General features: G+C 51.7%; 6 protein-coding genes across 9 annotated transcripts; 1 reads left to right on the forward strand and 5 right to left on the reverse strand.

The window, feature by feature from the left end:
• Positions 1-5,449: 5,449 nt before the first annotated feature.
• Positions 5,450-14,961, reverse strand: ENO2 (enolase 2). 2 transcript variants are annotated; one of them, XM_058843796.1, is made up of 12 exons: positions 14,782-14,961; positions 11,835-11,926; positions 10,852-10,947; positions 10,502-10,560; positions 9,438-9,507; positions 9,146-9,279; positions 8,215-8,437; positions 7,572-7,769; positions 7,242-7,443; positions 6,924-7,032; positions 6,733-6,791; positions 5,450-6,397 (listed from the first exon to the last, which is right to left on the reverse strand). In XM_058843796.1, exons 2-12 carry the CDS (start codon positions 11,917-11,919, stop codon positions 6,328-6,330), a joined length of 1,305 nt encoding a protein of 434 aa, XP_058699779.1. In that variant the 5' UTR covers positions 11,920-11,926; positions 14,782-14,961; the 3' UTR covers positions 5,450-6,327. The 2 variants fall into 2 exon arrangements, with proteins under 2 accessions (XP_058699779.1, XP_058699788.1); XM_058843805.1 differs by lacking the exon at positions 10,502-10,560 and having other exon boundaries at positions 14,782-14,911.
• A 140-nt stretch (positions 14,962-15,101) lies between these two features.
• Positions 15,102-22,482, reverse strand: LRRC23 (leucine rich repeat containing 23). Of its 2 annotated transcripts, XM_058843889.1 has the most exons (7): positions 20,945-22,470; positions 20,759-20,871; positions 19,654-19,907; positions 19,436-19,566; positions 16,560-16,696; positions 15,747-15,969; positions 15,102-15,465 (listed from the first exon to the last, which is right to left on the reverse strand). In XM_058843889.1, the coding sequence occupies exons 1-7, from the start codon at positions 21,020-21,022 to the stop codon at positions 15,427-15,429; spliced, it is 975 nt and encodes a 324-aa protein (XP_058699872.1). In that variant the 5' UTR covers positions 21,023-22,470; the 3' UTR covers positions 15,102-15,426. The 2 variants fall into 2 exon arrangements, with proteins under 2 accessions (XP_058699872.1, XP_058699863.1); XM_058843880.1 differs by having other exon boundaries at positions 19,436-19,907; positions 20,945-22,482.
• A 2,005-nt stretch (positions 22,483-24,487) lies between these two features.
• Positions 24,488-27,251, reverse strand: TPI1 (triosephosphate isomerase 1). Its single transcript, XM_058843904.1, has 7 exons — positions 27,018-27,251; positions 26,212-26,335; positions 26,051-26,135; positions 25,792-25,924; positions 25,597-25,682; positions 25,328-25,415; positions 24,488-25,056 (listed from the first exon to the last, which is right to left on the reverse strand). Exons 1-7 carry the CDS (start codon positions 27,127-27,129, stop codon positions 24,938-24,940), a joined length of 747 nt encoding a protein of 248 aa, XP_058699887.1. The 5' UTR covers positions 27,130-27,251; the 3' UTR covers positions 24,488-24,937.
• Positions 27,252-27,326: 75 nt separating this feature from the next.
• Positions 27,327-42,281, reverse strand: USP5 (ubiquitin specific peptidase 5). Of its 2 annotated transcripts, none has more exons than XM_058843867.1 (20): positions 42,125-42,281; positions 40,543-40,668; positions 40,185-40,251; positions 37,178-37,311; positions 36,737-36,882; positions 36,233-36,417; positions 35,589-35,683; positions 34,882-35,075; positions 34,658-34,729; positions 33,344-33,425; positions 33,017-33,142; positions 32,418-32,571; positions 31,869-32,043; positions 30,469-30,557; positions 30,149-30,271; positions 29,393-29,536; positions 29,094-29,239; positions 28,841-28,994; positions 28,089-28,173; positions 27,327-27,923 (listed from the first exon to the last, which is right to left on the reverse strand). In XM_058843867.1, the coding sequence occupies exons 1-20, from the start codon at positions 42,230-42,232 to the stop codon at positions 27,830-27,832; spliced, it is 2,499 nt and encodes an 832-aa protein (XP_058699850.1). In that variant the 5' UTR covers positions 42,233-42,281; the 3' UTR covers positions 27,327-27,829. The 2 variants fall into 2 exon arrangements, with proteins under 2 accessions (XP_058699850.1, XP_058699842.1); XM_058843859.1 differs by having other exon boundaries at positions 30,080-30,271.
• Positions 42,282-42,617: 336 nt separating this feature from the next.
• On the forward strand, positions 42,618-45,092 carry CDCA3 (cell division cycle associated 3). The gene is made up of 5 exons (XM_058848000.1): positions 42,618-42,768; positions 42,842-42,971; positions 43,053-43,256; positions 44,189-44,310; positions 44,697-45,092. Exons 1-5 carry the CDS (start codon positions 42,655-42,657, stop codon positions 44,829-44,831), a joined length of 705 nt encoding a protein of 234 aa, XP_058703983.1. The 5' UTR covers positions 42,618-42,654; the 3' UTR covers positions 44,832-45,092.
• Positions 45,093-46,604: 1,512 nt separating this feature from the next.
• Positions 46,605-51,371, reverse strand: GNB3 (G protein subunit beta 3). Its single transcript, XM_058847988.1, has 9 exons — positions 51,315-51,371; positions 50,738-50,776; positions 50,482-50,588; positions 50,307-50,370; positions 50,030-50,192; positions 49,863-49,929; positions 48,806-49,007; positions 47,527-47,743; positions 46,605-46,711 (listed from the first exon to the last, which is right to left on the reverse strand). The coding sequence occupies exons 1-9, from the start codon at positions 51,369-51,371 to the stop codon at positions 46,605-46,607; spliced, it is 1,023 nt and encodes a 340-aa protein (XP_058703971.1).
• Positions 51,372-54,526: the final 3,155 nt, after the last annotated feature.

The raw sequence follows: 54,526 nt of genomic DNA on the forward strand, positions 1-54,526 counted from the left end.
CCCCCCGCCCCAGCCGCCTCCCGCGGCCGCACGGTGCGGGGGAGCGGCGGGGCTCAGCCGTGGAAATGTGAAACGTCCCCCCGCGGCTGTCGAGAAACGCGGCTGCCTCCCCTCGCTGGCCAAGTTCATGGCGTCGATGGCCATTTTGGAAAAGCTGCTGTCGGAGGAAAGGCTTTGGGAAGGAAAGGGGGAGCCCGCCGGCTCTGTCAGCCGGCCGGCCCGCCAAGGGGCTAATACAGCCCCAGCCGCTGGCTGCTGCCGGAACACGGCCGGCGGGAGCGCGGGGCTGGGGGCCGAGGGGATGCTACAAGTGCTGCCCTTCGTGGCCCGTTTAGCTGCAGAAGGCACGGCAATCGTGGGGCAAACCTCGAGCTGTGTCTCACAGACATGAGCACGGCCGTATGTTTAAATAACAGAGACTTCGTGTGCAGATGGGCAAGTTTCACTCTGATGGCCTTCAAGCAAAATCCCAAAATATTTCCTCGGCAGGACCTCTCAGTGAGCAGGCTGGATGGCGTGCTCTCCACGGGCTTTTATTCAGCAATTCTCATTGTCCCTTCCATGGCTTCGAGCACTATTTACTGTACAGCGTCCAAACTCGGCGCTGAATACAGATGTATTCCTCTCCTCGGGGGGGTTCAGTAGTGCTACTCACCCCAATGCTTTAAAAATCCTTAATAACAATGTCCCTGCAACAACCACCCTTCTAAGCCGATGGCTCCACACCCACTTCCCAGGGGTAATGTGCCGTTTTGGGGCCTCACTATTTATCCTGGATGCAGAATTGCTTTTGGTGCCTCTCATTCCCAAGCCAGCCCCACTGGCATACAGCACCCTGTTGCACAACATCAGCATGCTTCATGTCTGTAGCCCTCATTCATTCTCACATCCACCCTTCTCCCCAGCCTGCCTCTTTGTCCTTCCCCTCTCCAGGAGCCTCTCCCTGCCAGCAGTAATCCTCAGGTGCTGTGGTTCCCTAGGACTCTCTGGTTCCCACACCTGGCAAGGGGGATTGAAAAAGCCATGGCTAACATTTGCAAAAATGCCCACTGGGTTTTGTGTGGTGGGTCCAAAACATTTCAACATATTGTTTTGGAGAGGTGCTGTGTGGAACAGAACACCTGTGGATCCCAAGCACAGGAGTAAGCGTTATCTGCTTCGCCAAGTGCCTCACCAAGCTGAGCCCCGGACAAGAAGACAGAATATTATTATTGCTGTTGAGGTGGTGGCGTTTGCAGTTGTCACGGCTGCTTCAAGCTGTCGCCTTTAGGAGTTGACAGCCTTGCGTCCCGAGCTCACAGTGCGTGTGACCCTTAGAGGCCAAAGTGATGATTCATGAAGGAGGAAGATCTTGTCAAGATCCTTGTTCTCTGGATGCTAAACAAAATACCCAGATCCCCAAGGTTTGTGGTTTGAGGAAAAGCCTCTGTGGCAGATACAGTAGTTGGTATTGCTGAGATCTTCTGGATGAGTAACATGTGGCACCAAGTTTATATAACTGCAATGTCAAGCCCCAAATGGTTTTCATGTCATCATCTTCCATAGCCAGGTCAGTTGCTTCAGTTCAAAAACTTGACTTAAATATTGAATTTATTATCAAGATTTTAGTGTAATTTGTTATTTCAGTAAGTGAAGAGGCAGAGACTCCAATACCTTATGAAAATCTTACTAGGTTTTGGTTTATTCCAAGAAGACAGCCAAAGATGGCCTGTACTCTTAGTTTATAAAGAGACATCAGAAGTGATTCAAAAGAGACGCAGGACCAGGATAAACATTCCTTTTCCCCACTCATAAATGCTCATAGCCAAATTGCTGCTGGGTCAGGCCACACTCTGCTCTGTTTCAGGGTGGTAAGCACAGGTGGAAAATAGACAAGAGAACCACGAGTGGTTGTGTGTGCTTGTGCAGCAAGACCAAGGTGGGCCAGATGCAGAACATGGGAAATAAAAGTATCTCACTTTTGAAATCAACAGATTGGAGGCCTTGGGCAAACCAAGAGCATTACAGCTGTGTCTTTTCAGGATGGATATATGACCTGGGGAGTCTGTGATCCAGCCAGGAGGCTCAGCAAGCAGATACCAAACTTCCTGGGGTGTAGCTGGTCCTCCCTCGGATTAGTGAGATAGGACATACCACATCGAGATTTCTCCAGCCACATCATCCCACTGCTTTCCATTTCTACCCAGGGACGAACAGCTGCCTGCAAAAGGAGAGGCCTTGGCTGGGATGTAGCCTTCTTAGGGAAATACAGCACAAGAGATAGTCCTGTGGGGGAGGGAATGAGGTAAGTGTGGTGCTGGAGCTCGTGGCATACAAGGGGAGGCTGAAAGAGCTTTTTTTTTCAGCCTGGAGTAGAGAAAAGTTAGGAGGTAACCAATTACACTCTTTGGTTTGTTTTGCTTTTTTCCTTTTGTGTGGAGGGCTACAGAGAAGTGAGAGCCAAGTTCTGACAAATACACAGTGAAATGTCTATGAAATTTGCAAGAAGGGAAATTGTGACTAGATAAAGGAAAAACCTCCTTCCTAAAGGTAGTTCAGCACTCACCCAGGTTTCAGTAGGGGCTGGGGAATCTCCTCACATTGAAATGGTCAGTAACTTCCTGGCCAAAGTTCCAAGCAGCCTCATCTCGGTCTGGAGCTAACCCTGCTGTTAGCAGGGGTCTGAAGTCTAGACCTCCAAACATCTCATCTCAATCTTCCTGTGAAATTCTAAGGATACATGGAGCCCCACTTCTGTATTGACACACAGCCTATAGCAGTCTCCTGGATGGAAGGAATAAGGAAGCAAGTTATAGCTGCTTCCACACCAAGATACGCAGTGCTCCAGTGTGCTGATCTTTGCCTAGAGAAGGAACTTCACAATGTCCTCCTGCCAACCTGTCCAAGCTGTCTGTAATTAGTCTTCCAGCAGCAGAACCAAATACTCTTCTTTTGATAAAACTTCTCAGTACCTCATAGGAATTACCCAGCGCCCAAATTTTTGGACTTCTTGTAAGATGTTCATCAAGACAGTGTCCCTGACAGCCTCCTATATGAAAGATATTGGTTTCCCAAGGTTGGATGACATCCCACTGTTCTTGAGACAGACAAGAACATACTAAAGAAATTCGGTAGCTCTTCATCATTAAGGCTTTTCTTTGCACTCTACAACAAGCATAATTCAGTGACCTTGCAGCTCATTTATGGGTGCACGCACATATTTAGAAAAAAAAAAAAAAAAAAAAAGAAAAAACTGCAGGCTTTGGGGGGTGGGGTGGGGGGAAGAGGCAGCAAGTAATGTTAAATTATCCCTTTAACAGCTGTACATTGCTCTGCAAATGTAATTTAAACAGAGTATGATTTGAGGGGTAAGAGAAAGCAAATCCAACAAATGTTTCCATTCACAGATAGCATCACATTGCTAGCCCATCCCCGTGCTGTTACTCACACTCTGACTGCATTCACATTACAGCACAGCAATCTGATGGAGACATCAGCTTATACAACAGGAGTCCTCAGGTGCGGGAGCAGCCGAGTGCTTGGACATTTCTACCAAAAGGAAGCTGTAACCAAATCTCTGCCACTGAGCCAAAGGGGAAAGCAACATACGCATCTTAGGGTGCACTGGAGGAGAATTTTGCAGTATTTGCAGTGAACCAAGCAAACGTGCCAGCATCACGTATTCCTTCTGTACATTGAGCCAGCAGTGACGAACTCTTTTGATTTAGAAAAGGCACCAAGGTGAGGCACTGCTGTGGCGGGATGTGTTCCCATCCCCTCAGGGCTTTCACGCACCTTCCCTGGCACAGGGACGTGGCGATGCCTCCCTGGCAGAAACTCTTGCCTAACAAATTCTTCCCACACTGTGGGGACATGTGCACCACTTTCCCTGCTGTCGCAGCCTGGCTGCATTTAAATGGGCAACGCCGACTACCTTGGGCACTTAATTGCCCTCCTTGCACAGAAAAGACAAACGGGAGGGGCGGAGATACTCTTGGAAATATTAAAGATAACAAAGTTGTTTTTTTTTTTTTCAAAAAAAACCTGCCCTGATTGCTAAGCAGTAGCCATACTGTTCACGAAATCCCAGGATCTAAAACAAAGAAGCAGTGAGGTGTACAGCGGGAAAAGACAGCCCACTGCCTGTACCCAAAATGCTCATTCCTTCAGGAAAACAGCGCTGTCACGCACACTACGGCTTTTTGGGGAGGCACGGCTGCGGGGGAGGGCCGGGGGGCCCCCAGGACCCCGCAGGGTGCCGGGCGCTGCCGGGGGGGATGCGGGGGCGGGGGAGATGGAGCAGAGCCTTCCCTCCGCGGCACCCGGACTACAGCTCCCAGAGAGCACGGGCGAGAGCCGGGCTGCAGCCGGGGCACAGGCTATTCCCTGCCACTGAGATGTGCGCTGTGTGCGCTGGTGATGCCCTGGAAACCAATCCTGTCTCTGCCCTCGCATTCTCCCTCCCACCCTCTTCTCAGTTCTGGGCGTGTGTGCCAAAGTCTTTGTCTTCCCTTCTTGGACTTAATCCTTAATCTACGCTATTTAGTAAAGGATCAGCGGTGAAATGCCAGTGTTTTAAAGTTTTGTCTCTGGATTTTAAAGTCCGCATTAGGACACAGTCAAGAGAGATTGAGACTTGCTGAGCAACCTCAGAAACAAATGACAAGAGTTAGGCAAAGGTCTGAAAACTTTCTGTAGCGAAGTGGAGCAGGAGCTGAGTGTGCCCAAGAACGTAGTAGGGCTTCTGACATGAATATAATGGTGGGCAAGGTGGTTTTATCATTTATTCTCCAGTTGGATTTCTCACAGGAGCACCCCCAACCCCCACCTTCCTTTAAGTCAGTCCAGAACAAAGCTGTTTGTTGAGCGAGTGCTGGGGTTTGCTGGCACCCAGCCTGCTGGGACACTGGCTGCAGCACGGACAGCTTTCCCTGAGTACTGTTGAGTTGTCCCTGTGAAACTAGATGGAGCTGAAACTACCCATCCCACCTACGCCTCCAGTCACTGCTCTACAAGCCCCTTTTGGGGGGGACAATCAGCATTTTCTCTCTCAAAAGACTCACCATTTCTGTCTACCATCACCTGAGTGCAGCAGTCAGACGACTGGGGGCCAACCCTGAGGTCTTTACACCAGTGGAAGGCACAATTAGAATCCCTGCACAGCAGATCTTCATGCAACACAGTTTGGTGGTGAAGATGACAGGAGCCAAGCCATCACACATGCTTTCCCTTTGGTGTTTCCCGGCTGGTGTCCAACAGAGCAGTCTGACTGTGGGACAAAGCTGTGAAAGCAGGTGAGGGTAGCTGGGCCTTTTCTTCCCTTTGCCAGTCCCCTCTGCTTTTTTCTTTTTCTTTTTTTTTTTTTTTTTTTGTTAACTTTCTGTGTGGGCATCTTCTGCTCTGGTGGCAAAATGTCCCCACTTCCCAAACACTGTCAACTAGAGATAAACATCAGGCCAAGTCAGGCAACTCAGGTGTGAAATACATTTTAATAGAGTTTAGGGATCTGTAGTTTGTCTGTTGCTCAGCTGAGCATGGGCTGTCCAGAAGGTGAAGCAGACATCATGGGCGGAGGGGAGGGTGAGGGAGTGCAAGAGGGAAGGGAACAGAGAGAAAAAGGTCACAAGAAGCAAATGAGAGCATGGGTTTGTTTACGGATGTGCTTTAATATCTTGCCCCGCAGTACCACGTGCTGAGCCAGAGACTGACAGCACACACACACACACCCAGTGTGGGACAGCAGTGCACTTCCACGCTAAGCTGCCGGCAAGCACAGCCCAACACAGCACAGCCCAACACGACACTGCCGGGGCGGAGGCGAGGGGCGCGCGCGTCCCACCGGGGCTCGGTGCAGACACACGCCTGGGGCACAGGGACGCCAGGACACGTACACACACCTACACACATGCACAACGAGAGCGAGCCACTGGCAACACCTGGCCCGACACAGCCACAGGTGCAGCAGTGTCCGAGCACACCGGCCGACGCACAGATGGTCACCGCACATGCTTTGGCGGACGAGGGAACACGCCAGGCAGACGCTCCCGTGGTCTGGCACGTGAGCAGAGTGGCCCAGGCGTGGCCCTGCACAAACAACAGAGACACACAATGCCTAGATCCAGGAATGCTTATGACCCCACAGCAAGGGACAGGGTGTAGGCCGCTCTCTCATCCTTCACCTGGGTACGTCTAGCCAGGGACACCTGAACTCGAGGGGTTTCGAGGTGAGAGGAAACCAGGCGACAGAGTGGGGAGAAAGAGCAAAAAAGGGAGCAGTGGAGGGAAAGGGGGGTTCAGAGTCTGTGAGTGGGAAAGAGCAGCAGGGTGGCTGTGCCCTGGGGACAATGTTCAAAGAACACTTGGGTTGCGAAAGTTGTGTCCGGCGAAGCGTGCTTCATCGCCGAGCTCTTCCTCAATCCTGCAGAGAGACAGCGCACATCAGGCCCTTGTAGTGAGGGGGCACTGGAGGCAGCGGGGCGCCGGAGAAGCAGCTCATCAGCAGGAAGCTGACATGTGCCTGAGGAGCTCAGCTCCCACCAGCTGCTGTGACTGCAGGGCTGCACCCTCAAGCCAAGGAGGAGGAAAGGAGACTGCCCCAGAGGCCTCTCTGGGATCCCACTGTCATCTCTGTGCCTTGTCTTTGTAACATTTCACCCATGAACCCCATCTACCCTTGGGCTTTCAGCCTCTCCCACCCAGTTGGTCACTCCCCCATTCTCTCTTCTGCATTCCCATCCCTGGAGCCCCTTTTACCTCATGAGCTGGTTGTATTTAGCCAGGCGTTCAGACCTGCAGGGAGCACCCGTCTTTATCTGTAAAGCATTCCCCAAAGCAAACACTGTAAGACACTGTTATGACTTGCGCCAGTTTCCCATGGCAGGGTATTCTGTTGTGACACCCCTTTGCTTTCCTCCAGGCCTGTGCATGGCCTGGGCTTCACCTACCTGCCCAGTGCACAGTCCTACAACCAGATCAGCAATGAAGGTGTCTTCAGTCTCCCCAGATCGGTGGCTCACCATCACACCCCACCCATTCTCCTGGGCCAACTTACAGCTGCAAGGAGTGAGAAATGCAGTCAGTAGCTCCTACTCCTACAATTACCACCTGCACAGGGTAAGATTCAGGCACACTCTGCTACCACTCTCAGCATCCTACACTTCGGTAGAGACACAAATCTGTTTACCCAGTGCATAGCTTGATACCTGGCTGTGGTTCATCACCAACCCATTCACAAGACAACAAGGGCAGTGGGCTGAACTTACGCTTGGATGGCCTCTGTGACAGATCCAATCTGGTTGACTTTGAGCAGGAGGCAATTGCAGGCTTTCTCCTCAACAGCTCGTTCAATGCGCTTGGGGTTTGTCACTGTCAGGTCATCTCCCACTATCTGAATCCCCACATTGGCAGTGAACTTGGTCCAGGCCTCCCAGTCATCTTGGTCAAAGGGATCCTCAATGGAGACCACTGAAAGGACAATCAAAGAGGCACGAGTCAAAGGTGCTTCCCTTCCCACCCCTAAAACACAGAGGGCTTGTGCCTGGTCGGTGTGCAGCACCGGTGCTGATTCCCTACTGCCCTGCACAGCAGCTCACCTGGGTAATCACGTACAAAGCTTTGGTAGAGGTCACCCAGCTCATCTCCAGAAATGTAGCGGCTTGGGTCATCTGGGGACTTGAAGTCCAGGTCATATTTGCCATCACGGTAGAACTCAGAGGCTGCCACATCCATACCGATGACGATCTTGTCCGTGTAGCCGGCCTTGTCAATAGCCTCCTTGAGCAGCTCCAGAGCTGAGAGGGGAATTGCAGTCAGGAAAGTCAGCCCATGCAGAGAGCTCTGCCTTTTGGTGGGAGCCTCCCTTGGGAAGGTACCTAGAGCCACTAAGAGGCTAGTGGTGTGATGGAGAAGTAGAAGGGAGCCCAGAATGCAACAGAAACATGCTAAGGAGCTGTAGGGGCTGTGTCCAAAGGGACAAGGAGGAATTAAAATGCAATTCCACAGCTCAAAGACAAGTTTGTGGAAGGCATTATAAAAGTGTGCACACACATAAAAGGTGTATGGAGAGACTGTGAAAGATCAAGGCCACCCTAAGGAGAAGGAGCTTAGAAACATTCCCTAACACAGGTCAATGACACTGAGGCATCATCTTCGAATCAGTCTGGGCAATGCTGTGAGCTGGGCATAGGAACTCACAGCATTGCAGGCAGGGGTACCCCATCACTGTAGGGCTCTCACCTTCACTATTTTCCAGGATGTTGGGGGCAAAGCCTCCCTCATCACCCACATTGGTAGCATCTTTGCCATACTTCTCCTTGATGACGCTCTTGAGGTTGTGATAGACTTCAGCCCCGATGCGCATGGCATCGCGGAAGCTTTCAGCTCCCACAGGCAGGATCATGAACTCCTGCATGGCCAGTTTGTTGCCTGCGTGGGAACCTCCATTGATCACATTGAAAGCCTGGAAGAGCCCATAAGAGAGTCAGAGCTGAAGGAAATGGTCTTGGCACCCCTGAGAGGTGGCTCTCAGATGTGTCACCATGCCCGTTCATGCCACATTCCACAGGATAACATAAGCACATCAGCTACAACCATCAGACCAAAGGCACGTAAGCCTGGAGTCTTCCTTCCAGTAGTGGCTAAAAGCATGTGGCTGGGGAGGATTTTCCCATCTGTTTCCCTCTCAAAGATCTCCTGAGCTATGTGTTTCTCTATGCTCTGCTTGCCTGTACGTGTTTGTCAACAATGCTGTCAGTCTCTCTTCCAGGACCTTCTTTCTTGACCCTGAGAAAATTTTAGCATCCACAACTCCCTTTGTGAAAGAATTTCTCAAGGCAGCTTCCCCTGGTGTGAAGACCCATATGCCCCTATTTTGAACTGTGCTCCAGACGGTTCACGTGATGCCCTCTGGTTCTTGTGCTAAGAAGGAGATTTTCAGTCAGCTCCCCACCACAACCTCTACTGTATCCTCCTCAGGTTCCTTTTTTCCAATTGAAACTTGACAAATCTCGGGCCTTGGTTTGCTTCCCTGACAAGTGCAGTGCACTCAGCTGATGTTTCAATCCCATATCCCTTCCTTATCTACCTCCCAACACCTTTGAAGTTTCTTTTGGAAACACCACTTTTTGGGAGTTTTTGAAGGTGGATGTCAAGGAGAGAGGAGTCTTACTGGCACAGGAAGGATGAGGTCAGAGTTGCCGGCCAGGTCAGCGATGTGCCGGTACAGGGGCACATCCTTCTCTGCAGCTCCCGCCTTGCACACGGCCAGCGAAACTCCCAGGATAGCGTTGGCCCCAAACTTGGCTGTGGGCAAAGGAGGGGATTGATTTTTCAGGTGGCAGCCCAGTGGGTGCCCTTGCCAGCCCAACCTTGGGCTCACCACAGCTTTGGCAGTGCCCCCCACTCCAGCCCTGCAGCCTCCCATGCTCATAATTTCCCTGCCAAAAAGAGGGATGAATTACATTTGTTCTCTGTGCCGTCCATCTCAAGCATCATATTGTCTATCTTTTCTTGATCCACAACAGAGAGGCCCTGCAAGAAAGAAACAGCTCCTGAGAAGGGGACGATTGGAAGAGCTGCTGGCTCTGGTGTGTGGGAAAGGAGGCATTGATGGAGAAGCTGGGGGTACAAGGACCTTTTCAGCTTGTGGGGCAGCATGTACACACAAAGCTCTGGAAACTGGTGCCGTGGTATTTAGTCAGGTTAGGTAACCCTGGTGGTGTTGCTGCAGTGCAGTGCAGTGTAGATGTACCCATGGTGGAGAGGGGCTCAGCTGCAGCCCAGGCAAGGCCCCGCATTGCTGGGGACACAAGACTCCTCTGGGGATTTCCCCAGCTTTTTGGCAGCTTCCAGGGAGCTTTGTGGTGCTGTGGTCACACAGAAGCTAGGCAGAACAGAACATGCTCAACCTCAAGCAAGCGAATGTAGATTGGATGGAGCCATCCCCAGGAGTGAGGTGGAGAGCAAGATTAGACCCAATGCAGGCAGCCCTCCGCCATGCTTTTCAGGGCTGGAGAGAACTGGGCTCTTGGCCAGAGCCAAACATGGGCTACATGGCCTTGAATATGTGGCCTCAGCTCAGCTCTCCTCAAAGCAGGCTCCGGGTCTCCAGGTGTAAACAGGCTGCAGATGTGACACCACTGCTCTGCAAGGCTGTGCCAGACGCTGCCCAATACAACCATTGCTCATCACACAAGGATGAGGCCACAGATACGTGGATGTGATTCAGTGCTTGAGGGGGAGCACAGCTGGAAGAGGGGGTGAGCTCTACAGGGAGCACCAAGGGGACTAGTTAGGCTGCACAGATACTGCGGTGGACCAGGAAGAGTTAAATCCTTTCCTCCCAGAGAAAAGATTGCTGTGGACAAACACAGGCATGGAGGGTGGGAGGGGTGTACCCAGGTTCACAGAGAGCGTCGCTGTGTCTGTTAACCCAGTGAGATGAAGAGAGGCAGAGACAGAGATCGGGGGACAGAGACGAACCAGAGTAAGCGTTGGACAGGGGAGAACAAAGAGAAATCCTTACAGAGCCCACGAGAGCTGGGGCGACAGTGCTGTTGATATGATCCACGGCCTGCAGGACCCCTAAAGAAGGGAAGAGGCAGAGAAGGAAAGAGAGAGAGAGAGAGAGAGAGAGTGAGGCAGAGAGAAGAGTGGAAAGAGGGAGGGAGAGGACTGATAGAGAGACTGAGAGAGGGAGACAGTGAGGGAAGATCGAGGCCTGATCTTTCACTTTACGCTAGGTCTGTGCCTCTGTGGTCTCCCTGAGGGCACTGGGACAATTCCTGTCACACCAGTGGGTGGGCAGCACCCTCCAGCAGGGCCCCACACACAGGCAGCCCCGAGCAGGCAGCTGTGGAGCAGGCATCTCCCCACCTTTCCCAAGGAAACGTGACTTGTCATTGTCTCGCAGCTCCAGAGCCTCGTAGATACCAGTGGACGCTCCGCTGGGGACAGCTGCTCGAAACATGCCTGGGAAACAGCAAAACAGGGGTGTGAGACAAGCAGAGGGTGAAGAGGAAAAATCCTCGTGCACCTGCCTCTGCCCTGCTTTCACAGGAAAGGATGCAGCAACTGCTTGTGCAAATGGATGGCCGCACTGGCTGGCTGCTCATGGCTGGTCTTCTCAGAGGTGGAGCACCTCAGCAGCAGAAATATATGCACCCAGGGCTTCCAGGCTGAGGAACCTGGATGGCAGGCACTGATCCTAGAACTGTGTGTGATGGGTGGAAGCCTGGTTCCTCAGCCCTCCTCCTATCTCCAGAGGCAGCCTGACTCACAACCATCCTCAGCTTCCTCCCCCTCAGACTGAGATTTCTGCCTCACTGAAGAAGGAAGACAATGGTTGCATGTCTGCTCTGGCCTCTCACTGCTCCTCAGCCCAAGCAGTTTTGGGCCCAGTGCAAATGTAGCTCTTCCAGCTGAGAAGTCCCATGCATGGACACAGCTGCACAGAGATTTCGGGAACAAAGCTTTACCCCTGCCATGAGCATGGCCATGGATGTGCCACCAAACTTCTACTATGCCCCAGGACTAAAACCATAGCTGTAGCAGGGGTATGATGAGAAGGTGCAGACATTAATGACAAAAAGACCTTCCATCCCTGCTACGAGCATGGCTCAAGTCACACACAGAGGACAGCCAGCTGTCTTGTGATTTGCCCGACACGTGTGCAGAGTTGCTGAGCACAGGCATAAGCAGAGCCATGAGCAGAATTTTGTCCCTGCCTCTTCTTGTTGTCTGCTGGGGGTTCACCAGTGAGGACCCTCCATGGTCTTGGCATGCCAGGCTGCTGTACAGCACCAGCTCTGTCGGGGTGGGCAGGGCTTGCCCTCCGTCTCTTGTCATCACCCGCATACCTTTGTGTGTGTAGAGGTCCACCTCGACGGTGGGGTTCCCACGGGAGTCCAGGATCTCACGGGCATGGATCCTTTCGACTGCCATGGTGAGTCTATGGAGAGGAGAGAACAGGATATGTTCAGCTCTGAGAGGCTCCAGGATGCAGTGTTCACCCCTTCTGTGTCTAGACTGACAGAGTGAAGGGAATTCAAGGAAAAGTGACCTTAGAAATTTGGGCTAAAACTATTTGCCCCAGGAAATTTAGAAATTCACCCAGACTACAGGAATCTATGAACATTTTTCTAGGAACTGGCTATTTATTTGAATTTACTCTGCCCCTCTGCTGCAGCTGACAAACTGGGCGCACTCTGCCTCTCTCCCTGCGTCACAGCACAGCGCCCGATACAAGTCTGAATGGCAGGGATGGGGAGGGTGCCACGGGCAGCAGAGAGGGAGGGATCAGCTGGCACAGCAGGGAGGTGCCCCTGGCTCTGGTGTCAAGGACGGGGCAGCAGCTCCTGGCATCTCCTGTCCCCTTGCCGGAAGGCGAGGACAGCGCCTGCCAGGCCAGACAGCAAGCGGCTGCCGTGTCCCTGTGCAGCGAACAGGGAGCCAGCCGAGCGTGATGGGCAGGGCAGGGGGCAGCCAGCCAGGGGGGACCCCCAGCCCCTCTCCAGCCCACGGTGGGGGAGCCATCCCAGCCTGGCTGTCTCAGACCCCAGCCATGTCCCTCCTGCCGAGCGCCTGCTCAGCCTCCCTGTGTCCCCCGTGGGCTGCGGGGTCAGGCTGTGCCAAGGCGGCGGGAGCACGGAGCCTGGCAGCCTGAGGAGCCATCTTGCTGAAGGCCTCGGCGCCTCAGACGTGGCAAAGAGGGCTCTGAAGGGAGGGGAGCCTGGCCCAGCTGCCAACCCTTCAATCCACTCTTGAGGCAGGGAAGCAGATGAGGCTGGGCTGGATCTCTGTTGGGTGAGGGGGGGTGAGGAAGCCTAGCATTTTGGAGCACCTAGTTAAAGCTGAAGTAGAAAACATGCTGGTGGATTATGATGGCTGTTTGAAAGAGCTCCTCTTGCTGCAGTTTGCTCTCTGGGGGTTCCAAATCAACTCATTCCCCTCATGGCACCTTCTCATCCCCCTGGCTGTGGGGCTGTGCAATGCCGGGGTGCTGCAATAAGGGTTGTGTCCCCCCATGCTCCGAGCACTGCCAGGTTTTCCTCCCCTGGCTCCCACAGATGATTCCCTCAACCCTGAGCAAGAGGGCAGAGTAGCCACAGGGAGCCAGGACCTCCCCATGGTGTGTGTGAGCAGGGGCACAGCCAGCACAGGGCCTCAGCACCAGGCCAGGGGAAAATGAGCTTGAACAGCGCATCACAGCACCGAGGGGAGCTGAGAAGCAGGATGGGGAAGCCGGAGTTAGCGCTCAACGCCACTGCTCCGGGTGGGTGGAAATCACAAGGGTGTGAGGGAATCGTGCTGCTGCTCTGAAGTTTCAGCCAGAGCTTCTTGTGTGGGGAGTTTTAGTCAGCAACTCCAGGGTTCTCTGGAGCCTGCACAGGGCCCTCCACCATGTCCATCTGGGCTGGGATCCCCCATCAGCCGCTTTGGCAGAGCTCCTCACACCATCTGGCACACACCACAGGAACTTCCTCCAGAGTCGTGCCGGCGCAGCCAGCCGCGAGCTTCCTTTGCAGCAGTGTCCTGGCCGTGCCTCAACAGCCTCCACGGGGTACAGACGGACAGGACCCCACTTAAAGTCATCTTTGACAGCACACCCGTGCCAGATGCTGTGCCTCTCTGCTTATCTGGTCATGTTGCCCCTGGTCACATCCCTGTGGTCACATCCACCTGCCCCTCTTGGAGCCAGATCCAAGGAAGCCAAATGACAAGCCCAAATCCAGCCTTGCCTGCCCCACCCCATCACTTACATGATCTTCTCTCCCCTGTAGTCCTTTAAAACCTTTTCTCCACTTGTGTTGCTGCCCCGTGTCCCCTGTGTTTGCTCTCTTTTATACAGAACCACCCTGAAATCCCTGGTATCAGCTGCACTGTCCTGAAAGGAGGTCAGAGGCGGATAAGCTGGGATAAGGGATTGGGATGGAGCCATAGCTGGGAAGCCACAGACCGCATCCAGAAAGAGACAGGAGGCTGTGCAGCCCCCGTGAACAGGGGCAGGGCAGCGTACGCTGGGAGGCTGGTGCTGCTGCAATGCCTTCCCGTGGAGCTGGCGCTGGCAGCAATTCCCTGTCCCTGCCAGGCCAGCACGGCGAAGACCTTTCCCCCAGGGCACCGCCACCAGTCCCGTGTGCTACTGCGATTCCCTCGGGCTGGGCACTGCTCCCAGGAAGCCCGCACTGCTGCAGTGTCGTGACTGATGCAGCTACTGCCTGCCTGCCTGCCTGTCACCTCCTCTCCGTGCTCTCCCCCTCCCCTGTGGTGTGGGGCTGTGCAAATAGGAAAACATCCCCTCTTCTCCCTCCCTCTCCCTGAGCGCCCGTGTTTATGTCTACACCTCGGGAGACTGGGGGGCTGGTCCGCTCTAAGGCTGAATCCTTTCCCCAGACTGAGCCTCGCCTTCTCCCCACTACCACCCCCTCCCCCGGGGAAAGCTCCATCCCGCAGCACCTCCCGACAGTGCCCTTGGGAGCAACACCTATCCTCGTCGGCTGCCCCCCCTCCTGCAATTCCCTGGGTTCACATCTGAAATGATGATTGCCGGGAGGGGAAAGGAGAGGGCTCGGGAAGGAGGGAGTACCTGAAATTAAAATATGAAAGAAAACTCACAAGGATGGGGGTGAGGAGAGAGGTGGGAGGAGCAGGGGGAGGAAGTGAGGGGAGTCGAGTTGTTAATGCCGCTCACCGTGGTCCTTCTCTGCAGGGACCCCAAAGTACGTGTGGGGTTTGGAGGGCACAAGGTGGGCAGCAGAAACATGCACGTAGTGGGGGGTGCGCTGGCCGTGGGGAGACACTTACCTTCCTAGGGCAGGGGTGGACGAGAGATTGAGAAAGTGCTGGTAGAAAGGAGAGAGGACGAAGCTGAGGAGGGATGCAGGACCTCAAGGGGAGATGATGTGTCCTCTAAGCCAACGGTGGCGGCAGCAGCAGGATGGAGACGCCCCTGATAGGGCCGGGACAGCAGCATGTGACCCAGAGCTGCGATGAGTCAGGATTTAGCAAAGCTTTGCAAACAGCACGTAGGGGATGGAGAGACAGAGAGGCAGGCAGCAAGGGATAGACGTAGACAGATGAGGGTGAGAGAGCCAGAGAATAAGAGTGGGTGTGCAGGATAAACAATCCCAGTCACTCCAGGCTCATTAATTATTTTTATTCAAATCAGAAAATCTTGCAGAGTTTTTGGGAATCAAATCGAACCACAGAACCTGTAACTCTCCCCTTTCCCCTCTCAGGCCTACTGAGAATAGAACACAGTGCAGTGACTGCAAAAACACTGCAGTGCCTCAGGGCAGCTGCTAGGACCAGGATGGATAGGACTCCTCTTTTCTCCAGAGGTAAAATGAGGTGAAGCTGGTACCTACAGCTCTCACTTTCCCAGCCTCACATATGGGGAAAGGCATCACTACATCTTGACAGCCTCTGGGAACAGGTGTTAAAAACAGGTCACTCAGTCACTGTATCCTCAAGAGGTGCTTCCATTTCCTGAAAAAGGGAGGAGGGAGAAATTAATGACTCCGTGCCCAATGTCTCTTCCCCTTTCACTGCCCCCTTTTGCTAGTGGGGTCAGGAATGGCAGCAGGGTTGCATGATGGCCACCATAACCACCTTGTAAAGCCTGGCCTCTTTTTCAGGCTCTCATGCTCTTGTGACTGACATCCCCCACCCTTCTCCTCATATAATATAGTGGAGGAGAGGCTTTATCAGCATGCTTAGTCCTTTTTCTTTCTCTTCACCTCCTTCTAATCCTTGCACTGTGTTCTCACCATTTCTGTTTGCTTCCTTGTCTGACGGATTTTCTCCGCCTCTTCCCGCTCCTCTTCCTCAACTGATTCCTTGTCGAGGCGTTGCAGCTGTGGCAGCCGGGACAGGACCTCCAGCCGGTAATTGGGCTCTTCGGTGCACGGATTGTCCATCAGCACCAGTGCCTGCAGCATGGGGAGAACCTGCAGTTTTTCCACCTCCTGAAAGCTTTTGATCCCATTGCTCCTGAAGAAAAGGAAGCACAGAGAGCAGGGGAAGGAGACCCATGCACATAGTGAAATCCCTTTGGAACAGTAAGTGGACAAGACAGAAAAAGCAAATCTTAATGGCATCAGGGACCATAGACCTTAGACCACAGATCTGTGACCCAAGATCCAGATCTGCAGCTTCCCAGACTGAGAGACAAAAAGGACATCTCCTCTGGATTCCTCGTGCTCAGACAGTCCATTGAACCGTGTGACATCACCACGGCCCTGCATGGCAAACGCTGAGATCTAAAGGGAATTTGCAGGCAGAGCATAGAGAACACGCTTTGAGGGACCCAACTGACTTATGGCAAGGAATGAAAACCTGAGGTGGGGTATGACAATGACGGGACAGGCTGATATTTTGTAAGAAGCCCAGGAAAGGCCCTGGCTGTTACAATGCCTAGACAGCTGCTGAACACCAGTTAAGGATGGTAGATATCAACCCATCCCTACCAGATCTTCAACTTCCAAAAAAAAAAAAACAACCTAGAAAATCCTAAAGATCTAAATGGGAGTGCAGTCTGACGAAGGGATCTCTGGTCCCAACACAGAGCAGGGAGGACCCACCGTAGGTTGAGGTACTGCAGGCACTTCATGCTGTCAGAGAATCCATCCAGGGCCTCAAGCTTGTTGTCACGCAGGTGCAGAGTCTCCAGCTGCTTGAACTCCTCAAGGCCTTCAAGGCTGCAAATGGTGTTCTTGGCCTGAGCATCAGGGAGGCAGAAAGAGAGAAGGAAAATGGGGACACACAGGGGAGGGAACAGCAGTTATTTCTGGCCTTTAAATCTCTTTCTATCCTTCAGACTCCCTACCACTCATAACACATCCTTGTCTGAAGCTCAGTCAGGTAATTCAGGGTCTTGGCCAAGTGGGTTCTCAGGATACAGATTCAAGGACCAAAAGTTTGCTGAAAAAGTGTTTCCTGGAGCATCACTTGGTGTTTGAGACAAAACCACCCCAGATGAATACTCCACTGCCAGCACAACACCCCCTTTCCATGGCAGTACCAAATCTGAGCCTCAGAGAGCAACAGTATGGAGGGGAAAGCACATCTGAGCCTAAAATTAATGTGTTTAAAGGGTGAGTAGCAGCCTCTCTTAGCCACACAGTACATTTAAGTCCAGGCACCTTCCAGTAGCTGCTTCTCTTGTGGGGAAAACCTACGACCAAGAAGTCCCTTCTACTCCTCTGGGCTGTGTCTTACTTCAGGAAGTTTAAAATTCCCCATCACTGAATTTCATTCACTTCCCTGGGATGTGGGTTAACAAAGCAGGGGAATATGGAAGCTCTGAATTTCAGGACTCGTTTCACAGCAGGATTTCGGCTGGAAAAGACCACTAGAGGTCTCCTGTCCGAGCGGATACTCCCCGCAGTGCCAGCACCTACGCTCTGCTCTGTCAGGCTGCTCACCGCCCTGCACGGCCAAGTTTGGAGCATCCCAGGTAATTATCGTCTCCCCACCACGTTCTCCAGCCTGGAGCTGAGCAGGGCTTTCCTTGCCAATGTGTCTGCAGTCGCTAAGGATGCTGAGACCTGAATGAAAAATGGCGTGAGAGGTGCTGTTGTGCTCTCTCTTCCTTGCAGGTATCCAACAATGACGTGGGCAATACCTGAGACTAAAAAAGGAGCACAGGCTGAACTGGTGGGATAGGAGAACATTTTAGGGCTGAGTCATTCTGGATAAAGACATTTTGTAGAAAAGGAAGATTTTAATAGAAATTGGACAAAGAAGAATCTGGAGCAGCTGGGCCAAGTAAAAGGAGTAACACCGTGACAAAAAGAGGAAAGCTGGATATTTAGTGAAGGCCATGTGAGCAGATTTAACAGTCAGGAAGGATTAGGACATTGTATCTCAGAGAAAATTGTGAGCTGGCATGGGTGGGGAGCTCATTGATCACTGGTTTATAAAAGGAATAGTAACCTCCCATCACTCTCACTTTCTTCATTACTTCAGTGTGAATTGTTTTACCAGCTCTGGCCTTGCAAGCACTAGCAGGACAATGCAGAATGGACATTTCTCAGAGTTGTTTCATTTCTTTCCCCTAAATCAAACAACATTCTGTCTGACACGCTGTACCTTCCCTTAGATATCAGTTCTTCACCCAGATGTGATGCCACTGTTTTTTATTGCAAGTTACCATACGTTGCCCATGATTTCCTCTCCCCTTCCTGCACACTCCACCTTTCTCAGGTTAGCCTTTTCCACCACTGCTGTACCATGACCAGGAGCTAACACAGCCCTACTGTGACCCTCAAAAATTATGCAGGTGCCACAGACAGCTTGTAGTCTTCCTAGTACATACCACTTTTTGCATGCTAAATTTCATCTGCAGCTATGTCATACCTTAACCAAAAGTGGTTCAATTCCGTAAATTGAGCCCCGTCCTTGAGGCATCAGCTGCACTTACCCAAGGCTGAAGTAACACCAAAGTCTTTCCACAGAGACCAAAGCACTACTGGGGGAGATTTCCCTGCAAAATGATTTAATGAGCAGGTAGACATGGGAGACAAATTCAAGCCCCAAAGATTCTTGAGAGTCAGTTGTTCTAGTTTCAACACTCATCCCTTGCAATTTTCCTGTTTCACACGGGCAGCTCAGAAACCCTTCAGTCATGCCAGGAGCCTTTCCTTAGTAGACATGCTCTGTTTGCTTCCCTACAATAACTCACTAAGGTGACTGGGTATGCTTTGAAATGCTGTATTGTATCTAGTGACTTATCCACTTCATCCACTCTTGAAGCACTTCCAGTCATAAAATCCCAGTTTTCCATCAAAAAATTGCAGGCAATCTCAGCAAGCCATCTCCTCAGTGTTTTCTGCCAGGGAATCTTGATGAATAGAAGCCACATAGTTTTTCAAAGTCTTTATCATATTTAATTGCTTTTCAAGAGGTAGTGACTCAGGACATCTGTTTAATCTTTGCAAGCTGTAGCACAGTGTGATGCATGGGGCTAAGCCATACATCCTCTCTTCACTCACATCTCTAGGAGTAAATGCTTCCTTGAAGTAATTGTTTATGACATTAAGAAACAGCTTCTCCTATCTTAGTTTCACTGCAATATTGAATCAATTTCTTTTTTGGCAGCTGCAGGTGTGAATCATATAATTGTGCTGGCTTTAAACCAGTATTTGATTAGGCCCATCAGAGAGCAGAAAGGCATCGCCTCCCTTTGTCACCCGAAGAGTAAAGCTGTTGCTTTGCCCAGTGATCTCCAGTGGTCCCAGGGCACATGGAATACAAGCTTGCCCAACAGTGCCTGAAGGGAAAACTGCCCTCCTGCAGGAGGCTGTGAGGGAAGAACCCTTCCTGTGAGGGAAGATGCACTGAACACCAACTCCTCTATGATTTGTGGTTTGTGGCCACTCCCTTTGTGCTATCTGGGCTGCAGGTGCCAGGCTCTGCAGCAGCTCTGTCCCACTCCCCAGGCTGGCTGATCCCTTACCAGATAGAGCTTCTTGAGCTTGGAAACACCCAGCCCTGCTGTGGTCTCTAGCTTGTTTCCTCGCAGCTCCAGGACTTGCAGGCTGAACAACTGGTCGTGACTCAGGCCCAGCACTTTCTGGATTTTATTTTCTGGGTGCCAGAGGAAGAAGAAACAAGTTAATCCTACCAGTCCAAGAAAGTCTCCCCATAAGAATGAAGAGAGGTGGTCTGTATCACCTTTCAGGCTGAGGTTGGCTAGGAGGGGATGAGTAATGCCCTCAAAATCCATGATGTGGTTGCGATCAAAGCTGATGACTTGGAGGTAGGGCAGCTCCTGCATGCTGGCACTGGTGAGCAGATTCCCATCCACCTTCAGCCAAAGCAGCTGGGTTAGGCTGCTCAGCGGGGCCAAATCTTTCAGCTTGTTCTTTGACAAATCCACATACCGCAGGTGAATGAAGCGTTCGAGGAGGCTGATGTCTGTCAGGCCCCTGAGGGAGGGTGAATGTGAATAATATAACTCTCATATTTCCCCACTACTATATTTTGGGTTGCTTCTTGCCACTGGTGGAGGGAGGGCAACCTTCTCTCCTACTTCCCTGCTGTCCTAGAAAGCCTTGCTGAGAGAAGGAAGACAAAAGGCAGGTGATAGGGACAGACCTGTAAGCAAAGATGAATGGTAAGATTGGACCTGCTTTCCTAGCAGAGGGACTACTTATTCCCATTGAATTGTATCTGTCAGGATAGGGAACAGCCAGAGCAGAGAAAAGGGTAAGTTCTGGGGTCTGTTAGACAATAGTGCCAACCCAAAGGACTGTGTCAAAGGTCTTTCCTAGTGGAAAAAACAGTGGTTGAGATACCCTATCAAAGAAACAATCTTAATGGGCCCCTTAGCTAAGTGGGTATGCTGGGGAGGCTGAGGCTCCAAACTGTCCCAAGGCCATTGTGGCACAGTACTTGCAGCTGCCTGCCTTAAAGATTAGCAATTAGGAGGACAGATGTCAATGGATATTTCTCAAAGTGCCTGTAGGGAGGTCACTGTTCAGCTTCCCCTAGGAGAGCACAGTCCAGAGCGATGAGCAGGCTGCAGTCAGCCTTGGGGGACACTGATGTGTGTCTTGGGGGACCCAGTGGTGTGTGTGGCTGTGGTGGAGGCAGTGCCCAGGCCAGGGCCGAGGATGGACAGGCTATGCTGAGGCACAGACTGGAATGCAAGAAGGCTGGAGAGAGATCAGGGCCTGGACACGCTCCTACCCCACATGGCCACTCACCAGCTTGCAGCACAGCGGCCCCCCAGCCATGGAGTAAGGGGCTTCTGCCGGGTCAGGCATTGCACACTCACTTGTCTTTGGCTTCAAACTTCACATAGGCGAGAGCCAGCCCGTTGCCGGTCTTACTGAGGAGAGAGAGGCCCTCCTTGAGGATTTCCTCCGTCAGGGGACAGGGAGCTGGCTCCTGGGAGAGGAGAGAGCACAACGCCAGTGCTGGCCCAACCACAGCCGGGCCATGCTGAGAACTTCCCCCTCACCTCTTCCTTCTCCTCATCCTCCTCCTTCTCCTCCCCCTCTTCCTTCTCCTCCTCCCCCTCTGGCTCCTCGTCCTCCATGCTCTCGGGGCAGGCCGCGCTCGAGGCCCGGCCGCTGCCATGGGAACGGGGGCGGGCCCGGCTGCGCGGAGCCGCCGCCTGGGCGGGCCCGCCGCTGTCCCCGGCGCCGCGTCCCCGGCGCTCGGAAAGCTCCGAGCCTGTCGCACCCCACGCTCCCAGCTGGGTGACATCTGCAGCTGTTAGCGGATCCAGAGAACCGAAGGATGTTTTCGGCTGGAAGGGACCTCTGTGCGCGCCCCATCTCAGAACGGGGACGGTTCAAAGTCAGGCAGGGCTGCACAGGGTGCTGGGCACTGGGGCGGTGAATGCCCGATTAACTCTTAATCAACCCTCTGGTGAATGTTTAATTAACGTCTTGAGCAGAAGTAGCCTTGGGCTCTGCATGAAGCGGCCCCGAATATGAGCACCTGGATGCCAGTAAGGGGTTTTTGGGGTGCATCTATCCTCCAGAGCTGGGAAGGGTTGAGGCTGCCCTTGCCCAGCCGATGCCAACAGCACCGGGTGTTTACCAGCCGGGAACGCTACTCAGAGCTGACTGTCACCAGTGCTTTGCAGTTAATACAAAGTCCAAGGCTCTGCCCCCTTTCCCTTCAGTGCACTTTGCTCCTTTGCAGTGCCTGGGCAGCGTTAGCGCCAGAAAAGTGGTCCGAGCAGAGCTGCTCTCAGAGCCATCAGCCATCGCCCCTCCCGCAAGGCACCCCTGCGCTCAGGGCTGCACAGAAAGCTGCCGTCTGTGTCCCCTGCTTTGTCCTGCTAGACTCCCCGGTGCCGACCTCTTCTCCTGTGCTACACATCTGTATTCGCTCCCTGCTCATTATCACACAACAGAATGGTTTGGATTGGAAGGAACCTCAAAAATCAGCTCATCTCAACCCCCCCTCAGACATAGGCAGGGATTACACACACCAGACCAGGTTGCCGAGGGCTCCATCCAACTCAGCCTTGAATACCTCCAAGGATAGGGCAGCCACAACTCCTCTGGACAACCTGTTCCAGTGCCTCACCACCCTCAGAGTAAAGAATTCATCTGCATATGAACACTCCTGCCTTTGCTTCCTGCCCTAAACATCCCCTAATTACAGAAGGGAACCCAAATCTTTAAACTAGAGAAATTTTATTTAGATTATATATACATATCCCAAACCTAATTATACTGATAATTAAGGAGGGTATGTGCTAAAAGCTGCCCTGCAGACCCACGGAGGAGCACAGGGTGACGCCAGCAGGAGAGGGAGCCCAAGCAGCACCCGGCCGGCTGCTTCCAGGCCCATCCCAGGAGCCATCAGCCCACTAAAGGCCCATTTCCAGGGGCACAGGGCACGATGGCAGGTGGGAACCCACATTAAGGACTCAGAGAAAGGAGCACCCTGTCCAGCCCCATCCCAGGGGAGCCTCAGCTCCAGAGCACCTTTGGGATTGGGGGTGTAACTGTGCTCAGGGGTGTGGGACGCAGGATGGGATGCAGGGGAAGAACATCTGGGGATTGCACAGGACTCATTAGGGAGTGTTTAGGACTGGAACCAGGGCTGATCTACATCTGATTAAACCAAATAAACGGATATAGCCTACAGGAATAAAAAGGGCCAGTCACATGTAAATAGTTTGTGATGGTTTGTCCATGTCCTGCACCTGATCAGTGCAGCCTGTCAGGTCTTCTCGCTGAACTTTTGCACTTTGCCCTGGGTGAGGAACTTGTGGCCAGAGCAGCACAGGGAATTGGCTACTGGGAGGCTGGAGAGGTTGGGATAGAGGGGCAGCTACTGGGCACTGCCCAAGCCCAGCTGCTGGAAGGAGACACAGTATGTGTAAATACTTCTATAAATAGATATACAGAGATGCTCACTAGTGCACCTCCATCCTGCTCAGCTGGAGCAGGGCGTGGGATGAGGCTGTGTGGGAGTGCTCTGTGTGGATGCATGTGTAATCTGTGTGGCCAGCCATGGCTGTGCTTAAGTGGAATATATTCAGAGTCACAAAATATTCTGAGTTTAAAGGGACACCCACAAGGATCATTGAGTCCAGTGGTGCCTACTGGGAATACAAGCTCAGCCTGGCTATTGTTTGGGGCTGAGGATGCGGAGCCATCGCAGCCTCTCTCAGGCTGTTACATCTGGCACAATGCATTTTTCTCCAACAGCAACCTGTTTAAAATCCAACCACTACAGTTTGCTGTGAGGATCTGGCAGTATTTCCACTCCAGAGAGCTGCAGTCCTGCCAGAAAGCAGACAAAAAGAAGAGGAAACAAGATCTGGCACTCCTGCTGATATAGAAATGATTTTCCATGAGTTTATTCCTCATTAAATGAATGTTTTCATGCTCCTGCATTCTCTCAAAGCAGCAAGATCAATGCTCAACTCCCATCTGTTTTCTTCTATGTAGGTCACTCTCCTGGGCTCTTGTGCAGTGGGCAGGGCTGGGCAGGAGCAGAAGCTGACAGCAGAGCTGCAGCCAGTGACCCATCCCTCAGTGATTGTACCCAGTCCCTGCAGCCTTAGGACCAACCACTGTGTGCCCCTGCTGCATCACTGCCGCTCTGGTCAGTGTGACCCAATGGCCTCAAACTACAGCCATGGCCCAAGCAGCCCCTCAAGCACGTGCTCTGGTTGTAAAAAACAGTTTTCAGGCACCTTCTTTTTCTCCTTTGAATTATCCTCCTTCCTCCTTTCCACATCACTCCACACATATACAGAGCTGGGAGCTGCCACCTCCTTACTGCTGTCAGGTTCTTCCTTCTCAGACCACCTGGTATCCTAGGAAGGAGATCCCTCCCATCCAGCTGGGCAGCAGGAAGCTCCCCCAGCAGTAGCTGGGCAGGAGTCCCTACAGCATCAGGCTTTTTCCTCCTTGCTCCTCAGCTCCTGCCCCTCATCCCTCAGGTGATGCTGGCACTCTGCCCATAGGCTCCCAAGGATGTACTGCCTCACAAATAAGCTCCTCCTTGTGAGGCACTTCTTTTTCATCACCCTCAGTACTACCAAATAAACATCAGCAGCTGGGAAGTAACATCAAGTCTTGCTTCCTCACCCACCAGCACATGGCTGAAAGCAGGCAGCAAGCACTGCCCCAGCACAGGGCCGAAATAAAATCCTTCCCTGCAGAGACAGAGCTGCTCCACTCAACATTTAATGAGCAAAGTCAGTTATTACAAGTCCTTACAGGCAAAGAACAGTGATGAGCACATTACTGAATCTGCCAGGGAAGACTGGCTCACTGGTGGAACAGCCAGGTGCTCCAGCAGCCACTGGAATAGAGATACAGATGTAACAGAATCACCACAGGCCCAAAGAACTGTTATATGAAAGAAGCAAGATGCAGGTTGAACCTGTGCAGTGCCTACTGGGGTAATGGTGGGCTCTCAGGGAAAAGCCCACAAAACCCTCTCTGCAACCAGCCACCTCCAAAAGCAGGAAATTCTCTACACTGCTTGTTCCCAAGATGCTTCCCAATAAGATCCAGGACACGCCTTTGCTTTTTCTGTTTTTCATTTATTGTTCAGTACGGGACACAGGTGAGGTAAGACATCCCACAAGGGTCTAAGCTGACAGGTTCCTTGCTGATGGAGCTGAAGGATGCAAGAGACTGTGGTTCCTTTTTCCTTCTTGCAGCACCAGTGGCCCCCTCTCCCTGCAGGGCTGCAGGGAAAGGGAGAGATACTGGCCAGGTGGGCTGTGGGCTCTTAACAGGTCAATGGGAAACTGAGGATTCAGCTCAGAGAGGAGACTGTCAAGACTCTGCCGAGACAGGCTCCTGCTAACAGGGCTCCAACATGGTGGGGGTGGTTAGCAGAACATCTAGAACAATGACTGTGGAGGGGAAAAGCCTCGAGGGAGGCCTCCGTACTGAGACGTGTGCAACGAAAGGTCCCTTCTTGCTTCCATTTCTTAACCACAAGGGACAGCTCCTCATGGGGTGCTTCAGTGTTTGGCATTGATAATATCCACAAACTCTGGCTTGAGAGAAGCTCCACCAACAAGGAAGCCATCCACATCATGCTGAGAGGCCAGCTCCTTACAGTTGCTGCCAGTGACAGAACCTAAGGAGGGAGCAGTGTTTTAAGGTCAGATGTGCCAGCTGTAGGGAAATGGGGCCAGGGCAAAGGCAGGACTGGCAAGGTACCAGCCACCTCTTGCAGACAGCAAGGCTATTTCCCATTTATCCAAGAAAACTACCCAAACAAGCTAGAAGGTGATTTTTTATGCTCTGAAAGTCCAGAGTTTCCCTGCCAAGGAGAAAATTATGTACAACTGTAACAACAGGTAGAAAAACTAAGCACTTCCTGCCCTGGAAAGTCACTTCAGACTCACCTCCATAGATAATCCTAGTTGACTGAGCAACAGCATCAGACACGTGGCTTTTCAGCCACCCCCGCAGCTTCTCATGAACTTCCTGAGCCTGCAACACAACACAAGAGTCACACTGAACCATTCTGCACACAGATCCCTTCTGAAGACAAGGGAACAGTTAGATGCTGTCTAAGTCATTAAGAATCTCCAGGAGATTCTCAGTAAGACTCTTCAGTAAGGTTTCCTGGGAGGGAAGGGTCAGTTTACTCAGCCACCTCCCTCACTCATACCTGTTGGGGAGTTGCAGTTTTACCGGTTCCAATAGCCCAAACTGGCTCATAGGCAAGAACTACTTTACTCCAGTCCTTCACGTTATCTAGGGAGGAGGGAGAAGGTAGAGGTGAGCACGATACCCCCAGACTGGGAAGACCAGAGCTGGAAAACTGCTAAAAAAACCCAACCCAACCACTTCTTTTTCCTCGTACCAGCAATAGCCTTGGTCTGTTCAAAAACCACCTTCTCTGTTATGCCAGCTTCTCTCTCATCCAGCTTCTCTCCAATGCAGGCAATGACTCCAAGGCCCTCAGACAGAGCATGAGCCACCTTCTGCCCAATCAACTGGGAATGGAAAAGAAACAAGACAGCCATTAAAACAGGTAGGAGGTCTGGTTTAATTGCTCACTTTTCCAGACTTTGCAGACCTATTTGAGCTAGACCCTGTCTCTATTCTATGAAGCCACTCACCTCATCAGACTCTCCAAATACATGCCTTCGCTCTGAGTGGCCTAGGATGACCCATGCAGCTCCAATATCCTTGATCATTGCTGGGCTGGAGAGAAAGGAGATGATTCACTGGAGGAAATTCATATCCCAGAGGCACCCTGACTTTTCTCTCTGGGGCTCACCTGATTTCTCCTGTGAAAGCACCCTTTGGTACCTTGTAACAGTTCTGTGCCGCCACGCCAATCTTTGCATCAAGCTTCTGACGGGCAAAGTCAAGGTAGATGGCAGGGGCTCCACAAACCACCTCTGCAAGGCAAAGCACACGCTTACCCTTGTGACAGGGGAAGGGCAGAAACTGTACCCAGCCACTGATCCCGAATCCCAGCCGTAAGAGATCATCCCTCTCTCCTGAGAAGGGACAGCCTGCCCCTCCTCATTGACATTTGGGGGGCCCTCTGCCACTGGACAATCCCTGCGATCGGATGACTCAACAGCAGGGAGCAAAGCCCTTTCCAGGGGGCTGCACAGGCAATACCAGGCCGACGGCCAGCTCACAGGGGTCCCTTGGGAAGTGCCCAGATAAAAGACGGGGCCAGAATCCCACCCTACAGCCCGGGCCTGGCCGAACCGGGGAGCGCCGCACCGGGTTGCGCCTGGGGTTGTAAGCGGGCACGGCGGCGGGGCAGGGGCAGCGCAGCGCTCCGAGACCCCCGCTCCCGGGGATGGGGGCCAGGCCCAGGGGAGGCGCGGGGCTCCGGGGGTCTCCGGGGATCGGCCGGGGGCGCCCCGGGGGTCGGCCGCACGTACCCGCCGGGCCCGCGGGAACCCGGATCCGGTTTCGCAGGTATATTTAGCACCGCTGCCGCGGGGTTATATTTAGGCCCCCGCCGCCCTCTGACATTTGCCGCTTCCCCGCCCGGTCCCGGGCCCGGTCCCCGGCTCCGCAGGGCCGTGCGGGACGTGCACTACGTGCGGGCCGCGCCCTCACCGGTGTCGGCGGAGAGCTTGGCGCCATTCAGCGTGTGGATGAGCTCGCCCAGGCTCTTCTTGTCGCCGTTCATCTTCCAGTTGCCCCCGACGAAGAACTTCCTGGGCGCCATGGCGGGAACGAGCGGGAGCGGGGCCGGCACCGGAGGAGACGCGAAGGTCAGCGGCGGCAGCGCGCGAGGCGACCGGCGCTCCTTTTATAGCCCGGCGGCGGCGGCGACCACGCCCCCTGCGTGCCCCGCCCATAGCCCCGCCCCTCGCCCCACCCGCGCTTTCCCCCAGCCAGGCGGGGGCCAGACAGGAGCCAGGGGGATATTCCGACTTTTATTTTGTCCCTCGTGTATTTTGGCATATCAAGGGCTCACAAGGGGAAGCGCTGCTCGTGGCCCGCCTTGCTGCCCGCCCCACGCCCCCGCCCGACGGGGCGGGCAGGAGGAACCCCCCCCATTCACAAGCCACACGTACACACAAGCCCCCTCCTCTCCTTCCGGACAGCAAGGAGGTGGCATCATCCCACCAAGCAGCGAAGCACTAGGGCTGTGTGTCACGGGGGTGAGGACAGTGAGGACATTTCCTAAAGAAACAGATATTCCCAACCCCCTGAACCCCCTTCACTCATGTCCACGGGGGCTCCAGCCCCCAGTCGATTAGTCAGTGAACTCGTTTCCCCCTGTGTCTCCACAGAGGCCGTGAAGGGACTGGGGAAAAGAGCAGGGAAGAGAAGGACCCCACTCCCACCCTCACTGCCCCCACCCCTTTCCCCCCCACAACTTCAGCCCACTCTCCCCCCACCACACACAGCAAGAGGATGTTCTAGCTGGGAATCCGCTGATAGAAGTAGATGTAGCCCAGGTCCTTGGGGGGCTTCTCAGAAGCACAGACTTTCTGGTCGTTGTAGATCACCCACCTGCAACAGGCACAAGAGGAGCTCGGGAATGCCAGTCCATGGTTATGACACAACTTGATTCCACTCACCTGCTCTCAGCCCCAACCCCCCCACGACCTCTGAAGAAACGTGAGGATGGGAATTTAAAGCAGTACCTCCGTTCCCTTACACTGTGGAAATCCTTACCTGCCATCTTTCTTGATGTGACAAACATAATGTCCACACATAGTTGAAGTGCCCATGTGGCTGATGAAGGCAAACAGCTGATATTCTTGAAAGAAGGAGGGAAGAGTGAATTGTCAGGGAAAGAAGAAAGGTGTCTTACTCCCTAACACCCTGTACAAGGCCCCCTCTAGAGAAGGATCCCTGGAGGAAGCTCTGCTGGGTAATAATAACTGGATTCCCATCAAGTGTGACTGAGTGGTCTTAAGGTCAAACACAAAGGGAAATGGAAGATGCTAATTTCCATTCAGTCTTCTCTCTTCCAACTTTTTATTTGGGCCGTGGGTGGTAGATGGGTAGAGCAGGGATTCCACCTCCCTATGGCACCCAGCAGCCAAGCACCACTAGCACAAATTCTGCACACAGGCTGGAACTGCTTTTTTCAGTGGAAACCAAAAAGGCAAAATAAGCCTCCCAGAACCACTGGATAAAAGCAGCACAGCCCATTCTGTCTTTCACTCGATGGCACTTCGCCAACCTCTCTCTTACTGGCTTCCAGGTAATCCTCATGAATCCTGAAGAGTTTAGACTACTTTGCCATTCCTTCCCTCTTCCTCCCTGCTTCTACCTCTACAACCAGATCAGCTGTGTGATAGCTGCTGCTAAAACCTGCAGTACCCAGAAGAGTAAGAATCAGGAATGATCATAGATCAGGAATGTCGAAGTCATGTTGCCTTTACACCCCAAAATCCACATTCCTATGGCTTGGCACTCACTTCCAGGCCCATCGCGCACTTTGGGACCCACAGGGACGGATTCAGAGATGGACTCGGCTGCCGAGCGCCCCTCTGAGATATCCATAGCAGCTTCTGCATCGAGGTCATCAATGTGACTGAAGATCCAATCCACAGCACGCTCCAGACTGTTGTTCTGGAAGGAAGAAGAAGAAGAAGAAGAAGAAGACAGTGAACTTGAGAATTCCTGTTCCTGAGAAAATCTTTGCACTCTGACATTACCCGTGCCTCTCACCGTGGCTCTAAGTGCTTTCATTGCCTGGTCCCGGGAGAAGCCCATGGAGACAATGGTGGCCACACTGTCTTCTGAAGGAGGGTCTGGGCAGGCAATAGTTGACCCTGGCCCACTGGATCCAGGGAGAACTAGTGGGTTAGCAAAGTCTGCAGCAGGAAACACAACACAGCTCAGAGTAATTAGATCTCTCCAAAAGGGTACAGCCCAAGTCCAAACTACTTCAGTTTTGCACTGTGGTAGTAGGACACAAGCACAACAGCCCAGTAGCAGGAAGCTTCACCATGGCCATGGCATCATACCTGGATCGTCCATATGTGACATGACCCAGTTCATGGCCGCCTCAACCCCACTATTCCCTGTGTAATACACGGCTTTGCGGCAGGCATCCATGGGAAAGCCCATTTCCACTAGCTGGATAATCACCGACTCATCCAGCATGGGGGCTGTGGGAAGACAGAAGTTAGAGCCACCCACTCCCACCCATCCCTGCTGGCTCCATTTAGTCTCGTATCACACAGCCTCCAAAGCCACCACTTCCTGGCTTTATTTTACACCAAGTTCTATCTCTCGGCTTTTCTCACCTTTCTTCTTCAGAAGAGCAGTTTCACACACAGGCAAAGAACAAAATGATTCAACCCATGAAGTCGGGAGCACTGGCTCTTCCCTAGGCACTGCACCCGACCTCCCACTGCAGTTTGTGAAAATTAAATACCCCTACCAATTAAATCCTGTATAAATCCCAGCTCTGCCTCCTCTAAATACACCAGACATGCCACCCCCCCCCCCCAATCTTGCACAGAACAGGAATCAACAAACCCCCTTGCATAACACCCTTGCATAACAGGCATGCAAGGGAGGCAGCTGGCAATCGCTGACAAAAGGACAGGGAAAGTCTGAGCAAGTGGGAAACTGCTAGCATGGGACACAAGGCAAGGAGAGCAAGGGAACGAGTCAGGCATCAGGAAGAGAGGAGGAGAATCACTAACATGTCGGAGAGGAGAAGTGAGGGGAGCAGAAGGAGTCGTCGTCCTCGTTGCCATAGAACCCCAGGCTACCTTTGGGCTCATCTGGTGTCACCAGTGGGGGAGCGATGTCTGGCATTTCTTCTTCTCCTTCCTGCAGCCCTGTTCCCTGCAGTGCAGAGATATCCAGCTCCTCTGGCATTTCAATGGAAACATCTGCAAGATATGGTCTTGCTCAGCCTCCATGTAGGGGCAGAAACAAAGGACTCGGCTGGGAGATCTAGAAGGGTAAGTCCCTGGGGATGCTTGCAGCAACTTTTGGGATAGTTACTTTCCTTCTGGCAGTAATGACAATATCCACATGTGACTCCCAGTACCCCTATATGTTCTGGACTTCTCATCCTCCTCCTTACCGAGCTTTTTGGGCACCCAGTCCAGACCGAAAGTGAACTTCTTGATCTGGATGACCAGATAATCTGGGAAAGAAGCGAACCGTGTTGTTCTGAAAGAGACACATAATATTTTTATAAATACTTTGTCAGCAAAGATTGAGGGCATCTAGCTGACCCAAGAAATCAGCGAGTAGGGCAGAGCCATGTCCTGAGCAGGTTGGGGATACACCTGTCTGTGCAGCTCTCCTGTGCTGAGCTTAAAGCTCCTCAAACACAGAACCATTTCTAGGGCAGAAGCCCTGACAAGATGAGATGGAATGCAAGTCTTGGAGATGAAAAAAAATAGTACATATTCTCTACCTTCCAATCCTGTATTTTACAAGCCTGATCAGATTTTGTTTAATTAAAAGCCTAACCCTTAAGGAATGTAGTGGAAATAACTTCTTTTATTAGACCAACAGATACACCTGCAGGAACTGACAAGCTTTCAAGCACAAGAGCACTTTTTTGGATATGAAATAGAAGCAGTGAATTTTAAGTTAACTGAATTTGATTAAACATTATTTAGTTAAACAGTTTGAGAAAGAAAGTGTCTGGAATCTATGAAACAGAGGGGAATGTTTGTGAAGGGAGAAGCACCCATAAGTTAGACAGATACTCATAACCAGGTGATAATTGTAACATGCTATAGAACTAAATCAAGCAACAGTAAATCATTTGAATACAACTCAGTAAAAATGAAACTAAAATGTTACTTTTCAGTGTGATGTTGTTTATAGTACCTATTGCTTAATAATGGAGAATTTGTTAGAAAAGTACTTCCAACTCTTTGAGGACTTTCATTGCTAAAGAACACCCGTGTTTTGTGTAGCATCACAGCAGAAAGCTGCTTACATTTGTAATCTTGTCACTGTAACTTTGCACTGTTGCATGTGCTACAGGCAGTGAGAAAAAATAAAGCTGTTTTTAAACCTTGCTACTAGCATTTAAGTTAGCATTCTTTCAAAGAACTTATGTATCTGTTACACTCAGTGTTCTGCTCAAATCTTAACAGATAAAAACTTGAAGAAATTTGAAAGATGGTGCAAGATCGGTGTCATCATACAGTCAGTACTGATTCCAAAGTTAAATTTTAAGTTTACAGTAAATGATACTAGTTTTCTGAAGTATCACTGTGTTTTTGTAGCCCCTCAGCAACTGGAATCTGATGGCTAGGACTTCACTAGCACTGCTGTTCCGCTCACTGAGGGCAACCACTCCAGCACTGATGGACTGACCCCCTCTCTGCTTCAATGTTCTGTGGACCCAGGGTGTCAAGGACTACAAAGCTTCAGTAATGGTTCTTCCCCCAAGCCACTACAAGAAGTCCCCAGAGATGCAGCTATGGCCAGCTCATCACAGCTTAGCTGACACACACTTACTTGAGAGCCACAGACTTGGCCTGCAAGGCTGTGCTCCAGAAATCATCCACCTGCTCTGGAGCACCGTAGGCCTCTAGGCAGGAGCTGAAAGGCACCTTGGCTCGCACCAGCTCAGGAAGTGGCTGCTTCTCCTCCTCTGCCTGCCTCTTCTTCTCCTCATATTCCAGCAGCTCATCTAGAGAATAAAGCAGAGAAGTCAAGGACCATCTCCAGGTACCTACAGAGCGACTGGTGTAAGCTACACGCAGAGGCAGAGCAGGCCTATAGATACACGCCATCGAACGGAGCACAGCTTCCAGAGCACAGTCCTGCTACTGCAGTCACTCCTGTTTTGCTGCGGAATCACAGCCCAGCTTGTGGTGTCCGAGGGAAGGGCTCTAGAGGGACATCACCGTGTCACACCACCTCTGAAGAAATCAGCCCGATCCCACAAAAGCAGGAGAAGGATCTGGCCTCAGAAGTGGCAAAGAAGTCCCTTTCTCATTTAAGGAGTTCTGTAAGAATAGTACAATATATGAACATAGGGTTTGGTCTTGGCACATTACTGACCTTTGTTGAGTGCAGCATCCATGGGCACAGGCAGCTGCATAATATAGTCCACACGCTGGGTATATTTCACCTTTTCTGTGGCCAGGCACTTCAGCTTCTCCTCCACCAGAAAACGGAAGACCTCATTAGGGTTCTCCGAACTGCGGCAGTTCCTCTGAAGAGAGAGAGATTGGAAGGACAGAAGTTACATCAGAATGGCAGAAAAAATGATCTGCAGTAACAATGATGTCACATCACACAACACATGGCTGAAGAGTATTCACTTCTGTACCCAGTCCCCTGGAAAAGACAGCAAAGAGGAAACTAAAGCCAGCTTCTGTACTGCAGGAAGCCATGGCATTCCTGCTCCTGAAGAATAAAGTTTACATCTCCAGCTATGCCACTCCCAAGAAAGATTTCTCCATGGAATCAGCCCTGAAAACATGGCCAAGCACCTCTCTTTCTCCACCCTGGCAGGTGGTAGATGGCCCATGTCCCTGTGTTCTCTCCCTCTCTCTGTCCCAATTGCCAGCTTTTCACCTCTACTCCTCACCCCTTGCCATGGGGAAGAAAATCAAGCTGGACTATTCCACGAGTTGCCAGATAGACTCAACCATTACCTCCACCATGTTGATGAAGTGCAGAAAGAATTCCTGTGCATCCTGCTGTCGGTTAGTGGAAAATTCTGGGTGCCCCTTTCCGATGAGGGACTTAAACATGCGTGGAGCAATGCCATTTTGCATACCCTGCAAATAACAGTGTGGAAGAGGAAGGTGGTCATAATTTGCCAAGCATGTGTCCTGACATGTAGCACTCTTAGCCATGCTTTTCTTCAGGTGACAGGCCTTGGAACAAGCCCCAGAAAGGACTCTCCCTCCTTTGCCACATAGCACACACATTACCTCATCCAACACATGCATCTAGAGGATGCTGTATCCAAGCCTCACCTTCTGATCAGGCTGCTGCTCCCCATCTGCAGAAGCTGGCCTTGAATACTCCCCAGAAAGCAATCCATGACCCAGTTTGGCTCTGGAATGACAAAGTCACTGTTAGTATCAATGTTTCTTCAATCTCACATGTTCCAGGAGCCATCAACCCATCCAGCTTTAACACTGCCATGGGCTGTCAGTCTCACAGGTAACAGCTTTCTCTGCTGCACCAGGCAAGATTATCTTATTGTGGTCTGCTCTCTGGCCCCTGGAGACATCACTGACTTCAAAGTTACCAGGGCTTTAGGGTGCCAATCTCAACCACTGCTTGCACACTGAGTAGAACGTGAAGGAATAGCTGGTGCTGAGCCACACGGCAGCTGCGCAGCAGCCAAGCTGAGCTGCAGCCTGACGGGGGGAACGGAGCAGTGTCTGACTGTGCAGGAGACAACAGGGCACAGAGAAATTGTCTGAGCCAGAAATAGCACTGCTGTGAGCAGACTGATCACGTTTTCCCAGAGGAAAGACTGACTGCATGAGGCACTTAATGGACAACAGTATGTGTTCAGCCATTTCCTCCTATGCCCAGACCCTCCTGCTATTCCATTTCATTCCAGTCCTTCCCCATCATTATTGCCATTTGTCTGGAATCAAACCTTACCAATTCTTCCCTTTACTCAGGCTATAATATTTCTGGCTGTCTCACCTTAATCCCCTCTCAGTGTACACCTCACTCCAGGCTGCCCAAATTTAGAATCCTCCTGTACCACTGAACTCCCTGTCCACAAATGCTGCCTTCCATTCCTCCACCCCAAACTTCCACATGCTTGTTTGAGAGCAGCTGTAGCACAGACTTGATGTACATAAAATGCAACCCCCTCCCAAATCTTGTGCTCTTCCTTCAGCATATTCTCCTGCACAGCACCTCTTGAGGGAAGCCTGTTTAACCATACATAAGTTATCTACTGAGAATAAAGCTGCCTAAACCTATGTATCCCCTTGCTCTTTGCCATCTCCCTCCACTGCAGACAGCCCCTTTTAACTATTATGCAGACAGAAGCTGCCTCCCAGAAATTCCCCCAGTTTAACAGGCATAAGACACATAATACATTTCAGAGCCTCTTATGTACACAGAGTGCCCTCTGTCCTCTCCACCCAGGGCATTCAGCTGAACTTCCTTGGCTTAGTTCCTTATTGATCACTGAGGATCAGTGTCTCTGGTTACAGGCAAGGAGAGAGAGGTGAGGCTTGAGGCAGAACCCTGGAGCAAAGCAGCACAGAGGGGATGCATCCAGGCAGCCTTAAGCCTTCCCTCACCAAAATTCTACGTACACTTGTGTGCTGAAATCCTGTGTGGGGTCCGAAGGTGCACTTTGGAATATCTTCTCCAGTTTGTCCACATACCTGCAGAGCAAAATGGAGCAATCTAAGGGACATGCAGCTTCATCTAGTAAAAATGCAGTTCTGAGCATGGTTACTGCAACAGAAGCTCCTGGCTCTAGGAGACCTTTGTACTGATCCCAGATAAGTGGAAAGGAGTGATTAAGCTCACTTACTTTCTCTGGAAATCTGGGATACTGAACAGCACCTGCATCACAGAATTGAGGTAGCAACTGTTGCCCAGGTTACGGATACCAGTGTACCCAGGCCCATAGAGGGGCTTGAGTTGAACACCAGACTCCTGGATGAGCTCCCACTCCCCAATGCGCTGGTTCATGTCTATTTCCAGTTCTGTCATTGTCTTGTCTGTCTGTGGAGGGAAAGAACAGGAAAATCCTCAAAGAAGACTCAAGGAAACATCAGAGGTGTGAAAAGTGCAATGCTGTAGAGAAACAGAGTCAAATCCATCCTGTTTTATTCCGTAAGTACAGGAGGAAGAAGCAAGAGTTTTTTCCATATATATGAATACCTGGGACAGAAAGAGGAGGGAAAAGAAATATGGAAGAAATCTGAACTATTCCCTATAAAGAGGCATGGCAACCACACACTAACAAAAAAAAAAACAACTCAGCACCTGGGAGTCTCCCTGCCCGCAGTACTGACACATAACCCCAGGGAAATAAACATGAAGGACATGAAAGAAAGGCAAAAAAGGCAATCAAAGAAGAAAGGCAGATGAAACAACCATCTATGTGACAAAAAACCCCAGGGCTTCTTGACCAGCAGTGGTTCTGCATAGCCACAGAAAGCTGGAATCAAGCTAAGACACCTCAGAGCTGCTTCTCTCCCTCTAGGCCTGTGGAGGACACCACTTCCTCCTCACCTTTTGCATCTTGAGCATGTCAATCCCAAAGTGTGCCAGGTGTTCTGCCAGGTTGGGATCCAACACCATGTCATCCTCATCGTAGGAGTAGACATCTACGTGGGAAAACAGAACAAAGAAGAACTTATAATGGGCTGTGATCTCAAATTCACAGCTGGATGAAGAAAGCAGTCAGAATTAGGAATTTTGACAAACTGAGCTGCCCTTTCTCAGCAGAATAATGTAACAGACAGAAAATTGAGATTCCTCCTAAACATGTGACAACTTTGTCACTGATCAGAGTACAGAGGTACACTTACGCCAGGAGTAAGGAAAGTGGGTTACTGTGCCATATACTCTCAGCTCAGGATTTGAGCACACGACTCCTTGATGAACACCCCAACACAGAAAATCAGATGGCAACCTGGATAACTATTCTAAAAGCTCCCAATTACAAGGGAGGGGTGGAGGAAGGCAAGGCTTTTTAATCAGCTCGTTCTTTGCCTCACTCAAGAAGCAGGTCAGAGAGGGAAAATTCACAATGGGATGACACTGTGTGTTCCAGGTCACAAGATGGCCAAAACCACCCTGATAATCTGCAAGAGATCTGTGTCAGCCTGAGTAGTGCCTGGCATCCCTAACCCTGGGAGGATCCCCCCTCTCACCAGCCCCATCAGGAGTAATTGTTCCCAGTTTCACAGCCAGTGGGTAGCCGGTTTCCCGGTAGTGCTCGACTGCGTGGTTGTTGCCACCGCTGCCATCGAAGTAGCGCCGACCACAGAGGATGGCTCCGTCCGTCATGTTCAGCCACAGGTTCTCCTTCATGTCACACTTGCTGCACTTCCAGCCACTGTTGATGAGGAACAGAGGAAAAGAGATCAGAAGGAAAACCTATGGGTTCTACCTCCCAAGCCCTCAACATTGCAGCCCACTGCAATATCCACAGTATGAGCGATCTCATTCCTCTTTTACTACAGAACACTGAGAATCCTGACATAACTTAGTGTGCCACCTCCCCTGAATCTACTGTGACAAGGCACACTCGGACACTCACAAAAGAAGTCTCATCTGCTGCTGCAGCCCAGCACAGAAGGATGGGACAAGGGACACAGGGGACAGAGAAAGGATGGGACACAGAGTGACACAGCAAGTTCCAGTACTGTGCTCACCACGGTGGGATGCGGACATCATTCTGAAGCTGGTGCAGGGAAAAAGCGTGTTTGGAAACGCGTCGAACCTCCCCATCCCAAGCCTGCACCTCCTGCTTCCGTGAGGCTGAATCTGCTGTCAGGATGGCCTCAATCGCACTGGCAATCTGGAATTAGGACAGCAGGAGAAAACATGAGGGGCTGGCCAACCATGATAACAGCACAAGAAGCTTCCAATGCCACAACACTCCACATTTAGGCAAGTCAATTGAGACTTTTGGGAGCCTCAGCCACACACAAGCCAGGACTCTGTAATACACAGCATCAATGCAGAACAATCCTGATGACTGCCAGCTGAGACTTCACAGCAGCTCTGCAGGATCCCTTTTACAGGGCAGTTTCCTTCTCCGTAATGGTACATTTCCTCATCAAGAGTAAGCACAGCCCTTCACCCAAACATACCCTGTCTTTGACCATGTCTGGTAGTCCCTCCAGCCCATCACGTGGAATATCCAAATGGTCTGGCAAAATTACAATTTTTACATCTTCATCATATTCAAACTTTTCTTCTGTGATGTCAAATCCACCTTCTACACCTACAAGAAGGAAAAGCATTGTGGTAACAGGTGAAACCAAAGAGCTTGAAAAGCTTCTTCCCCCACAGCTAACATGAAATAAGGCACCATGACTAAGACAAAGATCTAAATCAGTAATCCACAATCTTTCTTCCACTTCTGATTCCCAGAGCCCCTGCTGGTGGTATGGACTTCACAGGAACAATTATAAGCCTAATGACAGTAGTTTTCTTTTTCCTAGCTCTTTTTACAGATGCTTAAAAACAATCTCCAGACTCTGGCTACAACCAGGAAGAAAACCAAACCTCCTCTAGAGAGGAATTGGCCAGAACAGAGCCAAGATAAAGGGCTGGTGTTCATCCTTAACCAGAATGCACAAGACAATGAATGGAGATGTGCATGAAGAGATCATCTTGTAAGCCAAGGCAAAGGTCAGGTCTACCAGCATCTTTAAGAAGCCTGCCTCTCTTTCTTGCCTTTTCCAGAAAGGATAATCTAGAGTCTTGCACTCAAGCAAGAAGAATGAGGAGCTCCTCTGGAACCAGAACATCCAAAACTGCAGGAAAAGTGAGCAAAGATATAGCGAATAGTAGTTTCTATGCCCACCTAGCTTTGCTTTCCAGAGGTTGCACCAGAAACTGGAGATCCATACATAAAAGGTTACTTGCCAGTTGTAAAGAGTCATCATAGATGCTCACCAAAACATCTGCAGTTTCTGCAGATTCCCTCACCTATAGTTTTTGGATTATGTAGGTACTCAGAGGAAATGATTGGCTTTCTCTGTTCTGCAGGTATTCACATTCTATGTCCCAAAAGGAAACAGGCAGAAGACACATGGCTTATAAGCAGCCTAAACCCCATATTTTTAAACTGAATTTCCTTTATTTCCAGAAAAATTGCATGCTGTGACTGCAGTAATCTCTGCAACAAATATCTGAACATCCACAGTTGCAACAAATCCCTGAAGGGAATGAAAGCTTTTGCTACTCAGTCCCTCTGCCTCAAGAATCCTGTCTGCAACACAGTTCTGATAACCACTCTGTATTTCCTTAAAACTTTCTTGTCAAAAATATCCAGTTCCATGGTATCTCCTGCAACTCCCTCCTTAGATACCTACAATTTTTACACTACGCACAAACTGCTGTGTATGAACACAGTGATTTTAGAAAACAGTCACCAGCATCATGCAACAAGATACCTAGATAAGATACACCCTCTTCTGTGCCTCTTCAGCACAGCACAGAGATTTCCTGTCACCACTTCATAGAGTAAAGCAATATACACTCCCCCGGGGCATTACAAAATTCCTGAACCCTAAACAAAATAAACCAGACTGGTGAAGTCTCCCCAGGTGGTCACATGAACCTTGAGGCTCTAGATGAGGAAGAGGGTCAATAGCCACCAGCCTGCCCTGAGGTACACTGACTCCCTTTCCATGGTGGTACATAAGCAATTCACACCACAAAAATCCATCAGCCAACATGCAGGCATAGGAGGCAAGCACTGTAGATTTCTTCTTGTCATTGACAGGGGGAAAGTAAGGTAGAGAGAGATCAAGGGCTACATTTTATTCACAAATCTTTCTAGTACTTAAAAAAATTTCCCATGTCAGGATTAAGTAAACCACCACAGTTCAGCTAAAACAAAGATAAAAAAGAACACTTCTCCTGAACTTGAGACCATTGTATCACAGGGCTAATACTTTATTTTATTCTCTCATGTTCCGTTCACACCACTGATCTCCTATCACAGGCAGATATTTTCTGATCCACTGACAACACCTATTGCAAGACCTTTGTAGAATTCAGGATGCATAACTCATAATTCAGGATGCATAACTCAGAAGAGTTCATGAGAAATAACTCATAATGCAGACTGGGCCTCATCGTTCCCAAAGCAGCATAATCATGTATATATATACATAAAAGCACTGGCTGTCTGAAGAAACAGAGATTCCAGCCTCAATTTTGCTTGAAGTGATCTTTGGGGCTCTACTCAGCTCACCAGCAAAACAGGGAGCAGCTGACAGTGTTAATAGTGGTGTTTGTGCTCTGGCAGCAGACGAGTCACTGGGCGTCTACACCAGGGAAAAAGTGAGCCAAAATCAAGACATTCACAGTCCAGATTCTGGATTTCCCTCTAGTGGTCAGCTTGCAGCAAGCCAAGAACCTGTTACTGCTACAAATGTTCCTGTCCCTTCCTTTATGTGTCTCCATAATGGCTCAGAAATTACCAGCTGAGACTGCTCCAAATAAGCAGCATCTCCATTGATTGCAATGACAGCCCTCTCAGTCAGTGAAAGACAGTAATGGAACACCGGCCTCGTTCTTTCAAAAAAAGGAAGATTAAAAAATTTTTTATGTTTTAGTGCTCATATGTATGTCCTCCAGTATGAGCCTTATAATACCTAGTGAGACAAAAATGTTAATGCAGCATTTCCCATTAATTTCTTCCCCATCTGTATCCATAATGCTAGTTCAGTATCAGAGGAGTTTAAAAAATAGTTTATCTGCCAGGAGCTTCAAACTTACTTTTCTCAAACATACATTTTTTCAAACTTAATTCAGCCCCATGCTGGGTACATTGTGTTTAAGCAACAGTCCCAGTCTGGTGATCTCCACACCAAGCTGAGCCAGGCATGCAGGGGCCATGGCAGAGGATAAAAAACATATTTATCCAGGGAAAACAAGATGTAACTTTGGACACAGAACACAACTACCACATTATTAATGAGTGCTCCACAGAAACTGCTCACCCCAGACACACTGGAAAACATGAAGTCTGAATTTGGCTAGGGATACTAGCCAAGAAGAGTAAAGCAGAAGAGACAAATCAGGCAGCTCCAGAGGACTGTATGAACACAAAGACCATACAGTACATAGGTGCTTCCTTACCAATAGCCAAGCGAGTTGGTTTCTTCCTTGGGGGGTCCCCAGCACTGGAGTTGGCATCTTCTTCCTTCTGTGGCATTGAGAAGAAACAGGGAAATAAGAGTTAAGGGGACAGGCACGCTGTGGCAAGCTTTAGGGATTGAAATCAAGCTACTCTGAAAACAGAAGGAAACCAGGCAGAAATAATGGGCAATCTATACAAAAACTTCAGCATCAACAGAACTGAAGCAGGTGTGTGCCTCAATTCACCAGGAAAAACAACAGCTGTATCTCAGAAAACTCTGTATCTGGTGGAATACACAGACACAGCCCAGCTCTCAATTTCAGAACAAGTTTGAGAGTACGTATTTTTATTTTTTACCGGTTTACGTGTTCTTTTGAGGTGCAGGTAGACCCGCTGGCCTGTTTTCTGATAGTGCTTTTCCACATACTGCTTCCCAAAGCCCAGGAACGTGTTCATGCAGATATACAAGCCGCCATCTGACTCCTGGAAGGAAGGAAGGAGGGACAAAACTGAAGGGAGGTGGTAAGGAATGCCATTCCAGCTGCTAGGAGAGGCATGGCAGACTAGTCATTATTCGTTAAGTCATGGCAACAGCTCATTCCGACACAGCAGCCACAAACAGTTGGTAAGAAATAGGATGGCAAGCCCCAGCCTGGCTGTCCCAGAAGAACAGGTACTCCTGTCAGGATGATGTATTTAAAAAACTATTTGAGTGTTCATTTAAAGCAGGATGCTACCAAATCAGGAAAGCCTGATTGTGAGTTTCCACAAGAGTTTATCTCGTAAAAGGCCCTTAGCACGCACAGTTTACAAGTTCAGAGCATGGTACAGTCATTACCAGCAAAACTGTGGCATCCTGTCCAAATGCGCGACTCCCAGCGCCATAGGGAATGCTGCCAAGCTACCGTGTGAGGAAAGCTAAGACCACAGTTTACCTTCGCTGGTGTGTACAAAAGCCTGCTAGCAGCTTGGAAACCGATACAGAACGTGCCCCCCACCATCCCACTGGCAGCTGGAAAACACCACGTTCATTCAGCAGACAGATACCCTTTTCAAACTGAAAGGGCAGGGGACCCAAATGCAGAGACTGGAAAGATGGGAAACCACTAAAAAGCTTTCAGAAGCTGCTAGGACTGAGACAGGGTGGGCAGTGCATGGTCAGGCATCGTTGTGGAGCTCGGGGAGGGAAAGAGGGCCAGGATGCCATATGCTGCTTCCTCCAAGGACCCGTATCTTCCAGCTGCAGCCCATTTCTGCTGGGCTGGGGCTCAGCCCGGACGGGCGCCCGCGAAGCAGCTCAAGGGGGACCTCGCCCTCCCGCTGCCTTCGGCTCCCCAGGTCCACTTAGGCCGAGCGGGGGTAGCGCAGGAAGCGCAGGGATGCCAGCGGGGTGGAGACGGCTGGAGAAGGGACCACTGCCATCTTAATGACACAGCACCGCCTCGCCCCCCGCCTGCCGGGCCACACCGCGCGGCGAGGCCCGCGGTGGCTCAGACCCGGGCAGGGCGGGACCCCCGGCCCGCCCCTCTGCCGCCGAGGGCGGGTCGGGGGACGCGCCCGACCCCCCGCCCCCCGCCGGACTACAAGTCCTGGCGAGGCCCCGCATGGAGGGTTCGGGCCGAGGGCACTCCCTCTCTAGGGGTTGCCGGCGGGCCGGGCCGCTGCTGATCGGGGCGAGCGCCCTGCCCACGCCCGCCCCGGCCCCAGAACTACAGCCCCCAGCGCACCGCGGGCGGGCGGGGCGCACCGCGGGGCACGCCGGGCGCAGTAGTCCGCGAGGGCCCTGCGCGCCGCCCGGGAGCGGCCGCCGCAGCCATAGGGGAACCACAAATCCCGTGAGGCCCCGCGCGGGAGGCGCCCCGGCTGGCGGCGGGGTGGAAGCCGGCCGCGGCGGGAGCAGCCCGGACGGGCGGGCGGGCCGGCGGCGGGGCGCGCTTACCGGCGTGTCGAAGGAGAAGGCGCACTCGTCCTTGTGGACGCGGTCGCCGGCCTTGGGCACCCGGATGGACGGCAACACCGACAGCAGCGCCTCGCTCAGCTCCGCCATGACAGCGGCTCACCGCGGCACCGCCCACAGCCCCGCCCCACCCAATCGCAGCCCAGCGCGGTCAGGCGGGTCCCAGCCAATCGGCAGCGAAGCCGGAGGCCGGACTCGCCGAGCCGACCCGGCGGATCGCCCAATCGCAACCGCTCTCCGGCCATCGCGGGAGGCGATGCCGGGCTCCTCGGCCAATAAGAGCGTAGTGAGAGGGGAGGGGGCGGGGCTGTCCCCGAAGATTGACAGCGGGACGAGGCGGGACGTGCCGGGCGGGGACTGCGCAGTAGACGGGCTGGCGGGGCGGGGGGAGGGGCGTGGCGCGGTGAGCCCCGCCCCCGCGGAGCGGCCAATGGGCGGCTGCAGCGCCCGGCGCGCGGGAGATTCGAACGGCGCGTCCGGCGGGGCAGGGGCGCAGTGCGGCCGCCGCCGCCATGGGGGTCTCCGGCAGCGCCCCCGCCACCCCGGCCGCGCCCCGCAACAAGCACCTGGCGCACGTCAGCGACCCCCGCTCCCCCACCGCCGGCATCCTGCGCACTCCCATAGAGGTAGGCGCCCTCCCGCCGCCGCTTCCCCCTGCGTGGCTCCGGCCCGCCGTCCCCACGGCTGCCCTCTCCGCAGGTGGTGAGCTCCCCGGCGGGCAGTCCGCAGCCCAGCCCCGCCGAGCCGCTGGCGGGCACCGGCCAGGAGCGGGACCCACGGTCACCCACGCCCGGTATTTCCCGCACGCCCATGAGAGCCGTGTCGAGTGGTGAGTGAAGCCGCCGTGGCTGGGCGGGTTGAGGGGTTACCTGGCTTAGAGGCTCACCCCGTCCCCCTCCGTCCCCGGCAGACAGCGTGGACCGCCTGGTGAAGCAGCTCAGCGAGGCCTTCGGGACCGAGACCGCGACCCTGGAGCCGGCGCCTCAGGGAGCGGCCGGCCCCGCGGAGGAGCCGGCCCGGCGGGGCTCCCCGCCCGCGGGAGAAGCGGCGGAGAGGCCGCCCTCTCCCAGCACGGCCCGGCCCGGCCGCCCTGCCGGGCACGGCCCCCCCTCGGGTAAGCGCTCGGTGTGGGGGCCACAGGGAGAGCTGCGCGGGAGGGGCTGTGAGCAAGTCGGGGCTCTCGGCACCATCTGGTTCTTCGGGTGCCTTCTCCAGGCTTGCTCCCCGATAGAGCCTGTCCCTACCCCCCAGTTCGGCTGTGTCCCACCGCCTGGAGCCTCTGCAGCCAGGGGACCCCTTCGGTCATTGAACCGATTTCTGTTCAGAGTTGAGAAATTATTTTCAACCTGTGCTCAAAATCAAAAGGTATACAACAACTCTTCCCCTCTTTGAGAGGGGTTTGTGATTGTGGAGACCTCTTCCAGCGGGACCTTACAGTTTCTCCTTGGGAAGAGCTATGGAGCAAGGGCGGGCAGCACATCTCTGTGCTATGGATGAGCATCGCCGAGAGACTTTGATTCAGACTGTGCTTCAGAAAGCTCTGTGCTGAGCACCACTCCTCGGAGGAGCAGCTGAGAATTGGGACTGTTCAACCTGGAGAGGAAAACACTCAGGGGTATCTTATTAATAGATACACATACCTGAAGGAAGGGTATAAGGAAGGGAGGGAGAGCCAGGCTCTTTCCAGTCATGCCCAATGATGTCACCAGAGGTAAAGGGGACAGAATGGTACACAGGAAGCCCTGAACATCAGGAAACACTTTTTTCACTGTGAGGGTGACCAAGCACAGCAGCAGTTTGCTCTGAAAGGTTGCAGAATCTCTATTCTTTAAGATAGTCGAGGGACACCTAGACATGGTCCTGGACTATGGGCTCTAGGTGGTCCTGCTGGAGTAGGTCCTCTAGAGTTCACTTCCAGTATCAACCTTTCTGTGATCCCTTTGCCTCAAAGCCCCTGGGTAAGTCTTTGATAAAGGCCAGGAGGCATTTTGAATCCAGGACCTTTGAGCCTTGTGATGCGCTGATGTGTTTCCTTTCCTCAACTAGTGAGCAAGCCCATAAGACACAAGCCCAACAACAAATTCATGGCAACATCTGGAGGAACTGGCCGCTCTCCCCTCAGCATTCTACAAGATGATAATTCTCCCAGTGCTCCTGCCCCTCGCCAGGTAAAGCTTAATGGGTCATACTAAGGGAGGGAGATTGAGCTGGGAAAAAAAGCCTTCAATTTCTGTATCTTGTAGGGTCCCAGCTTAGAATTGTGGCCTCCTAGGCCTGCAGAGACTAGCAACTTCACAAGTGATTTTCTGTGGGTCAGTCTTGCCACTAAATGCCTTTGAGTTTTGTTCAATGTCTGTCTTTGGCCTTACAATGAAATTTCCCATTTCAGTGCATTCTTTCTCTTTAGGCTGTAGAAAAATGTCACTCTTGTGTATTGTCACAAGTGAGTCCAAGCTGAATGGCCTGAAAATAGGCTACATATTCTGCTGAGAATTAAATAGCCTGCAATTAACTTGTGTTTTACACTCTATGTTTGGGTTTTTTATTTCTCTAGGGCAAGAGGCACGTTTTGGGGGAGAACCTTGGGGAGAAGAAAGAAGTGGATCCGAGCAGGAGCCTTAAATCTGGGAACTGTACTTGGAGTGACTTGAACAAAGAGAACCAACAGTGTCCTTTTGTGGAGAACTAGACACTTCTTTTTTCAGGATCTTGCTATAATTTGCTCCTATGTTTTGAGAATTTTTTAGTGGGGAGAAATCCTACAATAGACTGAAACTCCAAAGAAGTGGTCACATTTCTCACCTATCCCTGTTGGGGAAAGATCTCTCCCTCCTCTTCCTTGTTTGTTGTGTCTTATGTACAGCACAGACTTTCTCTCTTTTATTGTATATCAGCTGTATTGATTTTTTCCATAGAGTTTTTATCTCTAGTAAATAAATTTGTGTTCAACCTTTGCTGACTGTATGTCCTGATATTGTGCTTGCCCAGCACAGTATTTTCTTTGGGGCAAGGGTTCAGGAACAAATAGTTCAGCCTTCCATTAGTCTTAAAACTGCCTTGTCCCCTGCCTGGAGCATTCTGAAGGGTATGGCCTTGACTCCATGTACAGCAGCGCAAGCTGGGAAGCTGCAGCTCCCTGCAGGAAACTGGTGTATGTCCAGTGTCACCTCTGGAGTTGTGCTGCTCCTGCTCTGAGCTGAAACGGAGTTATGCAAGAGTCTGTCGTGAGGCTGAGATCCAAAATAACATCAGATAGTATTGTCTATTAATATTGACCTTGTTGATCTCCAGCTCTCCCTCTCAGCCTTGGGACCCCCAGGATGTTTCTCTGAGCCAACAAGTAAAATAAGGGCTGAAAAAAATGGCTGTGTCCTGTAACTGAGCTAAAGTGTCCAAGCTTTGAAAGGATGCACTTTCAGCTTTCTTTCTCAACTTCAGCCTCTTCTCAACTAAAACTTTTGAGGAACACCCTCCCCTGGAGACTGTGAGCTAAAGCATGGTCTGTGGATGAGGTGGTGACTGGTTGAGACCAGCAGGCAATATTCACAGGAAAGGAGTTGTTTGCAGTAGCTCATTGCAATGCTGGAAAGAACACAGCCTGCAGTGCTTCTGTGAGCTTTCTTTATTTGCCTGGGCTATGAAGATCTAAACAGACTTGAAAACATGGGCTGATGGCTACTGGTTAGATAGGGTCACCACACAATGCAGGAGTGAGGCAAAGAGGGAAGGAACAGCAAGAAGCAGACAATAAATAATAAATATAATATTCCCTGATATTCTGGCAGGTCTTGAGGGCAACCTTTCTGCCATTTATGCATAGATAAGACTTGAACTAAGAAGAATAAATGTATTCCCTGCTATTCTGGCAGGTCTGAAGGCTGCCTTTCCCCTCTTTCTGCATAGATAGGACTCGAGCTAAGTGGTCCCCCATGGAAATGAGCCAAATTTACACCAGCTTTATGTTTGAGGTGGTGCCATAGAAATCTCAAATCCAGAGTGTCTCTGGGGCTGTCTGCATGGATACAGGACAGCTGCACAGAGGAGTTAGGCAGAGTTAAAGCAGGGAGGGAGCTTGGTCTGGGATGGGTGTTGCATGAGGGGTCTTTTGAAGGAAGAGGATGGGTTTCAGTGTGGGTAGAGGTGTTTGAAGGAAGGTGCAGGGTGTCTGAATTGTACTGCAAAGTCCTGAGACATAAATAACAGGTCTTCAAGCCTGCACAAGGCTGGAAACTGCTGTTTAGAGGTGGAGAGAAGGGCCAGTGCAAGTGCTCTTGCTCCCCAGCTCCCCCTGCTCCTCCCTGATCTCCTTTCCCTTTCACTCTGGGAGACTCCTACAAGTGACCTGTGTCTAGAGACAAGTGGGAGTGGTAGGTAGGCGTTTCTGTTGTGCTCATCTGATGATGCTGTTTTGCTCAGGCTGTGGGCTGTGCTTTCGCTGTTCTTCCCCTCTCTGCTGGTGTCCTCAGTTCCAAATCTTGAGGAAACTGTCCCAGGAGCCAGTGGCAACAGCCATGCCATCCGCCGTCACCCCCAGGCAGCTCACTCTGTTGTCGTGGCCAGAAAGGATTCCTGTGGTGGCAAAGAAGAGAGGTCAGGGAGCGAAGCGGAGCCCATGAGAGGTGACGGGGCTGGCCCTGCCGAGGACACGCATCACAGGCTGTGCCTACATGCTGTGCATGGCCCTGTCTGCTCCTGCATGACCCCTCACGGTCCGTACGTGGCAAATAGGAACAAACGCGCACAAGAACTTTTGTGTGTGCCACGCATCCACCACCCGCAGGCCCGGCCAGAGGGTTCTTGGGAAGGTACGGCCAGCTGAGTCCTCATATAACTGCTTTCACCCCGGAGTGATGGTAGGACCAAGATGGGATGGGGGCCTTGATAAGGCTGAGAAACAGCAATGCTGTTGGTGGGCTGTGTTTCATGACTTTTCAGAGGGTAGGGGCCACATTTGAAAAGAAAAATGCTGTGTGTTCTGTGTATGAGCATCACAGATGTTGGATGGAAGCCCAGGTGCACACCTGGCTTGGTGCCTGGCCACCAAGTGGCACTGTGAGTACCTGGAACGGGCAAACTGCAGGCTAGAAGAAAGTAGGATATTCTATTGATGGCCGTGAGCAGTTTCAGCTAATAAGAACCTTCTTCTTCCCCTTGAAACAATGTTGTTTAAAGGCTCGACTTCCTTAACATTAAAAACAATAGCTCTTCCATGGCAGTGACAGTTGTCCTTGTTCTGGTGTGCTCCCTAAGTGCGAGGGAGCTTTGCTGGGTTTCAGTCAGTACAGGATGTCTTCCATTTAAAAGAAATAAGTGCCTTATTATCCCTAGGGCAGGGACAGGAGGCCTTGCAGGGAGTGAAAGAGGGAACTCAAGGAGCCACTCACCCACACGCTCTGCTTTCAGGGAGTCCCAGATGTTGCAGTTGAAGTCGTCATACCCAGCGAACAAGAGCCGCCCGCTGCGGGAGAGGGCGATGGAGGTGATTCCGCAGATGATGGTCTCGTGGGAGTACATGATGAGCTCCTGGTCCGCCCGCAGGTCGAAGAGGCGGCAGGTGGCGTCGTCGGAGCCGGTGCAGATGGCTTCGCCGTTAGGGAAGAACTGGAGAGGGCGCACACCGTGTCTTAATGAGCTTTTCTTCAGATCCCTATGGAATTCTTCAACTTGTCACCCCCCCGCTGCTAACTACCAGGAAGCCATTGAGGCAGGAAAACCTGGTGGGACCAGACACTGGATCATAAAATTTGAGTCTGCTGAAGGGGGAGACTGATACTTCTCATAAGGCCTAATAAACCCCTTCCACTCCAAGGAAACAAATGGCTTAAGGGGTTAGAGCTGTTGCAAGATATCTCAGTGCTTGGGGAAGGATTATTTTAACTCCAGCGGTTAGGTTGGGCCTTGACAAGTGTCCACCCATTATCCCCCAGCTGAGGTCTGACATAATTTTGGCTACCAGAGCCTTCCTCTGTCTGATCCTCATATCCCAGCCTTCTCATACATGCTTGTTTTCTGTGGTCTTGCTCTAAGGAGTAAATAAAGGGCTCCTCAGGAGCAGGTATGGCAGAAAACCGTGTGGCTGGCAAGGTAGCCATGGGACAACTGAGAAAGCTTTTACTAATTGACGTCAGTGGAGGGTGGTTTGAGCAGCAGACCGCAGGAAGCTGGCAGGCTCATTTGGTTAGCTACAAAAATTAGTCTGGCATGTTTCTTGTCCTGCCATCTCTGCAGCTCTGAGGTAGCTGCCTCCCATGAAAATTTAATCTTCAGAAGATCTCCCTGTGATCCCAAGTCCCCACCTCTTCTGTCTCAGCTGAGTTAGGTGCTCCTGCTGCCTCACTTGTGTGTTGCACCAGGGCTGCTGGAGCGTACCTGAACCACAGTTCCCAACAGTTGCTGCGAGCAGAGCTGGACCAGCACCTGTGTCAGGGTGCTCAGCTCCACAGACCATGGTGTGCTGCCTGTCCAAGACCTGAATGCTTTGGTGCCTGGGGAGAACCCTCCTCCAAACTTCAGTGAACTTGGGCACTCCCTGCTTCAGGCAAGGTCTAAGACCCTTGTTACCCTCATGACTGTGACAGCTTCTTTCACCCTTTTCCCAAGGCTGTTTCGGAGCTGTTCCACACCCCATTTTCCTCCCCAGCACTGTGCAGACAGCATACGTACGGAGATGGCGTTGATGTCGGACTCGTGCCCTGAGAAGGTCTGACGGCAGGAGCCCTCCCGCACATCCCACAGTTTGGCAGTAGCATCACAAGCCCCAGACACGAAGAGTTTGAAGTCAGGGGAGACGGCCAAGCTCATGCAGTCTCCAGTGTGACCAATGAACACAGTCTTCTGCTGCCCCGTCTCGATGTCCCAGAGCGCGCTGCAGGAGGGGAGAGGAGAGAAGAGAAGAGAACATCTCAGAGCCAGCCCAGGCAGAGCAGACCTACAGCCAGGCTGAAGAGCTGTCCCACTCACAAACAACGGGAGGGAAGCCGTCGCTACAGCAGGGGAAAATGGGTGAGCGCATCCATGGAGTCAGCTGTACACAACAAGAGATATCTTCACAGCTGTTGTTGGCAATACCTTTGCCAAAACAGAGTTAGACTAAGGCTGGGGGTGTGTGAGGTTTGGCATATTCCCATAAGTGTAACAGCTGAAGGGAATACTGAGAGACAGTAAGAGGGACACAAACAGCAAAAAATAGCAAACAGCTGGAAAAGATCTTCTGTGTCCATGCTTGTAAGATGCAAAGTTCTTGTTCAGTGGGATCCTACACCACATCCAGGCAAGCAAGAGGTTCTTCCAAAGCAGTTATTGGGATGGGATGGGGTGAATAAAGACTCAGGATGGTTCAGAGTCACAGCACGGTTCCTGAGAACCAGGAGCCAAAGGATCCAGGCACTGCCTCTGCAGTGTCCCTTGCACAGAGGGCAAGACTTGAGAAGTGGAGAACGTATTCATGCTCCACATAAAACACCTTTTGTCCCGGTATAAATTACACTGTTCTTTGTGAGAACTGTTGACATGAGCCCTACTGCTTGACCTGGCCTCAGCTGGGAAAAGAAACATCTGTTCTGCCAAGGGAGGAAGAATGGATCAGGCTTCCTAAGGTGCTCCATGTGGCCTCCCCATGGAGGAACAATTCCTCCTTAGAAAGTGGAGTGCTGAAGAGGAGAACTTGTTGCTGTGCTAAGAGCAGAGGTCGTGTCACTAGGATGCAGGAGAGAGCACTCACCATGTGGTATCTCCAGAGCTAGTCACAATATTGTTGTCATCAAGAAATCGGCAGCAGGAGAGGTATCCTGGGAAGCGGGAACAAGCAAATATGAGAAAAGGGGCAGGGATAGAAGGGGGAAGTTTGGAAGCAGGGGGCACCCAGCTGCAGGCAGGCAGAGCACACACCTGTATGGGCTGAGAGCTCCCTGCTCACTTTGACGTTGCCTTCACGAGACTTGAGGCTGTAGATGGAGCACATGTTGTCAAGGCCTCCACAGGCCACAAAATTGCCAGAGGGGGCATAGGCACAGGTCATGACCCAGGAGGAACGCAAGGGGATGGCATGAACCTGGGAGGACCAGAAACTGTGTCAAGACTCTCGGCAGCAGAGAGAACAGGTCAAGGACACCAGCTACAAGGGGACCTACTCCAGCATCCTGGTTTGCAGCCACCTGACTCCTACCTTGTTAGTTGTGTATGTGTCCCACACAATCAGTTTCCCATCTTGTGAGGCACTGACCATAAGTCTGTGAGAAAGGAACACGATCATGTTAGTAGCTTTCTTCCCATCAGAGCCTTCCTGCCCATCACACCCAAGTGCTGCGCTGCACCCAGCAGAGCAGCAGCAGCGCTCTCACTTGGAGTCCGTGGACCAGTGCAAGGCGTAGATCTTGGCCAGGTGTCCCCGCAGGGTCCTTCGGGTCCGCATCTGGATGCGTCCAACAACCTCCATTCCAGACACGATCTAAAGGAAGAGTGGTGGAAGAGAGAGAATTTATCTTGGACTACCAGGAGCTTCACTGCTTTTTGCATCTCTGCCTCCTAACTCCTCCCTGGCTGGACAAAAGCCCCCTCAAAGTGGTGCTAGCTTGCCCAGCCAGCCCTGCCCCTTACCTGAGCAAGCGTTGTGTCTGCACAGGCTTTCCGGGCATCCTGGAGAAGAGACAAGAGCAGATGAGACCAGTTAAAGACGTGTGGGGAAGGCAATGACAAGTGAAATTTGGGGTCATAGCCTGGGGGTTACTAGAAGTAGGAACTATGGCTTTGTTGTGTTTAGATTGTGGCCAGCCCAGGGCGATGCTGGTGTGTGATTAGAGCACCTTGACACCAGCCAAATGTAAGGAAGGGGAGACAAAATTTGCTCAGCATCCAGTTCACTGTGCTTTACCCTTTCCATAGACCCTCTCACCTGACAGAACACCAGCTGTCTCACAGACAGAGGAGATCCTGGGGTTTCACTACACTCTGGGGACCCCTGTCCCCTCTTCTCTCCCTTCCTCTACCACTCTTCCCCCCACCATAGTGTGAAGATCTCCATCAGCATTTGAAGGGCTGTGGAGAGCTGCAGAGGGCTACTAGTATGTAGATGGAGAAAGCCCAACTCCAGCTTGTGGCTGAGGAGGAAAGTTTGGGCATGCAGTGGGGGGGGTAGACACGCTCTCAGCAGTTTCATGACTGCTGCCAGCATTACCGCAATCTGCTTCTTCAGCTGCTCAGCCTCCTGCTTCATCTGTTCCATTTCCCCCATCTTTCTGACCTAGGGGTAGCTCCTCCACGTGGGGCAGCCTGGATTCTGGGGAGACAAATCAAAAGAGAGGGGTGTGAGTTAGGACAACTAATGCTCAGTTATGGAAATGTAGGTGTCTCTACCATTTCTTGGCTGAATACTTGGTAGTGTCATGCTGTATCTGGCCACAGCCCTTAGCATTTGGGAAGATTGTGCTGGGCCTGGTCAAAGGTCCATTTTTTCTTGGATTCTGCTTACACATACAGGTGCAGAAGCTAAAGAACTCCAGAGCCTCTTGCTGAGGTTCTGGCCACACTTGTCCTCTCATTTTTAACCTCTCCATTCCAAGCCCTGCGTCCTCTTCATCAGCTTCTCCCTGTTCATGGCCAAGCTGTCCAGCTCAGCTCCAGGAGGAAGACACTTGTTGGGGGGAGCCCATTGGCTACTTCCTACTGTTAGTCCTAAGCAAAGCCTCACCAGGCAGGACCCACCAACTCTGACCACCAAGGAAACCTATGGGGCTGTTAAGGTGCTCTCTCAGGGTTGCCTCCCACTTTCACACCAAAAACCAAACCAAAACAAAAAGAAAAGTGGATGCCTAGGGAAGGATCTAAGAATAACATAAGCCGATAGGGGTGTATCTCCTACTTGCCCAGCCCAAGCTTTTCACTGACATCCAAAGCTAGGGCAGCATTACTGTATGCAGGTCCTTGATGGACTTTTGTTCATTTGTCCACACCATCTTTGTGCCCATGCCAAGTTCAGCCTCCTCAGTACCCCATAGTGATGATTTCCACAGCTGGGTGGCAGACTCTGCAAAGAAGTTCCTGCTTCTATCATTTCCCGGTGGCACTAGTTCCACTTGACAGTGGCTATATTTTGAGTTGGGAGAATCAGCAAATAACTGGTCTCTATTCACCTCTGCATCACTTGGTACTTCATATATCTTTGTCATACTCCATTTCTTTTCCAGACTGCAGAGCAAACTTAGTCATTCTTCCCGTGTAAGCTGTTACATCCTATTATCTCTGTTGTTCTATGAGATTTTTTTTCAGTTGTTTGCAGAGCAGAGATGATAACATTTTTGCAGGGAGAGCAGGGAACCAGAACTGTAATCCATATGCAAGATGCAGGTGCACTGTATCATTATACAACATCTCTGTTTTGTTCTCTTTCTTGTTATGTGCACTTAAACCTTCACCAGGGATTCTAGCATCTCCCACTTTTGTAGACAAATGTGATCTTTAATTGCTCCAACATTTCACCTGGACAGATGTGAGTGTCCAGATGTGCTCCAGGTGTTAGCCAATAAATGTTCCAGCAGCATCTGCAGAATTTCTCCTAGTCCCTGTGGGTCACATCACTTCCATCCCTGTTGCCTGAAGGCCTCATTTCCTCTGGTCACTGAGGCTTTGGGTCCTTCCATGCCAGACTTGCTCTCTTGTTGTGGGCAAACACATCCAGACAGCTCCCAAGTCCCACCTCTGCCTGCTGCTTGATAGAGCACTTTGAGTTTCCTTTAAGGATTCCTTCCCTTGAACATCTCCACAGCTTTCCTTTGATCCCCCAGGCACAGTGAGTTTTTGCTTGTTCAATGATGCCTGAGGAATGGCTTTGAGTGTAGGGAAGAGAAGGAGATACAGGTTTCCCCTAGCTCCTGGGAGGCTACCCCAGCAGGAAGTTATTTCAGGATATATTCTGCAGACAGAGGCTTGTGTCTGCTGCCTGCAAGGCTGGATAGAGCCACAGCACTGCTGGCTCTTCCCTGCTCGCTGCCCATGCACTGGATGGGGCTCCAGCCCCAGCAAATGCTCAGGGAGCAGGAGGGCAGTCCAGGGCAGCAGTGCCAGGGCCCAGAGGAACATGCCACAGCCATGGCCTGGGGCTGCCAGCCTCAGCTGCACTGAAGGATAGGAACAGGCCAGCACCTCAGCTGGGCCCATTCCGCTGGTTTTTCTTCTCTCATTCCAACAGAGGAGGGGGCTCCTCCCAGCAAGGATGCACAGTTGCACCTCATTGAGTGACCATGAATACCCACCTTCATGCACTTCCCCTCCTTTAGAAGAGGGCTGGCATTCCACTCTACCTCTCAGCTGACTGACAGAGTGGGGAGATGCTGGGGAAGGTCTTGCAGCTGCACATCCTTATTCTGTGGTGTTTTCCCCTCAGTTTCAGCGTACAGCAAGGCTGCAAGGCTGCATCCAGCTCTGCTCACAGCCTACAGCACACCAAGTGGCACACCCGAACTTCCAGCCACCCTGTGCAGCCAGCCCTACCATTGTGGCCCACACTTTGCCCTTTTCCAGTGTTCCTTGGGACTGATACATCAATCCTAAGCATTAGATTGCCTTTTCCTGCTAGGTAACCTCCTCCCTCTGACTCTCTCCTTCCAGCCTCCTTTGCATGGTTCCCAAATTCTTCAGGCTGTTATTTCATTCACCTTTGGTTATATGAGATCACTGTTCAACCACCTGCCCTAATTTTTCTTTGTAGACTTCTAGTTTTGCCTGCCCAGACCTTCACAGAGATGGGAACCTTGTTCTCCCTTCCTTCCAATTTCTGCTCCAGGTGAAGCTGGCTGTACATGTCCCCATTACCTGTCGCATCCCAGTCTTCCTTTCATTGCTCCTGCTTTTTTTACCACTCTCTTCCCTTCTGTGGTTGTTTCTCAGGTCTGGCACTAGCAAGGGAATGCCAGTTGACTGCTCTGTAAAGCTGCACAACCAGATGAGGGGCTTTCAGAGCCATAGGCAGATCAAACAGCAGAGGCAGGATGTCGAGGACGGATAAAAAGGGCTAAATATAGAGAAGGTGCAGCTCAGGACTGTGTCCGAACCTTTAAATCCCTCTGAGGGAACACTCTAAATGAAGTTGGGAATTGTTCTCAGCATCAGAAGGACAAGGAGCCGCAGATGAGCGATAATAATAGCTCCATCTTTGCCTGTCGCCTCCATCCGTCACGTCCCAGTGCAATTTGTGGAGAGTGAGTTACCCGATCCCCAGCGTAGTGCAGCTGCCTCCCAGGAGGACCAGGGCAGGTGTGCAAAAGAGCAGCTCATTATGATCATGTAAATTTAGGGCAGGAAATGGAAGGAACAAAATGGGGGAAGAACAGAGGAAAGGGAAACGGAGTTTGGCCAAGGCATGTTCCTGCCTTCACCAGCAGGACCTTAGGG

This window comes from Poecile atricapillus, chromosome 1 (genome assembly GCF_030490865.1).
Source record: "Poecile atricapillus isolate bPoeAtr1 chromosome 1, bPoeAtr1.hap1, whole genome shotgun sequence".
NCBI lineage: Eukaryota > Metazoa > Chordata > Aves > Passeriformes > Paridae > Poecile > Poecile atricapillus.

Bases quoted from the DNA above. Each gene is read 5' to 3' on its own strand.
- ENO2 (XM_058843796.1), bottom strand. From the start codon at position 11,919: ATGGCAGTCGAAAGGATCCATGCCCGTGAGATCCTGGACTCCCGTGGG. The intron at 9,508-10,501 runs GTAAGGATTTCT...TCTTTCTTGCAG, and splicing joins CCCCAGCTCTCGTGGGCTCT to GGCCTCTCTGTTGTGGATCA. The intron at 6,398-6,732 runs GTAAAAGGGGCT...GTCTCTCTGCAG, and splicing joins AAATACAACCAGCTCATGAG to GATTGAGGAAGAGCTCGGCG.
- LRRC23 (XM_058843880.1), bottom strand. From the start codon at position 21,022: ATGGAGGACGAGGAGCCAGAGGGGGAGGAGGAGAAGGAAGAGGGGGAG. The intron at 19,908-20,758 runs GTGAGTGTGCAA...ACCCTCCCTCAG, and splicing joins AAGTTTGAAGCCAAAGACAA to GGGCCTGACAGACATCAGCC. The intron at 16,697-19,435 runs GTAAGGGATCAG...CCTGATGCTCAG, and splicing joins AGCTCAAGAAGCTCTATCTG to GCCAAGAACACCATTTGCAG.
- TPI1 (XM_058843904.1), bottom strand. From the start codon at position 27,129: ATGGCGCCCAGGAAGTTCTTCGTCGGGGGCAACTGGAAGATGAACGGC. The intron at 26,336-27,017 runs GTGAGGGCGCGG...TTTGCCTTGCAG, and splicing joins CAAGCTCTCCGCCGACACCG to AGGTGGTTTGTGGAGCCCCT. The intron at 25,057-25,327 runs GTGAGTCTGAAG...CTCCCTCCTTAG, and splicing joins AACTAGGATTATCTATGGAG to GTTCTGTCACTGGCAGCAAC.
- USP5 (XM_058843859.1), bottom strand. From the start codon at position 42,232: ATGGCGGAGCTGAGCGAGGCGCTGCTGTCGGTGTTGCCGTCCATCCGG. The intron at 34,730-34,881 runs GTAAGTGAGCTT...TTTGCTCTGCAG, and splicing joins ATCCCAGATTTCCAGAGAAA to GTATGTGGACAAACTGGAGA. The intron at 32,044-32,417 runs GTCAGTAATGTG...TTTATTCTCTAG, and splicing joins GGATGCTGCACTCAACAAAG to ATGAGCTGCTGGAATATGAG.
- CDCA3 (XM_058848000.1), top strand. From the start codon at position 42,655: ATGGGGGTCTCCGGCAGCGCCCCCGCCACCCCGGCCGCGCCCCGCAAC. The intron at 42,769-42,841 runs GTAGGCGCCCTC...CCCTCTCCGCAG, and splicing joins TCCTGCGCACTCCCATAGAG to GTGGTGAGCTCCCCGGCGGG. The intron at 43,257-44,188 runs GTAAGCGCTCGG...TTCCTCAACTAG, and splicing joins CGGGCACGGCCCCCCCTCGG to TGAGCAAGCCCATAAGACAC.
- GNB3 (XM_058847988.1), bottom strand. From the start codon at position 51,371: ATGGGGGAAATGGAACAGATGAAGCAGGAGGCTGAGCAGCTGAAGAAG. The intron at 50,371-50,481 runs GTGAGAGCGCTG...CCTTTCTCACAG, and splicing joins CACTGGTCCACGGACTCCAA to ACTTATGGTCAGTGCCTCAC. The intron at 46,712-47,526 runs GTGAGTGGCTCC...TTGCCACCACAG, and splicing joins CCTGAAAGCAGAGCGTGTGG to GAATCCTTTCTGGCCACGAC.